We start from the raw sequence: 69069 nt of genomic DNA, 5'->3' as shown, positions 1-69069 counted from the left end.
AACGAACGAAGAACGCGCGACCCTCCTGCCGCCGGAGTTGCGGCGCTTGTGCACGGTCGCTCGTCCCCACGGCTGCTCCTCCCGGTCAGCCGCTGCGCCCGCTTCGTGCCGCCACTCTGGGTGTTCGTTGGCCCCTTCCCGCAGCGCTTTGGCAGCAGTCACCCTTGCGGGGTTGGCGAGCCTGGCTGAGCCTTAAAACTGGTGCCGATTCCAAGCCAAAGTCACAATTGGCTAAATCGAATGCCAACTTGGAGCCAACAAGTTCAACTGGAGTCAGTCAACTAACAAATGCACGAAACCGGCTAATATTTAGCTTCGTGATTCGCAACTCCGTTCAGATCTCATGAAATGAAGGAACAGAGAAGTTCATTCAATTTGCCCCCAGAAATAACTCCTCCATTTAGTTTAGTTTTTTTCAATGTTGTTAAGAATTGGAATCGAGAATCGGAATCATCCAAATTCAAACAATGTTCACCCTAAATGAACAATTCGAATATCCTGACATTGTGTTAGTAATGGCATCTTTTTTCCTCCCCACTTGCTCACGGCTCGATCCAGCCCACTGATGACATCATCGCTTCTTGGCGCTGGAGCGGCGTCAAGCACAAAAGCACCCTTCACGTGCCAACACTCACATGATGTCACACGCAGATGACCGATTATTGTTTGGAGCGGCATCGCTCAGTGGTCGTCATCCCACTTAGAGGTTGTGCGTTCGATCCCCCGGCCCCTGCGTCCTTGAGCAACATGATGAGCCCCCCCCTTTGAGGGCCGTGGAAACGTGTCCTACCTGGGTTGCTTTTCGATTAGTTGCCGTGGAAACCCGAGCTCTCCTCGCCTCTCATCCTCGGTGTCAGTAGCATCCCGTCCAGATACGTGATTGTGACCGTCATCAAGGCCGACGGCCGGCCGCCTAAACTCGAGATAATCAATCCATCGTCAAATGCAACAAAACGAACGTCGTCGTCGTCGTCGTCGTCACGGTGATGACAGAATGCAACAAAATCCAGCTGGAATATTTGCGAGTTGAACCAAGACGAGCCAAGCGTCATCCATTTTACGACACGCCAATCAAATGTTTGTTTTTCATGAGCTGAGTTTGATTTTCAGTTTTTCTTACTGACCTTGAACGTGAACTGTGACTGGCACCGAGCAGCGTTTCCTCAATGGAACATTGTTTGCGAGAAAGGCCGCCTATTGTGGACGGTGCGTCTCCGCTCGGAGACTTGTGGGCGGGCTTTAAACCCACAAACTCACTTGTGCTTGGTTGCTATCTCACTCAATAATCATCTAGTACGTCCGTCATTTGTCACTTGACTCATTTAGAACGAGCTGGATGAAATGTGCGTGAAAAAAAAAATACTCAAAAACTTATTCCTCATGTTTGGATCGTTTACAGTTTGAAAGTGCATGACAGCATTTTTTTAAATGAAGTGCATCAAAGTGTTTTTGTCACAAAAGTGGAACGAGTTCCAAAAAGTGTGGCCTTCTACAGAATTCAGTCTAAAAGATGACTTGCTGCTATGCTAAGCTAAAGCTAACAGCAGCAAGCTAATGCTGACGTGCTAATATTTAGCAGATAATCGTGTCAGGGCCAAAGTTGAACTCCATTTCTGTGTCAAATATGGCAAAGGCACAAATTGCTCTTTGATGAACGTTGAGGCTTTTGCTCAACGAGCGCTTTTGCGTTTTGTCGTCGTTTGTTGTTGCAGTGAGCTGCGTCGTAGCGATGCACGTGACCTTTAAAAGCGCTTCCCTGCTCACAAATTTCCTTCTGTGCAATTTTTGTGCTCTTTGTAAACGAGCTCACGTCGCAATTCAGGTCAAAGAAGTTTGGAAACGAAACATCGCAACTGTTTTCAGATCATGGAACGAACGGCAGCAAGTTTCTTCCGTGTGGTCGCTTGGGTGTTTTTGTTCAACTGAGCGGACATTAAACTGCGTCGTCGTGGCCGGACAATCGGCATTCTCGTGCATTTTTCCATATCAAATCATTTGGAAGCCTTTTATTTTGAGTGTAATGGTTTCGAGTGAGTTGGAAATGATTTGCTACGTTTAAGTATATTTACACTTTAAATCGCTAGTATAGGAAATTCTATTTAAAAGAAAAAGAAAAGAATTTTCACGAAGCAGCTCTCGATCCCGAATCCGAATGGCGGAGCTTGACTTTATGTCAAACATGCGGCGCTCTCGGCACAGCTCTCAATATGCGCAAAAATGAACCACGACAAGTCCGATGGCCACAAAAGTCCGATCTAGGCCCATCTGTGCTTCATCTCCCAGAACCTTTGGCTGAGCCAGTCCTTGGTTTTGCCGACAGCCGAACGCTCCGCCCCCATCACCAAACACAGTCGCGCCGCTTTGAGCCGGTTCCGCTCCAGGTACAGCTGCGTGTCTTTCTCCAGCTGGTCCAGCGCCACCGGGCGGCTCTCGTCCAGGGACACCTCAGCGCTCAGCATGGGGTTGAAGCGGAAGTAGACGTCGGCGGGCAGCAGGTCATCCAGAAGGCTGTGGACGCCCTCGGTGTCGGTGGCGCTGCTGATCAGGTTGCTTATTTTGGCTCTCAAGCCGGTGGAGGTGGCGGGGCCCCGCTTGGCGTTGTCGTAGCGACCCGTGCCGAGGGACAGCACGCACTGGAATGCGCGCTCGGGCCACAAGAGTCTGCTTTCATGCACGGCTAAGGCGCACGGGTTGTTCATGATAATGCCTCCATCCTGCAATCAAAGGAAACTTGTTGAAAAAAAAAAAAAAAAAAAGAGCACTCCAACAGCACAAAGCACGCGAGTCACAAGAACAAAACATCAATTGGAGAAGATGAAATCAAAAAGAAGAAAAGTGTCCCTTGTTATATTTTCTTCATTTCATGGAAAGTAACCAACGGAAGCCCGTTCCTGCCAGGGAAAACCAAAACGTAACGACGCCAATAAAAATATCTTTGCTGCCGAGGAAAAAAAAAAAAGAGAGTGGCTGGATGTGAAGGAAAAGTTGCCAAAATATCCCGATGTTTTTGTTGCGTAGCGAGAAAAAGATTTGCCGAGAAAACGCACACCATCGTTGGAACCAACTTCAAGTTCACAGCTGTGAAATTTGCTTCGTCTGCGATCTCGTCATCAAGTCAAGTCTTAAAAGTGCAACTTGGCTTGCGAAGTAATGCGCCATTTTTTTTTTCGTTTGGGTGCAAAATTGTCCAATTGGACTTTTCATTTCAATCAAGAAGGACAAAATGCTCGTCCATTCGTGCTCCTTTCACATTTGTTTTTTTCGTCGCTTTTTTTGCTCCCCACCTGGTGGATGTCGCTTTGCAACGGGAATTCTCGGAAGTAGCCCGGCGCGGCCGATGACGCCCGCGCGGCCTGCCACACGGCGTAGCCGGAGCCCCCGGCGTAGCGGCTCAGAGATCCGGCCCGATGGTTGTAATTGCAGAAGACGAAGGCTTTGGGACCGCTGCCCCAGTTGACCACCGCGCTGACCGCCGAAACCTGAGCACAGCCAACGACAAGCGACAGCGGGAAGCATGCTTCTGGTTTTCACGTCTTCCTACCTTGGGACTGGACTCATCTCGGGCGGTTTGGATGAGCGCTCGATCGCCGAGCTTCTCTCTGAATACGACAAAAGCGCCACGTTTCATTTCGACGTCCGCGCGCTTTCGCCGAGTCCGCCGTGCGCGTACCTCAGTAGGCTCTCCCAAGTCTCCGTGTTGTAGTACGAGTGAGTCCAGCCCATTTTGACCGTGCCCACCAGGCGGTTTTGCCGGAAGACTTCGGAGCCAAAACGCCGATACATGTCAGCGCACTCGTCCGGTGAAAAACGGGCCAGGCCCAGCATGAAGGCTAACACGGCACCTGGCGCCAAGTCACGCTTCAAATTGATCACAAAAAACAAAAAAAAGCATCTCGGGTTCAAACGCTCACCTGTGCTGACGCCACAAATGTAGTCGAACAGCTGATGGATCTTTTTTCCCGTCTGCGCTTCCAGCAGCTTCAGCACCTGAAGAGGCACCACGCCTCTGCGAAGCCACACAACAAAAGCGTGACATGAGACAGGCCGGCCCGCTCAAAGGCAAGATTTCATCTGGCGACAACCTCCTGCGCTCGTTGACCGATGCTTGCAAAACACGTTGGCAACGTTGTCTTCTTTTGAAAATAAAGTCAACAACTCGCCCAAGACCTGGAAAATGTTTGTTTTTTGTGTGTGTGTGCAGGTTGATTGTTTGGAGTTTTCCAAAACATTCATTTCCAAACAAAAGCAAAAAAATGCAGAACGATGTTTGAGCTGACTTGGAGTCTTTGCGCACACCCGCGGGCACTCGCGTGATTGGTTCCCGACCGCGAGATCGACCAATGACGCATTGTTGCATCTCGCCGGTCTCGTCCACGTTAATAAACCAACGGCACTTTTGAACAAGGTTCTGTTCGTTCTTCAAAAGAATTCAGTTCTTTTTGATGAATGAAGTTGGTTTTTGAGGCTCGATTTTTTATTTTTTTTTGTCGCCGCAACGTCAACTTGCTTTGTGACGCTTACCGTGTTCCTCCGCCATCAATGGCGAGCACCCTGATACCACGACCTCGGACCGGATCCACGTAGCCGATGAGAGCCAGCGCTTCTCTTACGGCCGTCTGGAGAGCGCCGTCGTCTCGATAGACGCGCCGCTGCCTCAGCAATGTCGCCGATGTTTTCTCCTGCAACAAATGTTTTCAATACCTCGACGTCATCTTTCGAGAAATTGCTCGCATGTTCATGAAGCTTTTGACCGTTTTTCTTCACATTTGAGCAAAACAACAAATGAAATGAAGACACTTTCTGACCAACGTGCTCTGGCCACTTTTTCTACCGGACAGATTTTGCAGGTTCATGCTGGAGTTTGTCCAAAGCTGCGCTGATGCATTCAAGTCACGTTTAGCTGGTGGGAAATCGCATCCTTTTACAGACGTTGCAACTTAAATCACTGACGGCGTCGTGGTGCGCTCGCCTGACTTGTCTGTGTGCCCTGCGACTGGCTGGCGACCAGATCAGGTTGTAGTGCGCCATTCGCCCGTTTGTCAGCCTGGGATAGGCTCTCGCGCCGGCGATGTGGACGACGATGACGACGATGACGACGATTCGTCTGGCAAGTGTGTCACAACTGCCCCATGAGCTCGCTTGGCGTAGCGCTAACAGTGGAAACCATTTTTTTCAGTCTGCGTCATGACACGACTTTTTCACATGTGGGCTAATTGAAGTTGACGCGTACAAGGTGAATCGGATGCCTCCTCACGTTTTCCCCATTTCAGCAATCGCAAGTGCTGGTGAAGGCGAACGTTTACACGCGTGTGAAAATGACACATTTGCTCAAATGCTATTGAACGACGATTAGGAATCCGTTCTGTGAATACGCCAAACTTTCTTTCTATGAATGGTCGTCAATTCTAGCTGCGACGAGCTTGGACAAAATGAGCGCTTGACACGAACCTGCCACATCAAAGCTTTGCGCGAGGGGTGACGTCGCAGGTGTTCATTCAGCATCTCCACGCAGGCGGTCGCAAGTTCTGCAGAGGAAGCCCGACTCAGGTTGTCCATCAAGACTTGAAGCGCTTCGTCGGCTTGCTTGCTGCTGCAAATGAGCTGATGACGAGCAACACAAAATTTCCAGTCCATTCAAAAGGGCACACTTGATTTTCAACTTGTCTGACGCCGCACGCACGCACGCACGCCATTTTGTTGCTCACCTTTCCACCGACGGTTGCTTCCGGTGATGGCGCTGCCGGTTTTGCCTTTCCGTCCTGTGACTTGGGGCCCCGGTTCAGGTAAGCCTCCAGCAGGTCAGGAATGGCTTTTGCGGGCTGACGAAAGCAGTCCATGAAGGCGACCGCCCCCCGTCGGTCTGCAGCGAGCAAGTCGCTCTCCTCCTTGAGATTTCTGCTCGTGTCATGCACGCTGCTTTCGGCCTCCCAACGGAGAGCCGTGTGACTTGACGCCTGCCCAAAGTTGCTCGTGTCGTGGTTGCTGTGGAAACGTTGGCTTTCTGGGCTGATCGGGTCCTGGCCGTGTTGGGTGCGGCCACTCCAAGATTCGGGTCGAGCGCCGCGGCACTTGTTGTGTTTTGCCTCCTCCCGACTCTTCCTCTTTTTAAAATCGCTTGATTTTAAAGGATCCATTTCAATGTCTTTGGAATTCATGACATGACGAATTGGTGTTTTTCTCCTCCTCAGTCTCCTGTTGGATCCTGTTGTGACTTCCGCTTTCTCTGCAACTTGCAATTTGGCAAAACCAAGTAAGAAGACCGAGTTAATGTGACGGGCGACGTAATTGTAACTTTCGCCGAATCGTGTTGCCAAAGTGCTTATGTGGAAAAGTTGCAGGGCGGCGTTTTCCTCGATCGCGAGACTGGAGCCCTTCTCTTTATCTTCTTCCTTCGCCTCAGGTAAAGGTGTTTGCGCCGACGCCTGCTGGCTTTGACCGCAACGCTGTGTTCGGCTGACGTATGCTGGAGCAATTCCAGCCCGTGACGCGATGTGCTTTTTTTGGTTGAAATAAACGAAGGGAAATAAAAATGCCCTCATTTGCAAACGGGCCTCGGTGATCCCAGCGGGAGTTGGGGCTCCAACCCTGTTCGAGGGCGAGGACCATCTCACAAGCTGGACAACTTTGACTTTGTTGGAAACATTGCGCAGGAAGGGATTAGACGTGCTGTGGAGGTTGACATTTATAAATGTGGCGATTTGATGAGCAGGCATTGCTAAATATTGATGGCGGTGGAGCGGCTGACGGCACACGTAGCTTCTCGGGAGAAAGATCAAGTCTTTCATTTTGCACCTTCAATTAGTGTCATCGGGCATCAGGTTTTGAGATCAGCTGAAAGTCCAAGGTTGACTTTGGCACGCTCCAGAACGTACTCGAGATGTTTCTGAGGAAAGCAAAACTTGATTTGGAGCAACCAAAACCAGAATTAAATTTAATGGTAAGGGTCATGCTCGACAATCCAAATTTTAGTCGTGCTTTTGCAAAAAAAAAAAAAAGAAAAAAAATAAAAAGCTACAAAATCAATACAGCGTGTAGTGGCGCCATCTAGTGGCGGACATGGTGTGTTGCCGTTTCATCAGCCCTTCAAACGTTCTCAATGTGTCCTAAATGATTGGAGGGCAGACTTTGCTCATGTACGTCACTGTAGACGGAGAATATGTAGAATGGAATGTGTGTGTATGACCTGCTGAATGGATGTTTAATTATTTGTTTCAGCACCAACACATGCCAGTCAAGCCCTCACTCGATATTTGAGAGGAATGTAACATGAAGCCTCAAAGTTATTCTTTTGTTTCTTTTCACATGTTCTTCTTAGCTGCCAAAGGTCAAAGCGCAGTTTCATTATGCGGTCGTTAGTTGTTTTGGACAAGGTCAAAGTTGCTAATATCTGCGCCGACCTTCGACAACATCTGATTTTTATTTACCTGAAACAGCAAAGCTTCTTTTGGGTCCGCTTCAGCTTTTTGCTTTTCAAAATTCTCTTGTAAGCCAGCCCGCAACAATATTCCACCGCTGGTGTTTGTTTGGATTCTTAACTCCTTTCTGCACAAGCCTGAACTTTATTGGATGAACTGACCCCCTCCCCGGATTGGGCGGGGCGGGGGGGGGGGGGGGGGGTCACGACAAGTGTAGGTCACGTGCATGGCGCCATAGCTGCTTTTAGGCTGCAAAGGACAACTTGTGGGCTATTGTTAGATCCGTCTAGCGTCCAAACAAAACACACACACACACCTTGTACTTTTTGGGAACACTTCTATTTCTATCTTGTCCCAAACAAATAGCACACAGCCATTGTTATTTCCGAAGTTGCTATTTTGATTGCGCAAGCATTGACTGCTCAATGCACCTCCTCTACACAAACATGCGCTGATGTTGTTGTTTAGCCTTTTAGCCATTATTTATTTTTTTAGCCAGTTTTTTAATGACCACAATTTCCAACGTACAAAAATGTACATTAGAACCCGTAACGCCATCCAGTGGGCGTTTTTGGAATCTTTCTCTTATTTTTAGACTACAATATTATTCTACAATTTAATGACATGACATAAAAACCTTTGACAGCATAAATTATTTCCAATGTAACTTTATTTTGAAATTGTTTTATGCAATCAAGGCAGAAACCTAAATGGCAATTACAGACATTTTACATCCATTGTTGCTATATCGTACGAGTGCGCCATTGTCCAAATATCCTTAATTAATGGGAAAAAAGCAATTGTTTATTACAACCAATCATGTAGAGCGGTGCCTTGGGATACGAGTTTAAGTCATTCCATGATCACGCTCTTAGGCGAAGACACATCCATCTGGGCTCATAATAATTAGGGATGCTCGAAAATAATTGGCAATTCTTTGCCAAAAATTCAAATGAGATCACCAAGGCAGAAATGAGTAAGGAAATTAGATTGAAAAAAAAAACCAAACTGTACTTTGCAAGTGTGATATCTTCTGAGCGATGTGCACACTTTTCACGGCCACCGCAGAAGCCGTTCTTGGGGCCGGGAAATTTTAGGCTCGTTTCTGGCAGCAGGCCTGCCTGACCAAGGCGCACCGTTTGCGGTCGCGTCGGCGCCACACATCGCTAACCCCAACATGATCTTCACCCCCCCCCCCCCCCCCCCCCCCACCGCCGTCTTTTTCTTCAAAGTCCAATCTTTGTCTGAATTCCAAGACGGTGCCCTCGCAATGTCATGGCAACCTGCGCCTTGGCGCCAAACAAGATTGGCAAACATCCAAGCCGCTCATCGTCGTTTGTTCATGAGGCCGTTTGTCCAAACGACGTCTCTTGTGGACTTTGAGACGCGAGATTGGAACATCGGCATGCTGTGCTGAAGCCAAGCGGTTCTTGAAACGTGTGCTTAGATTTTGACCCAGCCCACTTCCCTTCAGCCCGATTGTTTTCTTCCTTCACGTCCACGATGAACCAAAACGTTCTTCCTCCCGCTCTGCGGTTACACTCTTCACGGTGTTTTCTTTTGACAGCGCCCTGCGGCGCACGCGTCCCCGCGGCCGGTCCACTTTAAGCGGTTCCGAGCAAAGATGGCGTAGGACTTGTCCATCAACGGTCTTACTGGCGGCCACATCATGAAGCGGCCCAACCAACGCAGGCCCACGGCGCCGTACATGACCGCAAACTGCCCGATGAACCTGCCGAGAAAAAAGAAAAACGAAACATCAAGATCAGAGCTGCTGTGCATGCGACGTCAACGTTTGAGACCTGCTGGTTCTCGTCAATCACATGCATTTCCTCCATGGCCGCCTCGAAGCTGACATCTTCGTATTTGGCGCCGTCGTAATCAGGAAGTGTCGATAAAGGCCACCTTCTTGGGCCGCTTCTTCTGCAGAAACTGAAGGAATCGGATCTCCGTCACACATATGGGACAAAGGCCATCGTACGGCACCTGCAGCAAAGACAAAACAAATTCACGCGTGGGTGAATAAAGCTTCACGTCACATTCACGACAAGGAAACAACAAACAGGGAATTGCTCATGTGCAAAATGTGAGCTTCTAGTTTCGATTCTCTTGTACAACAATTTGCCATCTGAAATAGGCCGCGCACATTTGCAAAGTGATGCTTTCAAGACTGACTGTTCGTCATGAATGATTTGCCATGACTTCTGACTTGTGCCCAAGTGACAGGTGCTGCGTGTGCGTGTGCGTGTGCGTGTGCGTGCTGACTCTTTGCCCAAGTATGACAACTCCAGCAGCAGGTGGTCGTCCTCGTGCAGTATTCGTGACATCACTGATATTTAAAAGTCCAGCTGCCCACTTTGGTCAGCCGCTTCGCTTCAGTCGGTGACGACAATCTGCTGCTCAAAGTTGAACGGACGAAGCGGATCCTGATCGGGCGTTTGCAAGGTGATGAGCGATTTTTGTCATTCATCGCTGCAATTGATCAACGCTTGCAAAAACTCAACTTTGATTTGCTAACTTGTGACAGACCGTTTCCGACTACAGCGAAGAACAAAAATGATCACGTTGTTCACCGCTTACTTGACTTCTTTGTGGCACACGTGCTTGGGCTAATTTTACAAGCGATTTGACCTTCAGTAACCTCTCGGCTTGACCTAATGTGAGCGAAAAACATGTTAACATGTGCATGCACCCCTCCCCGCCTTTTGCAAACGTAACAGCAAAAAAGAACAAAAAACATCCGTGACAGTTTAAGACGAGCTCACCCTGACGGCAGGCTGACAAGTGGCGGGTCGGTGCTGCTGTCTGCAGACGAGGGCGCTCGCCGCAACACGCGTGGGCAGTCCGGCTAAAGCCGACACCAGATGACGTCGTCTCGCGATGAGAAACATTTGGTGCTCTCAACGCAAATGCCGCGAAGCCCGCGAGCGACACAAGTTGACGTCGTCAAATGAAAACGTACGCGAAACGCGAGTCCTTCTTGTATTTCGTAACAACTGCCGCTCAGGAAGGCGTGGCCAAAATGCGAGCTTCCGCCTCCGTAATGATTGCGCGTCACTCACGGACGCCCGTCATTGGATGCCGCAGTGACAGTGTCCACCCACTGCCTCTATACGTCAAAGTGGCCGCCATTTTGCTGCAGTCATGACCGTCGTGTCAGCGACGGTATTTTATACGCGACAGTAAGAACGCAACGTTTGCATTTACGTGGCTGTCAAGAATGATTGCATTCAGCATTTTATTGTTATTGATCATAGAGCAAGCATGCAGAGGACAGAGAAAACGTCAGCACATTGAATGTGGACATTGCAGCACACTGTCAACTTTTGAGCCGCTAAATGATGACTATTAATATTAAGAAAACAGTTGATCTCAATACAAAATTTAATTCATGTGCTATGACAAACAGTGGCTGCTAAAGTTGCATTGTTTTGTTTAAAAAAAATAATAAATTGAGTTATGGAAAAATTAACGTGATAATCATTTGCATTATTCAAAAGGATCATTTAAAATCAAGTATAAATATGAATAATAACACTAAACAAACATAATCGTGAATTGGAGAGTGGAACAAGTGAATTTATTTTCCTCCTCTTCATGTAGTCTTCTTCTGGTTGTGCTTTTCTTTTAAAGTTCCATGCTGAACTAACTAGTGAAAGCGATTCAAGCAGATTGCTAAAATTGTTGTTATTGTGTTCACGTTAATTACTAATTACAAATGAGTGATGCTTTGCGAGCGATTAAAAGGCAACTGAAAGCATTTTGTTGAAGTTGAAAAATGTGCGCATCGTTTGTAGCTGCAGACGGATTGAAAAGGAAAACAGAATCTTATTTGGTTTGTTGTTAATGAAGCGCTTTATTTGCACAAGCAAAATATGTTTGCCATTTGTTCTTCGTTTCATTTCCATTTCTTGATTATTCAGTCGGTCTGCCGAGCACTTTGCTGACATTTTGTTTCACGCAAAGTCGCTTGAGTTGTTGCGTTGAAAACATCCAAAGTTGGCCACATTTTAAAGAGAGCAATCTGCTTTTATGACTTTGACAAAATTGACGACCTCGATGTCGTGGAAGCGTGCACGTTTGGCTCTCAGGCCCGAAGTTGGCGTTCGCCGTTCAAAAGTCGGCTGCGGCTTTCCTGCGTGTTCTTTGCGTGTCTTCCGTGTGCCGGCGTGGCTTTTTCATGGCATTGCAAAGTCAGGCACGTTCGGGCTCACCGAAGACTAACTTGTGAATGGTTGTTTGTCCGTTTTGTGTCTTGCGAGTGACTGGCGACCAATCCCCGCCAAGTCAGCTTCCTGCAAGCACAACGAGGGAAAATTGATGAAGGCGTGATTGGCTCGAATGCGGTCAAGCGTTCGTCAGCACGCGTCACAACAACCGAGTAATGATCATCTCGATTTCATCGGTCAAAAATGATCAACTCTGAATATTTCTACAGTTATTATTGAACTTTGTCAACAAAATGATGATTTCTTAATCAATAGTTGAGTGAAAAGGAACCGTGTCTTGCCGTTGGCGCCGCCGCAGCGATTTATTTTTTGCGAGTGCCGATGGTACGCGTGTCAAAGTTTCTTCTGGCCTCTGCGTGACTTCGGTTCCTCAACTTTCTTTTTGGTTTTCACGCTTTTTTTATTCAAGCCCGATTGCCCTCGCGACCCTTCAAAGACAAACGGGCGTCGTCGTCCAGTTGGAACGTGCGCCACCACGCGTTTCAAATTCTTACTTGAACATTGTTGCCGCCTGCTCAGGAAAAATAAGAAGAAAAGTTTTCGGCTCGAACTGCTTCATCATTAAGAGCATTTCCTGGAGTTGATCGAGAATGCTTCTTAGTGGACACGCATCAAATTTCAGCTCCTTTCTTTAGTGCACAAAAACGTTGACATTTTTCAACCTTTTTTCATTGTTGTGTATTTGACATCACTCGTGTCACAAGCAAGAAATTTGGAATGTATGCAAGCATGTTTTGACAGCTGAGACGCGGCGGGCGGGGGGGCCAACCTGAAGGAAGTCGGACAATGCTCAAGTCCTGCCTTTGAAAAAAGCTTGCTTTCATCTTCCGAGAAAACGGAAACAAACGGCGTCCTTTCGCTTCACGTCCGCGGCTGCGACCGAGCATGTGGGCCGTGTGAAAGGAAAAACCAAAACAAAAGAACCGCGAAAGGCTCACGAGGCCTTTCGTGCTTGTGATGTTTGCGATCTCTGTTGAAAAACATTTCAAAATGTTTACCTTTCATCCGATTGCCAACCGAGTTCGCTCGCATCGCGTTCCCTTTCATGCTAGCCCAGTGGCGCACTCGAAAACATTCCTTCTTTGTTGAGGGCAGCCCAGGAAATAACAATGCCTCGGAATCGTCATCTTCAGGCGACACGTCTGTCAGTCGATGGGTCAGCTTGGCAAAGGAAAAAAAAGGAAAAGTCCAAACGGACGCGCATTTGCACGGGTTGCAACTGCCAAGAATGGAGCGTTGAGCATTTTTTTTTTCTTTTTTTGAGTGGCACATCCAAATGAACAAGTCTCATTTTTTTCGTGCTCTATAATGCTGTCAAGAAAACAGAACCAATTCTCAACATTTGTGGCTTTCCGCTTTGGTTGTGCTCAAGAGAAACTTGTTGGAAGTTTTGCCAATAATTTGATTTCGCAAAGTGCGCATATTACTTTACATTTCGCCAACTAAACCCACTGTGCCGCACACACACACACACACACACACACACAGTCCACAAGTGACATTTTGACTTTTGAGTTTTTGCATTTCCAAAGCTCAGACCAACTTGATTGAAGAAGCAGCTTTGTGTTGCGTTTTCTTTTTTTTTTGCTCCACCCTCCCCACCTTCCTCGCCGCTTACTTTGTATTTGTTGCGCAAGCGCACGTGATGAGATCAGAAGGCTTTCAGCTTGTTTGAGGAAACCTCTCGCAGCGGTGCCGGCGCGACTCCCGCGTGAGGATTTTGCCGTCCGTCCGTCGCTGCGTTTTGCTCGGCGCGCGTGTCCAACGACGTCTCCGCCGCGTTGATCGCTTTTGCCTCTGCCTTCCTTCCAGCCGTCCCGTCCGACATGGAGACGAAAGGCGCCGGCCATCCGGACGACATTCCGCCAGACGGAGGTTGGGGCTGGGCCGTGGTCTTGGCCTCTTTCATCTCCATCGGCTTCGCTTACGCCTTCCCCAAGTCGCTCACCATCTACTACAAAGAGATTCAGGAATATTTCTCCGTTTCCTACAGCCAGATCGCTTGGGTGTCGTCGCTCATGCTGGCGTCCATGTATGCGGCAGGTCAGTCCGGCCCGTTTGCGGCGGAGCGAGTGAGGCCCGCGCGCCGACCTTTGTGCTCTCTGCTGCGCAGGGCCCGTGAGTAGCGTTCTGGTCAATCGCTACGGCAGCAGACCCGTGGTCATGGTCGGCGGCGTCATGGTTTCCTCGGCCATGGTGACGGCCTCGTTTGGAACGTCCGTTGTCCATCTGTACCTCTTTGTTGGCGTCATTGGAGGTAACTTGCTGCTGTAACACTTCAAATTTCCCCATTGTGGGACTAATAAAGGACATCTTTATCTTTATCTTTAACTCGTTTCACTTGAAGAACAAAGTGAGTCGGGACGTTTGGAGGAGGAGTGTGAGACAACGCCAGACATTGTTTGTCATTAAGAATGGGATTCGTTCGGAACCGTCTCCAACGAGCCAAATGTTTGGACACATTCTCATTGGCGGAATGGGAACGCGCATCTAAAAAGATTTGAATTGATGCTGAATAAAATTCAAAAGTTGAAAAGTGATGGCGGAACAAACGCTTCCCATTGCGTCACAGCGACATGATTAATTGTAAAAAGTCCTTCTCGTCCATTTTGGTTGGCAAACTGTGAGGAATTGCGAGCCAAGAAATTGAGGCTGCGCAAAGTTTGCTTGTGACAAAAAAAATCTCAGTCGAGCTCCGAGTGCCAATCGCATTTGAATTGGTACGTGCATCCTAAAAGATTTCGATTCCTCCAAACTGCAACGTAACGTTCGCGTGCTGGAAAAAGTGTTTTTTCTTTGCATCGTGTGGTCTCGCTCGATCGTGTGCCGCATTTTTCATGTCCGGTCCGGTCTGACCTCCGCAGGTTTGGGCCTCGCCTTCAATCTGCAGCCGGCCTTGACCATCATCGGCACGTACTTTGACGCCAAGAGGCCGCTGGCCAACGGGCTGGCCATGACGGGAAGTCCGGTCATTCTCTTCACTTTGGCGCCGCTCAATCAGTTTCTCTTCGATTCTTTCGGCTGGAGAGGAAGCTTCCTGATCCTGGGAGCTCTGGTTTTGAACTGCTGCGTAGCCGCTTCCCTCATGAGACCCGTCAACCAAAAAGTCCAAGCGGAAGTCCAAAGTGCGCCCCGCCAGAGCGTCGGCGCGGAACGGAAGCGAGAGCGCGCACGTGGTCCCGACGAGGGCTGCCGGCGCGCTTTTATCGACGTGTCGCTCTTCAAACATCGAGGCTTCCTCATTTACCTCGTCGGCAACGTCGTCATGTTTTTGGGCTTTTTCGCGCCCGTGGTTTTCCTCGCCCCGTACGCCAAACATTTGGGCGTGGATGAGTATTCGGCGGCGTTGTTGCTCTCCATCTTTGCTCTGGTGGACATGTTCGTTCGCCCGGCGACCGGCTTGATCGGCAATTCCAAATGGATCCGGCCCAGGATCCAGTATTTATTCAGTTTTGCCGTTTCCTACAACGGCGTGTGCCACCTTTTGTGTCCCGTGGCGTCGGGCTACGCGGGCCTGGTGGTGTACGCCGTTTTTTTTGGGATGGCGTTCGGGATGGTGTGCGCTCTGCTCTTCGAAGTGTTGATGGACTTGGTGGGGGCTCGGCGCTTCTCCGGCGCCGTGGGACTCGTCACCGTCATCGAGTGCGGCCCGGTGCTGCTCGGTCCGCCGCTTTCAGGTTTGCAGCTCAACGACTTCGTCCCACTGACATGTCCGCCTTGGTCACGACTTGGTTTTGCCTTCCAGGAGCGCTGGTGGATATTTGGGGGGACTACAAGTACATGTACTACGCGTGCGGCGTCTTCATGCTGGTGCCGGGCATCTTTTTCTTCGTCATGCATTACTACAACTACAAGAGAGTCGACGAGGAGCAAAAGCGGAGGCGGCTGTCTGCGGAGATGAAAACGTGTGACGAGGTGGAGGCTGCGGAGCTGAAAATGGAGCCAGACGGAGCACACCAATGAATTTTACGTGGACGCTGAGGAGTGTTGTTTCAATTCAGATTTGATAAAAAAAAAATCCTACCTCAGATTTGATGTTGCTTTTGCGTAGAGGATTTTTTTTCTGTACGTGTGGCCTTTCTTTTTGTGTGTGCAGACTTTTTTTTTCCTCATCAACTTAATGCCGCTAGATGGCAGCAGACACCAGCATGTCAAGAAAGCATTTGGAAAATGTCAAGTAAACATGAAATAAAATCTTCTGCTGGCCAAATATTTTGTTGTTATTGCTAACTTCTTCTTTTTTTTGCAAACATCTTTGCAAAGTTGCAACATGGAATGCACACGATGAACTCCAAGAGGCCAGAGACGTCGTCAACTTTGTTGTTTGACTTATTTCCTCCACGTGCACGTTCACAAAGTCGACGAGGTCAAGTTGAGGAAAGTTTCATGTTTACACCAATGCAAATAGTTTCCAAAGCAAGCGTTGCCTCAAGAAATTGTGACTTTGTCCAGACAATTCCATTCATTGACTTTTTCTAACAAAAGATGAAAAAAAAAATCCAACATGCACAACCTCGTATATGATATTCATATTTAGAACATTTTGCCATTTCGGATGCAAAGCTAATATTGTGATGACATCACGTGGCCCCCAAAAAATGTGAAGAGGAAAAGCCGCCACCATTTTCTTCAAAATGTTAGTTTTTCCGTCACCGTGCAAATTTTGTTTCGATGAAACTTGTGACTTTGTGACCTGCAGCCGCACTCATTTGACTCGTTTTGAGTTTAGTTTTTTTAAATGGACTTTTTTTTAGTTATAATTAAAAAAAAAAAAAAAAAGTGTTTTGCTTGTGTGCAAAAAAGTCCATTGTTTGTCCGGTGTTTTCAAATTTCAACTCGGATATTTCAAACCATTTTGACAATACATGTTTACGCAACGCAAGCTACCGCTTGGAAAGTTTGACGCTTGCTGAGCGACGTCATCGGCTGGCTCTTTTTTTATTGGCTGCTGCTTGATGACATTAAGAGGACGACGACTTCCAGACGACTGTTCGACCTTCACTTTTGCCGCGCGGTAATATTTCAAGAAACGCGTTTGGAATCAACCCCAAAGTCTCGAGTATTAAATTAATTGCCAAAGATGAAAGCGAAGCACATTTCTCTGTTTTGTCAACGTAAAATGTTGTTTCAGCGCCAGATCTTTTCGTTTGCGTTTGCTTGTTTTCTGGACTCGGACCCACCGGATCGTCGCAAAGCGGCGCGGCCGCTTCCGTCAGACGAGGCCGCCGGCAGCAAAACCAAAAGTGGGCCGACCGCTATTAGCTTCGGTTTACGGCCCGCTGACGTTTCGCTTTGACTCTCGCCGGCCGCCCGGAGCGTCTCGGCACAAAATCCATCGGAGACGCATTGAAGGACGGCGCAATCTCATTATTGCCAATGTATGCTTAAATGTTTCATCCTTATCATGTCGCTGCGAGGTGCATATTCAATTTGAAGCGAAATGGCCGATGTGCGCGAATCGATAGACTGTTTTCCAACATCGTCTGCACACCAGATGGAACGTGCGAGTCGCCGGCTTTTTAGACTTTTGGTGTATTCATTGCGATGGAGGCAACGGGTGCCATTTTGTTGACAACTTTGAGGATCATGCGCGCACAAATGATGACGTTGCGGCGTTGGCAAAGCGCTTTTGCCACAAATCAAGACAAAGTTGCCAGCGGCGGTAGCCGTAAGCGTGCCGTCACCCGCTCTCGCAACAGCTTGAGCGTAATCGCGACCGTGAACTGTGACCGATGTCGCTCAATCTGGTTTGAATTGGGGCCGCCTGATTTCATCCGGGCTTCTTATTCCTATGACGACTGCGACCGTGCTTCAAAGAATTGAGCCGTCCAAGCTCCGGCTCACTTTGTCCCTCTTGTGTAAAACAAGGCCCGTGCTGTCTGATTAATGAAGAAAAGCTGCTCGCGAGCCAACACTCGTCTGTTTTTGCCACGTTGACATCGACGTCATGGAAGCATTTTGGTGGCCAACTGCGTCCTCGCGAACGTCAACATTCAAAATGGAAAGATGACTTTCTTGCTGCCGCGCATGTTGCCAATGGCCTGCTGACGTCCTTAATCTGCCGTCGCTATTTCTACTGTAGACGTTCAACATTTCATTGATTTTTGGAGCTTTGGGATGATTTGAATTTGTTGTTGTGTTTGTGATAACTTTGTTTATGACTCCACACAAGCAATCCGTTTTGTTCTCAGCCCAAATCCGCTCGCAAAGTCGCAATCGAGCAATGGCCGTCGGGTCACGTCAGGTCATCATCGTGAAAGCATTCAGCCGTTCGTCCTCGTCGTATCGCGCACGAGTGACGGGAGGACGCCGCGCGAGATAGCCGCGACGTCTGCATTGATGCGGACGTCGTATCGGTCCGTCGGGGCCGAGAGGGAGCTGAGCCGAAAGGCGACGCTCTCCGTTTACCGGCCGATCTCGGTGACGGAGACGAGATGTGAATCGTGACCGAAAGAAAAAGATCCGGAACGCAAAACAAAAACGACAATCTTGGAAGACGTCCGCAAGCTTGGTTGACACGGCAACATTTGAACACGGGGGGCAAACTTCCAAAACCGGACGACGACGTCAAGAGTTTTGAAGGCGCGGGCACTCGACAAAGCCAACACATCTCGATTTCATTGAGCAATCTTCCCGGGTCAGAAGCGAGACCTCGCCAACCGCTCGGGATTTTACACGAGGAAGCGAGCTCCCAGACGGACGAAAGCGCCGCCGAAAAAAGAGCCCGAGATTTTGGATTGAATTTGTTGCAAAAGTCCGTCTGAGCTGATGTCGAATCAGCCGTGAAAAAAAATCCAATCAAATCCTCCCTTTCTAATGAAATGTGGCAACTTTCTCTCACGATGCGGAATTTGAACGTCCATAAAAGCGAAGGCCTTCCACTTGCCCGTCATGAGAAATGCTCGAGAAAGCGTCGGCAGCCAAAGGACGCGATTATGTTGCCCGTGATTAACAATCTGCGAAACGCGCCAGAACAAAACGGCTTTTTTGTTTGACGACGATTCTCCAAATATGCAAATGATCATCTCCACGCACATTTTGACGACTTTTCCGTGCTGACAATGCGCAAGCATTCTGACCGCTGTCGTTGCCGTCCGCCACTCCAAATCCGTTTTGGGCTTTTGTTGTAGAGGAGCGCCGTGCCGCCGCCGTGCCGCCGCCGTGCCGCCGTCGTGCTCCATTGTTTGTTTTTATCTGGCCAATGCCGACGACGGCGTTCTCCGTTCTTGTGCGTCTTTTACACGAGGAACGCACGGATTGGAATGTCGCCTTTGAATGCCACGCTGAATCACACCGCGGCATAAATGGCATTCGGTGCCCGCAAGGCTGCCCGCTAACACGTTTACACGCTGAGCACACAGGAACTCGCGCGTGTGTGTGTGCGCGGCTTCTGAAAGCAAGTGGCTTGTCTTCTCGGTCTATCAGTCGCGCTCGAGTGACCAATACGACCTCCTTTGGTTGAATTCTCTCCATTTGGGAATGTTCAGTGGCACGTCTCTCTCTCTCTCTCTGTGTCGCTTGCTCTCGCTCGTCCCGTGCATCTGCAGATGGCCACCAAAAGCTCTCCGTGCCCTGCGGAACGGACACCCGAGAGTGTGCGCACGCACGGCAGCAACTGGGCATGCGAGGGCGAAGACGAGAGGAGCAGAAATAATTAGAAGAGCAAGTGAGGCGTATCAGCTTGTCGTCACCTCAAAATGGCGCAACTCGACAGTGCGCGTGCACGTGCACGTGCGCGCGCACGTGCACTACCTGAAGCGTTTGCAATGCTCGCTCACTTTGCTCGACTTGCAGCACGTTTCATTTTCATGATGCCCGACACTCGCGTTGCTCACAAACAAAAATCACGTGTCAAAGTATTGAATAAAGATAAAGATCTTGATCTTTATTCGCAAATACGAAGAAGACGAAATGAACTTAATACAACCGCTTGTGTCGAATGTGGTCTGTTTTTTTTTTAAATCCAAATCAATTTCTCCGTTCAAACTCCGCCCCCTTTGGGACCTCTTCAGCATTATGTCCCCTCAAGATCCATTTGAGTCGTTACGGCTGTCACGCTTGCTGGCAGGTGCGAGTAGAGATTCATTTCAGATCATTTTTTAGATTGCGTCACTCTTGAACTTTTAAACTTTGGGGAAGTACGAAAAAGTTCTTGACCAACGTTTTTTTTGTCAGAGTATTAAATGAGCGATTCAAGACGATTTTGGGCTGGCGTTGAATTGCTGTTGAGAACAGAAAACGAAGACAATAATTAGGAACTTTTTTGTCGACTTTGCCGATGACGTCTGAAATAAAGAATGCAAGTGACGACAGGCGTCATCCCTTCGTTTTGCGGCACGTGACCTCATCTTGAAGCGACGACAACATCGAGGAGCCGACGGCTTTTTTTTCTCCCAACTTTTGTTGTCGTTGCTCGAGCTCACGCCGTCGGAGCGGCGAGCAGGTTGCAAATGACAAAATCGTTACGAGGTTCACGATGCGTGTTTTTACAATCAAGATGAGATGACAAGAAGTCGTTCCGGTTGCGCTCGAGGATGCAAGTTAGACGGGCGGCCGTGCCGTTTGCTTCATTGATTCCGAACTGGGCAAACATTCAAAGGCTCCACCTGCCCTGCGGCTTCATTCCGCATCTCACGGCAACAAAGAAAAGCCTCAGATGAAGCACCGTCACGGCGGCGTGAAGTGCGTGATTGCGAGCCGAGGCTGCGTTACGCAATTAAGGTGCGGAAATTGGATGATTGCTTTTGCTGGCGGGCAAACTGAAGGGTGCTCCGGCGACGGGCGAGCGCTTGTGTGGGAGGCCTCGTTGCTGATCAACTTTGTGCGGAGTGCGAAGACCCGTTTGGTCGCCCGTGGGAAAACGGATCGGCCATTTTGTTGCGTTGCACCTGCGATGGCGACAGAAGCTCTTCAGTCAGATGAGGGGGCGGCGGCAAAGGAGGGCAGCCTCTCCCTCCCTCTCCCTCTCCCTCTCTCGAGAGAGCTTCATTCCTATTAGCCTTTTGCAACATCATGATGTCATTATCGGCCTGCAGGTGGCGCGCTTAGCGACCGGCTGCCAAACCAAAACCAACATTCATCATCGGGCACATTTTCAGCCCACCGCCACGATCGCCATTGGATTCTCTCTCTCTCTCGTTCTCTCTTTATATATATACTAATCGTCTGTAACCGGGTCAAGTAGCGTAGTTGTGTGTAGAATTCAAATATTTGCACTTTGAGCAAAAATTTCATGTTGCTGTTGCGCGAGCCCCCCCAACCGAGAGTTCAAAATTTCCGATTTCACTTTTCCACGTCCCGGACAAGCGACTCCCGTCGAGTGCGGCTGACCAATCACAGTCGTCGTGTGTCTCCGCCTGCATGACGACACGAGCTCGGCATTTTAGAGCGCCTCGTTGTGAGCGTGTTCACATCACAGGAGAAGGTGGAAGTGCAGTGGGGTGGGCGGAGTCTGCCACGATGCGCCTCGGCGTGACCTGGTGGGATTCATTTCAACCACCGAGACTTTATTTATTTTTATGTTTCCTGGCTCAAGCGTGGCAGAAGAAAGCGTCTCGACCATTTGAAGTTGTGGCATCCGATGGGCCGTGGGCGGAGCTTCAATGCATTCAATGCATCGTTTGATCGACTTGGCGATGTTTTCAATCTCTGAAATTTGGCAGGCTTCCTTTGTCGTGTGTTGCGTGTTTACCGCCTTTGCATTTTGCTTTCAAAGGAAAAATTCTGCAGCGAGCGAGATCTGTTGGGAATCAAACATTCTGCGCGCGTAACCCAACGGAGACACGTGCAGTTTGTGTTGCGTGCCGATGACTTACGAGGTTGGCAGGAGATGAAAGGTCCGTCGACTTGTCAATAATGTCGCATCTGCTGAGAGGAATGATCGGCACTCAGCTGCTCCGTTCCCTTCAGAAGGAAGCCATCAATTTGCAGAGCAATAATAATGACTCTTCTCAGGGAAATAAAGCCCCCGCCGCTCTCAGAACCCCCCCCCCCCCCGTCATAAACCTGACTCGCTGTTGCGTCGGCCGCAAGAAAAATGTTTCCTCAGTGTGCACGAGGAGGAGGCGCACACAAAAGCAGCCGCCTTGATTTGCGAGCATCCGTCTTTGCAAGGTGAACGTCCAATTTTGCTTTTCTCACATGGTGGTGTGGAGGCCGCCAATCGTTTGTTAATTTTGCCCGTCAGATGTGCTCGTTAAGCTCAGAATGTTTCCTTTGTGTGTCGGGTAAGGCGGTAAGCACACGAGTTGCGTTTTGCAAGCTTCTTCTGTCTTGTCATTTGCTGCTTGTTGAAGATCCAAAACCTTTTGCTTGAATTATTACCAAAGCTGGGCACTTGACCCTTTTTTGCCGATCCGTCCCCCGCCTTCTGGCCTTTGTCATAAAAATTGTCATTGCCCCCCCATCCATGCATGATGCCGCCACGGGAGAGATGCTAACGAAGCTAGCTGGCTAATTTGCAATTCAAATTTGCTTACCTTGTTATTGGCTTTTATGGTCTTCTTCGTCTCCTTCTTCTTTCTTCGCGTCTCGTTTTATGTTGATCGAGTCACAAATTTCTTCAAAATATTCTCTGTCGCAACGACTCCGCAACATAACGAATCGCTCTCACATGAGCCAATCACCATCATGTGCACTTCAGGGACTTCATGGAAAACGGAAACTCGAAGAATGTGACCCCATGCGCCGTTGGTCGAGAAGGTTGGTCGCACTCACGAGGGCCGATTTGTGGGTCGGACGAAAATCCACCTCCAGCTTTTGTTGATGGAACCCTTTTTGAAAAGTTGTCACTCCTTGCCCCCAAAAATGGATCTCTGGCTAAGCCGTTCTGCCATCGGGACGGACTGCCCAGCTCTGCTTATTACCTTCCTTTCTTTCTTTCAGATGTCAAGCTTTGTTCCCTGTTTTTTTCTTTGAAATCTTCTCTCCTTTTGGCTTTGTTTCCTTATCAGCTTCCAGTCAGGTCTTCAATTTTCTAATCCCTCCATGTTTTTGTTTCCTGACCAAATCCGCACCCACTGAGAATGTTTGAACTCCTGACGCTCACCTTTTGGTCTGGAAGCAAAGTCACGCCTTTGCATTTTCAGTCTTGGCCAAAGCTCATTTTTTTTTCATATCATGTCGTCAAACGTGAGCTTTTTCTCTCCAGGTTTCAGTAGCTTTGGGGCAGTTGCAGCTGACCTCTGCCGCCTCCTCCCACTCGGCCAGCAGTGGCCCGGAACAAAAGGCGGAGGACGGAACCGCGACGTTGGTGCCCATAATCAAGTCTTGCGAGCAAACGGCAGGCGAGTGTGTGTTTGCGTTTGTGGCGCCGAGTGCTTTCCAGCAATGAGAAAGCTTTCAAGCCAATCTTTACTGACTGCAAACATCGGACATGTGAAATGAGCCACCTTTGAGCGCCTCGCTTGCTTCTTTTCGTGCGAGCGTGAGACCTCGTTGACGTGTCGCTTTGGCAGGCAGAGAAGTTGCAGCCGTTTTCGGGCCTTCCTTTCCTCCGCGCGAAGCACAAGACGACATTTTGCCGGCTTCGACCGCGATATTCGGCTTTGCGTAGCTGACGCGTAATCGCCGTTTGTGATGTCAACATTTGAAGGGCAAATCGGGTTTCATCCGGAGAGATGAATGCAGGCGCCAGCGCGATGGTGCCGCGGATGTTCGGGAGGGAGCCGGCGCCGTTTGGCGGCATGACACAATGAAGGCAACCGAAATGATTGCTCGTGTCACATCTGGCCACATTTTCCAAATTCTTCAAAGGCGCCGTTATCTCGCTGCGAGATGACGGCGCCTTATCTGGTCTGCAAGAAATGCACATCAACGCTGGATGGCGAATATTCACGCAGATAAGCGCAGGTGACATTCTGAAAGGCCACCCATGAACGCCTCCGACCGCATTCACGTCTCACCAAAGCGGTCGAAGAGCGGCGGATCTTCGAGCCAGAAGGTAAAAGCGTGCGCGTGGTTGGAGGAGCTCCTGTCGACACGGAGCCCGACACTTCTTTGTTCATTTCTATATTTGATGACATTTGACTGAGAATCAAAGAGCAAATGTCAACGATGAAGCGCGCTCGTAACGGGAAACATTTGCATGCGCTGCTTCTGACATGGCCCGAAATTTGGCGTGCAGAAGCTTTGTTGGGCTTTTTGCCTTCCTCACGCCGCAAGTGCGCGACGGTTTGCGGCCTGCAAGTTAACGAGTTGTTCCGCCGCCTTGCCGCTCGTCCACGACGAGGCTCCGACGGAACCGATTAATATCCCGAGAGAGGCTATTAAATGTTAAGCGCCGTTTGCCTTCCTTGAAGATTGGGGGCGGGGTCTCCGCCTCCAGATTTGTTGGTATCGATTTGATCCACTTGGACGCCAATAAAAGCGATTCAAAGGGCAGATTTGCACACCGGCTTCAATCAAGATAATCTCATTTCTTACTCGGCTGAACTCGAGAGTCGGCTCGTGCGGATAACGTCGACAGCGACCGTTTCCGACCGACCTTTGGGGAAGGCTTTAGAAAAACAAAAAAGGCCCAATGAAAATGCAAATGAGCCCCGACGACGGCGGCGCTGCGACTTGTCAGTGACAAACTTAACGGATGGCGATCACGCCCGAAACGTTTCGGCGGGCGGCACCAAAAGCGCTTTTGTGCGGCCACTTGAGCTTTTGCGGTTGCCGCAAAAGCAGCTGCGCACGTCGCGATCTTCATCGTGTCACGTCGCGCGAGTCCAACACAAATCTGCCCCGGAGCGTGTTGTCGTCGTCGTCGTCGTCTCAATATCATCTTCAAATGTCATGACTTTATTTCAGCGGGTCCCAAAAAAAAAAAAAAAAGGCCTTAAGTGCTCGTCATAATGAGCCAACAGTGGCGACACGAAATCGACTCGAGCCATCTTCATCGTTCTTCCCGAGACATTTTCAGCCGGCCGCAGCCATTTCGTGACATTTTCACGATGCAACTAACGCCTTCTTTTGTAGGCCGCCTGTCATTTAAGACCAACGTCCGTTACAGTTGCCATCGGCGTTTGCCAATTGGGACACGTCTGGCAACGCGAGAGACTCCAAAGAAGTTTGTAGATGGTTTCTTTTTTCTTTCTTTTTTTTTTCAGAAGCATTGAAGCTGACGTCCGTTGAAGCAGCAGTGCATGAAACTTTTGTGCCAAATCCCAAAAATCTTTTTCTTCTTTGCGCTTCAAAAGTGATGGGCAGGCGAGAATTTGCCTTTTTGACGGACGCCGCCTCGCCATCGGGCGCAAAAAGACAAAAGTGGAATTGCGCTTTTTTGGGGTGTCGCCATTTTTGCTGGCGCGCCCACGTCCAAAAAATGGATTTGCCCTGAGCGAGGATTCAAACGAAGCTTGAGGTCAAAGGTCGCATTACTGCATGTTTGACTTGCTTTTTCTTTTGTCATGCGGGGAGAGCGCATACGTTGCAATGCTCGACGCACTCAACGAATTGGAGCCATGCGTCCGTTTTGGCAGCACTCGTTTGCATTTTCAGAAAAGACGCGGAAATTCCTTTTTGAGCGTTTCGTGCTTCCCATGAGAGCAAATGTCAAGCTTGACGACTCGATGTGTTGTGACTTTTGTTGAAGTCCGTTCCGACATGAAAACTTTTCAGCGTCGTATGCAACTGTTGAAAACAAAAGTGGACATTTGAGGTTCCGCTTGTTGTTTTTTTCAGTGTTCCGAAAAAAAGTGTTTTGGTATGAAGATGAAAAGTGTCCGCATTTTCTTTTTCCTGCTCGCCAGGAGGCACGACAACAAGTTGCGTATTCCGCCACACAGTTGACTACATCATAAACGACAATCCAACTTCATTTATATTTCACAGAGCAAGACTTTTAAGGTTACGGACGGAAGAAAATATGTTGACAAAGTTAAGGAAACGTTTTAAACTGTGATTGAAACGCATCCATTCATGAATCAAACGAGCCGATTTCAAAAGGCAACCTTTTTGATTCCCTGTTGAATCGAAACGAGAATGTCCCGCGATGGCACGGCAACCGGCCCGGAATGCAAACGGCCGGCCTCTCGTCCAAACTCAGCTCAGCCGCCGGCCTAATGAGCGCGAGTAGCACAGAAAACAGGCAGGTGAGGAAAAAAACAAACCGCGACCAGAAAGAAATCCAATCAAACCAGTAAGAGCAACTCTCGTTACCGCCAACGAAAGTAAGAACTGCCCCTCCTCAAAAAAAGGTGCGGACCACGTCATCAACATGTCGTCCATGGTTGTAATTCTCAAATGAGGGCCCGCACTTCCCCATCGAAGCAAGCCGTCAGAATCCGTTCAGTCTTGGTAGGCAACATCTTTCCCGTGCAAGTTGGCCAACGTTCTGCACCAAAATAAAAAGGCCGACTGCCACCGAGCGTTGCGGAAGTAGTCGTTGCATTTTCAAAGTGCCGCCACCGACGCTTTACCGTTGAACAAAAGTTCTTGCGGGCTGCGCGGCTCCAGATGTGAGCGCCACATTTTTGGAGCCGCTCAGAAGAATTGCAAATGTCTCCTGCACCGCAGCGTCGCCTCCGAAGCCGTTTTCTTTTATCGCAGTTGTCATAATTTGACATGACAGAGTTGCCACCAACGTCAACGCAACTCCGTCCCGAAATGAGATTGGGTGGCTCGTTTAAGATTCTAACAAAGCGCCGTCGTATGACACGACACAAGTGGCGACGACTAGCTAGCGGCTAGCTGTTAGCATTAGCAACAAACGCTGTCGGATATGACATTTTAGTTATTTTTTTTTGCCTGGATTCTGGTCAACATCTAAACGATGCGAAAAATGCTCGTTTCAAATGAAGACCCAATTCTGTACAATAATGACCTGATTCGGGATTTTCTTTTTTTTTTCCCTCCGAGTGTCATTCACGTGATTTAAAATAATATGGACCAACTCGACTATGATCCCGCTATGAGCAGTTTGCTCTTGACACAAAACCTTTCTTCTTCTTTTGGAATATTTCCATATTTTAATGTTGCCATTTGCCGTCCGTGCAAGGAGGGGGAAAAAAAGAAGAAAAAGGCAACCTCAGGTGATTCCCTCGGTATGTAAATTTCTGTTCATGATGCCGCACACATTTGGTCTCCCTCGATCGTTTGCATGCTGCTGCAAACACTTAATTCGCTTGCGACGGCTCGAAGGCATTTCAGTCTTCAGTCCGACTCAGTCGGAGTCCGAAGCTCTGACGAGAAGGATGCTGACGGCGAGACGAGAGATTCCGCTGCACTTGAGCAAGGACACCATCGCGCTCGTCGACACGTGCAAATGCGCACAAGACAAACAAGCGAGTGCGAGTCAGTCGTGAGGGAGCAGCAGCAGCTGTTTTCTTTTTTTGTGTGTGTGTGCAATTCCCACGTGGACTTGACAGAAGTGGACGTTCTCTTTCCTCTCCCTGCTCAGATCTGAGTCACCGTGGCCGCTTGGAGCGAGTGGACTCCACGTAAGATGAGGAGCATCGCGGCTGGATTTATGGCGTCTTGTTGAGAAATTTCTCTCTCGGTGGACGGTTGGCTCAGGTGAGATGCTCGTTTTCTCCAAACTCTCACCTCATCGAGAGGGCGGCCTCGTGCGCTGCCATGACAGGACAAATGACAACGTGTCACTTTTTTTACGCCAAGCGTGGAGATGAATAATCATCCAAACAGATATTTGGAGGCAGAGCACCAACATTTTGCTCGATCCTTGTTGGAGACGCAAACACGTTTCTCAAATTCAGCTTCTGCTCACATCTCGTTTCTCGACAAAAGTTTGCGCATCAAAAAGTTAACAGTATGCGACTCCTGCAGATCTTTTCAATTGAATGAGCAAGCCGTGGTCGTAAAATTTAAATTTCATTCATCATGCCGGGTTAAAAATGGGAGTGTTGAAATATCACTCGAATGAAGCTCTTGTCCCTTGAAAAAAGACAAATGCACTTCCACCATTGTTACATTTGCTGATTTGCTTGGGATTTGTGCCGTGTCACTGTCACATTCGTGCCTTCTGCCAGTGACGTCGTGTCTTTCTTCAAGTCGGAGTTTGGTTTGGAGGCAGGGACGCCGCTCAGGAGTAGATGGGAATCATTTTGTCAGGGGAAATCTCGGCTGCACGGAAAAAAAAGCTCCGGGGATCGCTCAACATTTGAAGTTGTGTCGCTCCGCAGGAACGCGAAACCAACGAGCAAGACGAGCCATGAAGAAGCAATTTAATGGTTGAAGCGGCATTATGTCGAAATGCGGCTACAAGAGATGACCACCCCCTGCCCCCCCCCCAAAAAAAAAGCATCTAAGTGGATGTTGTCTTGTTACAAACTTTTGCTGCTGAGGTTTCCCTTGCGACTGAGAACTTTTCTTCAGCTGAAAGTCGTCAAAGTGGACAGATGCTGATTGTCAAGATTCTTTTTTTTTTAAGATCGATATAGAGAATAAATGGCATTTTTTGGGATGTCCACGTAAAAAACAAACGAAAAAAAAAAAAAAAAAACAAGCTTCCGGCTGTGATTTTCAAATGTCATTACTTGAGCGGGCTTGTATTCCCTCGCGGGACCGCAACTCTCATTTTGATGTCGTTATCGCTTTTCCAACACAGCCCCAAATGTTTTTTTTGATTGCTTTTGTAAGGCAAATTGTTTTCGGGAAGGAATAAAAGAAGATTCGGCAATTAGTTGAGGACGGAGGCTATGCTCAAACAATGTCATTTTTGTCTCTTTGCATCCTTCGACGAGAGCGTCGACGACAACCGACTCTTTGCCTGCTGCAAAAACAAATGCCAGTTCCGCCGGAATTTGCCTGCCTGGCCGGTGCCACCAAAAAGGCGGCCTTGACTTTGCGCGCATTTTTTGTCTGTTCAAGGCCAGCAATTTAATGTCGGCCATTTAAGTCCCAAAATGTCAGCGCCGGACCCGAGTCGGAGCAAATATCTTTACCATCTCGACGATGTTTGTTCAATGATGGCGCCGAGCTCTGCGACCAAACGAAATGCCGGTCACAGACAAGCACGTGGCGGACTCGTGTTGCGAAGCGCCGACGTGACGGATTGTCGACGTGTTCCTCGGCAGGTGTGTCCCGTCATGTTCTGGCCGTTCTGCCTTTGCCTGTGGATCAGCGTGACGGCCGTCCAGCTGTGTCAGGCCACCTTCTACGACGCCATCCAGCAGCAGCGCCGGACCGGGTCCGGGTCCGGGATCGGGTCCGGGATCGGGACCGGGCCCGCCCGCACCACCGTCCACATGATCGGTGAGCCCTTTTTCATTGTCGTTTGCGCAAAGCCTGAAAATGTCTTGTCACTTTGACCGCTTACGTTGAATGAGATTGTCAGACGCTCGCCGAGCGACTTCGATTTCCTCCGAGTTCTCCATCGGAAATGGCATTTTCCAACCTTGCCGCAAATCATTGATTCTATTTTCCTGCGCTTCAACGCATCTGAGCAGGAACGCGCTCGTTCCGAGGACGGTGCAACGCGCGCTTTCCGATGTCCGGCAGATCTCGCGATTTGTTGCCGCGCCGCATTTCGGCCCTTCGACAACCTTAGCGGCTGAGCGGGAATTCTTCTTCCGATGTTTTCTAGGGGGAGGGGGGAACATGCTGCAGGCCAGCATTGGACTTTTGGTCGCTATGGTTACGGTCTTTATGGAAACTGACACGTCGCCTCCTCCTCTAGTTTGTTTCCGTGAAAAGTGGCTTTAAAGATTTCCAAAGCTTCTTTCGCCATTTTGATATTTGTTGGACGTGCAGAAACATCTCGAATGAAGCCTTTTAATGAATGCCTGCCAATGAATTATTTCATGAATATTGAATGTTAGATGACGATGTTTTTGAAGGCCCATTTTCCACCTGCTAGTTCTTCATTAAGATCCGACTTGAATTGGATTCACTTCCTGAGTGAGGATCGCTGCGATATTTTTCCTCCTCGTGCCTGAAGCGAATGTTCACGCAACATTACCTCCACTCAATTTGCAGCGCGACGGCGACCGCACGCTTTGTCAAATTGAATTGAATCGAAAAGGAGGCAACCTCTGTCGTTGAACTTTGTCCTCACCTCCACGCTGGATGGGGACGAAGGCGGCGTCACTTCCGGGGAAGAATGCGTTTGCTGAATTTTGCTATTTTGCGTTCGAAGCGATTCCATCCGAAGATCCATTTGGATGGGTCAGCCGTGGCTTGCCGTCACTCGTGAGGAAACGAGATGCCGCGTTGATGAGCGCGGGAGGGGGGGGGGCTGCCCGTCCACATTGAGCCTGACACTCAGACGTTTGTTGGATCGCTGGCAGGATTTGGGTTGACGGGTCACCGATTGGTGGCGAGCACCGGGCCGACCGTGAAAGTCGGCCAAATGCCAAACGTATTGCTCCGGGAAATCGAGATTACGCACTCCCGTAGAAATTGGGTGACATGCTCACATTTGGATACTTTGCACGGTGGCAACCCGAAAAATACCTTTTGCATGTCAAGCGATTCCGGAATGGCGTGCAAAGTCAACATCCGCCGTTATCCCGATGGCGACTGCTGCTGTCGGCCGGCCGCCCGTTTGGGGCGAACGCCGCCTGCTGCCAAAAGACGGCTGGCATGAAGCGACTCGCATCATGAAGGGATCGTGAAGAGGCGGACGTTCCGCACAAAGAAACACACGGACGCCGAGTTCGGCTTGTCGCGTCGAAACGTTCATGAAAGACTCGCCGAAGTCAACTCCAAGTTTTGGTTCAAAAGACGCCCGACACGTTTGAAGATAACCCGCGCCGTGACTTTTGGGGGCTCCGTATCGTGGACTCGTGACAGACACCACTGGCGGCCATCTTGCGTTGCCACCGGTGGCGTTTTTGTCATGATCCGCGTCGGGCATGACAGGGGTTTTTGTCATTGTTTTCGTCTGCATGTGCTTTTGTTATTGTTTTTGTCACCTTCCTACCATGTGCACTTTTGTTTGTTTGTCAGGGCGTTTCCCCTCAGCACTCTGTCTCACCAGCCACGCACCTGTTCCCCGTTATCATCAACACACCTGATTCCCATCTGCTCCCCTATTGACTGGACTATTTAAACACCTCACTCCGACAACCCAGGGTCGGAACATTACTCCTGCTGCTTCATTTGGACTGTCACGACCGCTCCCTGATCTCGTTCACGCTCATGTTCTCGCTTCGCTCCCGTTCTTGCTCCCGCTCTTGTCCCTAGTTTTTGTCACTGTCTTCGTTCCTCGGTTTTTGTTCTGTTTAGTCAAGTTTAGTTCGTCATAGTCATTTTGCACCCTGCCACGTTTGTTTTTGTCCACGCCATGTTATTTGTCCTCATTGATTAATTTAATAAATTCCCTTTAGTTTACCCTTTTCCCTGCTTCCTCGCTCTTTGGGTCCACCCACCTCCTCGCCCACCGGCGAGCAAACCTGACAGTTTTTGCGTTATTGGCAAATGGCAGCGCATGTTGCCCGCGCTTATACCAAGAAGTCTGGCGCCACATGCGCATTTTGCCGGGAAGCAAACGATTAGAAATGTTCTCTTGTCAGGTTTATTTCTGAGTGCGACTCACAAAATGATGTTGTCGCAAACATCAAAAGAAGGAAATTTGCTGCAACTGCCGCAATATTGACATCCTCCTCCTCCTCCTCCTCATCATCTCTCCTGTGATTGGTCGATGCAGCTCGTCCAGTCAAGGTGGCTCTTTGAGAGGCTCCCATGCCTCTTTCCTGGCGTCAAACGCGTACCGATTGTTCGTCCAGCCGTCATATTTGCGATGTGCGGCATGCGTTGCCCACATCACAACTGGAGCGCCCTTTTATTTTTTTTATTTTATTTAATTTATTTTTTTGGGCATCTGTGGTTAACAGTGGCCAGTCAGTGAGCTTCATGATCCGCTGTGAAAATATAGACAGCCCAGTATATGGTCAAGTTGACCTGTTTGCTCCGAGCCGCGGCGCCGCTTTTGCTGCCTGACTGTTTCGGATTGCTTGCCGCTTTTTTTTCTTTACTTGATTTTAAAAGTAACAAATTGAGATCACGTCATGGACTCCGTGCTCAAAACGAAAGATTTCCACCTGGCAACGTTCCGATTGCTGTAACGATTTGGAGCCAAGAAACTCGCTGGGTTGGGCTCAGTCCCTCCATCAAGGTTACGAACCGATGGGGATTATTTATGGATTTTTTTTCCCGCCCTATTCCGATATTTGGCAGGATAAAATTGCGATTTTTGCCGCTGCGGGCCACAAACGCCAGAAATTGTGCCTTGTCATCAAATGGTGGCGCTATTGACTTGGCTTTTTTGTACCCCAAATGAGCAATTCAAAATGATTTTGGGACGGCGTTTGTGTTGGTGTTGGAAGCAAACATGCAATGACGCTAAAATCAAAATTTAAAATGTCAAAAAGATCATTCAAGCTCGGCGTCACGCCGCCACGCGGGCCAAATTCAAACCAAAAAGTTGCATTGACGTTCATGTCTTATTTGGAAAGTTGTCATTTGGAAGTTAGTCGTAGCCGCGTTCAAAAGAAACTTTTCTGGTTCAACAGGTGAAGCGGCGAGCTAAGGTGCATTCTCCAAAGCGAAGTTGAAGCGTTTGTTGTGTTTGCATCCAGCGCCGGTGCCACCCAAAAGCGGACCTGACGGGAAATGCAGAAACCTTTCACACTCGCTTTCACACACCGGCCGAGTGGCGAGTGACGAGAGAAGCCGCCGTGTTGTTGCTTCAGCTTCCAAATAGCTTCGTTCGTGACACATTTGCCTTATTTGGACATTGTCAATATCTTTCAAATCTCTCCTCTCATCCTTTCATGAGATTTTGTTTTTTTGTTTTTTTTGGGGGGGGCGCTCCAAGAAAGGAAGCTGCTGGCTGCTCACAGTGACATGAAAAATGGATATTGGGCTGTCACAAACAAAAGTTCCATCCTCTCCACGCTGACAATTTAATAGCCTTATATAATGCATCCTGGAGGCACATTAGTTTGACGCGCATTCCCCCCCCCACCCCCAACGGCGCAGCCCTCCGCTCATCCGTACTTTCTCTTTTGTCAATGGCGCTTCCGTGTCGGGCCTCGTCAGCCGCGGGCCTCGCCGCATCTGCAGCGACGCATGTCCGCTTTGTTTCGCCGTTGTTGTGGCGCGTGCCACTCTGACGGGAGAGCGCCGACCCTTTCGGAGTGCACTGCAAACTTTTCAAAAAGGATTTCCTTGACATAAACGCCGCTGCGTCCGCATCGCTTAGCGGAGGCGCGATTGTTTGCTCGTTATCAGACGGGTTGGCTTTTTGTCGTCCCCCAAAGAAAAATGCGTCGTCGTCTTCTTAAAGTAAACGATCAGTGGCCTAATTATCGTCGTTTGCCGTTTGCATTTCAGTATTTGCCATTTATTTCTCTTTGTGTTGATGAATAATTCACGAGAGTGCTCCTCTAAGCTTGTGGATATTTGTTTCGACGGCGCTTTTTCAGCCAATGTGTCGTTTGCAAAATGAATTTCACTTGCCCGCAGCTTAATAAATTAGCCGGCCGGCTTCTTGGCCGAACGATGCTCGATTCCAGGAGGCGTCATCGCTTTGTTTTTCTTCTTGTCATCAATGTGACTTGATTGGTGACTTGGCTGCCGTGAAAGAGAAAAATGAAAACGGCCAGAAAAGGTTTTGTTGCTTAGTTTCAGGAGAATTTAGGAGTCCATCCAGATAACGTTTGTGTTTGTTGAATGTCAGCGTTGACGCTTAGCAACGTTCAAACGTTGGAATTCGGCGCTCATAACTAACACCGATTTGGAAAACACGCTTCTTCTGATGGACGTGAGTCGATTGTTGCCACTCCGTGTCGGCCGCTCCGTCACAATTTATTATTCTCAGTTTGCATTCATTATTATTTTATTATTGGTTGTTTTGTGTTTTCTAAGCTCCAATTTGTTGCATCTGCGCATTCCGACGTGGCAACAAAAACCTGGTCTTCAATGTTCTCTTTGTTTTGGCGCCCTCAAAACGTAAGCCGTGCAGGTCTGTTGACGCAGCCCATGGCTCATTAAATCCCTCATTTAGGGGGACATGATGTCATCTTTTCAGCCGATTGAAAGAGCTCCATGCTATGGCTATGCGTTAGCGCGCGTCCGCGCAACGAGTGACAAACGGGTGCGTGCTTGTTTCTCTGCAAACACGCTGATGCCAAATAGCAGTAAGTGAAGCATTTAGCACGTCGCATGACGGAGGCGGCCTGGGATGTGTCATCCCGGTGACCTCTGAGGCAGCCGCGTCCTCCACTCGCTTTGAGTAATTCGCCTCATCATCGGTCCGCTCGCTTCAGGGACATCACGTCCTCGTGATCAGACTTGTGCCATTCAAACTTTAGCCCCGCAAATCATTTCGCTTAACTGGCGTAACTCAAATATCAGCATCATGAATCGAAAAATGGATTCAATCGTGTCTTACATTAGTTGTCTTGTATATTTAGTGTGTATCAAAAAGGAAAGTAAAAGAAAAGCCAAAAATGTATACCATTGCTGCTGCTAACTGCGACCTGCAAAAAAAAAAAAAAAACCCTGCTTATTTGCATGTTGGCTCGGACTGAAACGACCGAAATAACCTTCGCCGATTTGAGCTACTTGCTAACGTAGTCACAAAAACGTCAACGTGCGTTTTAAGGCTGCAACGGTTTGGCAAAATCCACAAAAACGAATACAAGAAAAGAATCTATATCACGAAATAAAGACGGGCTAATGATTGGCAAAGTCGGTCTCGATGTGACGAGCGTTTAAACGGACGAGCTGAACTGTGGCCCGTTTCGAATCAATTTGCATCTAAAAATGGCACCGCTACTAAAAGACTCGGCCGTGATTTATGTTTTTTTTTGCGTGTGTGTGATTAGATGTATGACAAATTGGCACGCCCCCCTTTGGAACTCGGCTGATGATTTTTTTCCATCTCGGCGTCGACGTCACAGCAGGCAAGCGAGGTCATATTTCTCCAATTGTCAGTTGTGTTGTCTAAAACGGCCACCGAAATGCAAATGCACATGACAACTCTTGTCCACGTCGATCCGTGAAAGTAGAAAAGCATTCTGAGCTCAAATGAGCTCAAACTTCAAAACACCGTGCCAGTCTTTTCTTGACTTACGCAGGCGGAAACGGACAAGAGCAAGAATGCGCACACGAACCCCCGCGCTCGACTGCTTGTAGTTGTCAGACATTATGCTGCGCTGAAGTTTTGACTCTCAGGAGGTCGCCGGCGGTTGGCCTGGCAGTCAGGCATGCATGCTTCCGGCTTCGGTGGGGTTCAAAGTCACAGCGCTGCTCAAGGCGGCGATTGGCTTTTGAGATTAGCAGAACAAAATCAGCTTCTTACCTTCCAAACATGCGGCTCTGCGTCGTCGAGTATGTTCGAGCCCGCCACCCCGTGTAACCTTGTGAACTCTTCTTTGTGAGTCAATAGGGCGATATTGCCCCCCCCCCTCGCCGAGTGACGCGCACCTGAAGAAACAATTTCATGTCATTTCAATGGAGAAAGATGAGCCAGTAACAGACCACGGGAGGTGTGGCAGGGTCTACGGAGCATCACCAACTTCCGTGGCAGCAGCACGACCTCTGTAGACCCGAGTGCATCGCTGGCAGAGGAGCTTAACTGCTTCTTCGCTCGCTTTGACTCGCCCCAACCGTCACACCCCCGCACTTCAAGCTCCAACTCCCCCCCACTCATCGTAGAGGAACACGATGTGAGGCGCGCGCTCCTGGCGGTCAACCCCAGGAAAGCTACTGGACCCGACGGAATACCAGGCAAGGTCCTCAGAGCATGTGCCCACCAACTGTCACATGTTTTCTGCAGGATCTTCAACCGCTCCCTGGCTCAGGCAGTCATCCCCTCCTGCTTGAAAACTTCCACCATTATTCCTGTCCCCAAAAAGTCACCAGCCGTCCACCTGAATGACTACCGTCCTGTTGCTCTCACACCAGTCATCATGAAGTGCTTCGAGAGGCTGGTTCTCCAGCACATCAGGGACTGCCTTCCTCCCACTCTGGACCCCTACCAGTTTGCATACCGGGCTAACAGATCCACTGAGGACGCCATCGACACTGCTCTGCATGTTGTGCTGGGCCACCTGGAACGACAGCAGAGCTATGCAAGGATGCTCTTTGTGGACTACAGCTCGGCGTTCAACACGATCATCCCAGACATCCTCGTCGCCAAACTGGACATTCTCGGCCTCCCTGCCCTCATTAAGGACTTTCTGACCAACAGACCCCAGACTGTGTTGCTCGGCCCCTACACGTCCTCCACCCGCATGCTGAGCACCGGTTCCCCTCAAGGATGCGTGCTGAGCCCTCCCCTGTACGCCCTCTACACCTACGACTGCAGCCCGGCCCACGGCAACAACACCATCGTCAAGTTTGCTGACGACGCGACAGTGGTCGGTCTGATCTCGGAAGGTGACGAGACAGCCTACAGAGAGGAGGTAAAGAGGCTGACAACTTGGTGCAAGGACAACAGACTGCACCTTAACTCTGCTAAAACAAAGGAGATTGTCGTCGACTTCAGGAGGAACAAGACGGTGCCGCCCCCCCTCTGCATCGAAGGCGTGTGTGTGGAGAGGGTCCACACGTTCAAGTTCCTGGGAGTACAGATCTCCGATGACCTTTCTTGGAGTCACAACACCACAGCAGTGGAAAAGAAGGTCCACCAGCGTCTGCACTTCCTGAGAGTCCTCAGGAAATTCAACCTGGACAGGAAGCCGCTGCTGGCCTTCTACCACTCGTCCATCGAGAGCCTGCTGACGTACTGTGTCTCCACCTGGTACAGCGGCTGCACTGAGGCGGACAGAGTGAGGCTCCAGAGGACGGTCGAAACAGCGCAAAGGATTATCGGCTGCCCTCTCCCCTCACTGCCCTCTCAACATCGTCAAAGACGAACTCACACCTGTTGGACCTGATGCCCTCTGGCAGGCGCTACAGATGCATCAAATCGAGGACCAATAGACTGAGAAACAGTTTCTTTCAGAGAGCCATCTCCATACTGAACTCTCACACACACACGAGACCACCCTAACCTCACAAAACAGCATTGTGATGTGTTTCTATATGCCCTATTCAGTACTGAATTCCATTGCACTGTCTTCTTTATTTATCTAATTTATATATTTGTCTGTATTATTGTTGTATTGCACTGGAGAGGGGAGCCCTCTAATCTCGTTGCACACTTGAGTACAATGACAATAAAGGGATTTCTATTCTATTCTATTTGATTCATTCTAGTTGTGTTTTTTTCACCCCCCCAGCTCCCGCCGCCTCACCCTTCAAGTTTGCCATTTTGCTTGGAGGTACATGCCCAACATTTGCCGTGTTTGCTCCTCAGACGAACGAAGGACTTTTCTTTGACACGTCGAAACAACATCCTGGCGGATTTGTTTTTGTTTCTTGGCTGCCAGCACTTTTCTAAATGTGCCCGAAGAGCTTAGCGGAGTGGCTTCCTCCTCACTTCAGGCTGCGTTTGCATGTGCTTTGCACCACAATCTATTAGCCATGCCGTTATTTGGCTCGGTGCAAGCTAAAGCTAACGAAGCGCTTTTCTCATCAGGCACCGTTGCTAACAAGAGCTGAGAAGGAACGCGTGCCTTTTAAACAGCGATAACCGCAAAGCATGCATTTTTTACATTCATTTGTCTGTCATGGCGACTGTAAGAAGTCATTAGTATTAAACTTTCATTCGTTTGGATAGTTTTCAAGAGGACGGGAAGTTGCATCGCACCATCCTGTACATTAGCCACCGTTAGCAAATTTCCCCGTTGTGGGACTAATAAAGGACATCTTTATCTTTAGCTGCTTTAGCGCTCACTCAATAGAAGCCGCCGACTGGCTTTGTACGTGAAAGGCGACGTGAATCGGTGTCTCCTTTGTTGCGGTACGTAGCGCGGAGATGCACGCACCACGCTGCTGCCCATGTGTGTGTGTGTGTGTGTGTGTGTGTGTGCTTGCATGGCAAATGAAAGGACAACCTGACGGCAGTTGTCCATGCAGCACCCGCGTGACTTTAGGTGGAAACGCTCTTCAACATTTCTGCTGCAGGAACAAAAGCTCCTGTTAAATTAATGATCCCTTTGCGTTCCCGCCTGTTCTAAATATTCTATCACACACTTCCGACCTTCTTGTCTTGCACGCTGACGATTTTCCACGCAAGCGATCAAGCAGACGCGTCGCACCGCCTCCAAGGTGAAAAACGGGAGCGAGCGTTTGGCCTGTTCTGATGAGCAAAGTAGCAAAGTGTCGTGCGGCGGAGAACGCAGATTTGTCGCTTGGCGTGGTCGCCCGCAAGCGGGACCACCGAAAACGCGACGCTAAGGTGCTCGCCAATGCCAGAAACAAATTCTTCTTGGACAAAATGGACAACTTTCAACAGTTGTCGAAAGCCACCGCATTCGTACTCCCTCAACCTGTTGAATTTCAATCCGGTCTCCGCAGCGCACATTGTTCCGAGGTTAGCCAAGACTTCCTCATGGATCGGAATTGCAGCTCCGGCCACTGGTGGGAGCCTCTGGCGGCGTCCGGCGGTGGTTCCGGTCTTGCCTCGCCGTCGTTTCCTTGAGGCGCTCAAGATCTCGGCCTCACGCGGTCGCCACAGGCGTCACTCGTCTTTTGCATTTTTACGTTTCAACCTCGCTCGGCTTTGCCGTTGGCAGAGTGTTCAACACTCGGCATCTGAAAGCGGACTTTTTTCCGACTGCCCGGTGGAGATGAAGGCCCGGCTGACGTCCTGCAGCTCAATAGCGCCACCGTCGGGACAGACAAGCAATGATGCTTTTTGAGGCCGACTGGATTGCGCTTTTAGTCGACAGCCACCTTTGCAGGACTTTGTTGTACGTCATCGTGCACTTTTTGAAGAGAGGCTAACGACCATATCAAAATGGTGAATTTGTGAATTTTATTTCTGCACGAGATCAAATCATCAGAATCCGGATGATTTTATTTCGTGCGACCACTTGACATAACATTGAGTGAATTCAACAAATGTTTTTTTTTTCAGTGTCGAGAGTTTCTTTTATTCATTTTATTGTGCATCTTTAATGAACCTTGAGTTTGAAATCAACAATTGTGCTGCACTCAAGTGAATCGCGTTGCCTTCCTGTGACTTTTTCAGCTGTCTGAGCACATTAGAGCAACGGCGACAGGACACGGCCCAAAAGATTCGGACTGGTGAATTTCTGCCAAATCGGAGACAAATTTGAGTTAAATGCTTGTTTTGAAGAATTGGTACAGTATTGCATTCTAAAATAACAGTAGAAAAATCAAGCTGGCGACTTTGCGGGTCATTTTTGGAACGTATCCCCCGCGATAAACGAGGGATTACCGTATATCGAACGTGTTGAATGGACGTGAGATGGCGCCGAGTTTTGCGGCGAGCTTTTCGTTCTGACCGCAAATATCCTCACGCTCATGTCGAGCCACGGCTGTGTTCATGAGTCTGAAAGTCGTGTCGACCAAAAACAAAAAGCTCCCTCCTTGCTCGATCGCTTGGCCTTGCGAGGATTCGAAAAGCTCTCGGTTGAGGTCCGTTCTCGATGCTGGCACGTTGTCACAAATGTGTCAACGTTCTCTTGGCGGCGGACGACTTGTGATGTTTCTGCCTCATTTCGACGTCTTCCTCATCGGAAATTCTTCTCAAGCCTCCGCTTCAACCTCGCTTGTCAGACACGCTCAAACTCTTTAATTGTTTTGCGTCGTCTATTTATTTATTTATTTTTTGCGGCTTCAAAGCAAATTTGTCTCACAGTTTATCGAGCAATGTGTCACTCCTCTTGCACTTTGGAATAACAAAAGCACGACGGGGATTTTACGTTTTCACCGAAGACGGGGAGAAAATAATTTGACAACACGCAGTCTCGTATTTTGCTCCTCCATCTGCATTCATTTGAGTCTGACAGAGACGAAGCCCGAGCCCGGGCAGCCCGCTGGCTTGCGGAGAACGCGGCGCCTATTATGGGTCACCTTGGATGCATTTCTCATTAGAAGGTGACAGGCATGTTGCTCGGAAACATGCGGCGTTGTCCTCCGCGGATCGCAACCCGCTGTCTCCTTTAAAATGACTTTCAAAGTGAAAAAATATCAAGAAATGAACCGCAGGGTCACACAGGCCTTGACTTGCTTTGGTGTCCTTCAGACGGCAGAATCATCGGAAGGCGACGTGTCATCAAGGCCCAGTCAAGCTTCACAAAGACAAAGAGCCACTCGTGCTCACGATGACATCGAAGGACAATTTAGTGTGTTCACTTAACCTGCCACGGATGTTTTGGGAATGTGGGATGAAACTGGAATACACGCAGAAAACCGGGAAAAGTCCCCACAGAGCCCGGATTCGAAACCTGTACCTCCTGTATTAAAAAAAAAAAGAAAAATGCATGCTGTTGCTGTGCAAGAGAAGCTACCGGCTTCCCCAAACGACCCCAAACGCAGCTTTAGTTACCGATGAGCTTTATTGCACTTTATCACTTAGCTCACAACGTAACTTGCTTATTTTGGCTCTCAATTGCTTCTTCACACAGACACGCATATTGCTGTCGTGTTTTTGCCTCTGATGCCGCAAAATGGTGGTCTAAGGCGCCGCATTCAGGACCCAGTCTCCCCAGGAGGCCTGGGTTCGAATCCCGAATTTCCCCATTGTGGGACTAATAAAGGGAATTATAAAAATGTGAAGCCAAATGTGGTGAGCAAACACTTCATATCTAAAGGGGCGGGCATTTCGTCTGTCCGGAAGCCCATTTTTGAGAAGTGCTTTAAAAAAGAAAAAAAAGGGCGTATTAAGTGAGGCCAGCTGTGGGTTTTTGTCGCTCGCTTTAAAAATGAGTGCATAGAATTCAAATTTTGCACTTGGAACTGGATGAAACATTTTCTTCTTTTCCATTTATGTTGAAGTACTTTTGACCTCTGCCAACTGTCCCTGAGTCATCATGTCAAGCAATGTCTTTGTTTGGTGCAACACAAATGTTTTGGCACCGCGTGTGCAAAAAAGGGCGTTTCAGTCCAACACTTCATGTCGTGAACGAAACGCACAAAGCAAATCCGCCATTGCCGATTAAAAGGCATCTTACACCAACTGTCAACACACTGTTCCGTCTTGATGCGCTGCCAGAACCAAACCGCCACTTTGCGATGAACTAAAATACAACAAACGTGAATCAGAATGTCACGACGAGCCTAAACTATTCGTCTTTTTTGCCCCATTATTGTTCAGTTAGGCCATCGATGGAACGCGACGAGACCCAAAGCAAGTTACAAATCGCTAAAATGTCGCCATCACACGAGCTAGAGAATTATTTGATGTGAAAGTGTGCAAATGATATTTTTCTGAAGTTGGGAAAAATCTGCTCACTGCCGTGAAATAAAGCAGATACATGAGCAGTGAGAATGTTCAAAGAATTACATCAGCGCTTAAGCATCAAAGTTGACATTTGACCTCCGTAACAGTAGATGAGAAACATCTTGCCATAAAAGCCTTATCATTGTAAAATATATATATATCTATATATCTAGTCTAGAGTACTGAGTAGCAACCTCAGTGAACGAGGATACGTAGCGAGGATGTGTGAGGGATGGATTCCAAATGAAAGGAGAAACCACTACGGGCTCAGTGTTTGTACATCAGCAATAGGAAGTGGAGATGGAAGATGGAAATTCTGCGGGAATTACCTCCTGCTTGCATATCTACCCGGCACTGATGAGTAAAGCAACAGAGAACGTGACTGAGACCAAGTGGCCCGTCTCGGTCAACTTGTGACGCTTTGCTATGAGACAAGAAAAAGGAGCATGGCCACCTCCAAGGAAGACGACGGTTGAGGCGAAAGGAAGGAGCGAGTTGACCCTCCTAACACAGCAAAGCAAAAGTCCAAAACATAAGAACAAACCGTCCAAGAAATACAGCAAGCGCTCCACAGATGAGGCACTTGAGATTGCCAAGCAAAGACGACGACGGCGCGCCTGAAGAGTTACACGGGAGAGAAGGATAAACGTCATGTTCGCCAACAACCCAACTAAGGTCCACTCGCAGTTGCAAAGTAGCAAGACCACAAAGAAACCACCCAGGGCTGACTCAGAGGAATACTGGAAGAGTATCTGGAGGAAGGAAGTGTCTCGCAATACCAACGCGCAATGGACGGGACAACAATGTCACATCAGTGGCAGATGTCCAAGATGAACAGCTGGATAGCAGCTGGACCCAACAGCTAACCCGCCTGGATTGTCCTCATCATGAAGGAAGCAACTCCCATCATATTACTGACCTTTTTGCCAGCCTCGGTAGCACATGGAAGCTCCCGCCAGGCGTCAAAATACGTAGGAGGCACACGAGCAGAGAAAGGCATCAATAGTTGCCAGAGTTGCCGAATTCCAACGACTGGTTGACCCAAGACAGTAAAATCAGAAGCGTCAACTGTGCCCGGATGGACGACGAGGAAGCCTCTGACCCGATGCCGCGCACTTTGATATCCGAATGCTTGGAACCGCATCACAGAGAACCTTCATCAGGAACTCAATGGACCGAAAATTCTGGAGGCCAACTCAAAGCCGGTTGCACAGGTGAATAATGTGAATCGCGACAACATCGGAATGTCATTTGGACTCCATAAGTGTGGGCAGATGACGTCCAGGCGAGGGAAGAAGGTAAAAAATGAATAAATATATGTGTGTGTTTTTAGTCCAAGCTTTTTCAATCACAGTTTTCATGAGATCAAGTTACAGTTGTGTAACTTGACAAATTCAGATCCCAAATTAGAACGTTTAAATTCTTGTCTCTCAGTCAGTAATCACACAATCACTTTCTTGACCGGTGGAATAAATGTTCATTTGCATCTCAACATGGAACAGCACCGTGCGTGTGTGCTACCAGATCCATTTAGTCTCTTTCCCCCATTCCCCCCCGCACCCCCACTCACACACACACACACTCACGATCGTGTCAGAAAAGAAGTCAAATGGCAAATCGGGCCGCAAGAACAGGCAAGCGCGTGCAACACGTGACTTTGGGAAGGTGAAAATGAGCCGACGCTGCGGTGGCCTCGTTACCTGCCAGTTTCTCGCCTCAGCTTGCGCCACAAACACGGCCGAGAACTGATGCGCCAACTCTGACCCGACGCGGGAAAATTCCAGTGAGACATCGTCAATCAAAATGTTCTTGGACACGCACGCGCACGTGCACACGTGCTGACATTGCAAAGTCAATTCGAATCTTGAACAGCTCCAACCCTCCTCCTTCCCGTGAGACATTTATGACAACATTCCGGGAGCTACGAATGGCCGAGCAACATCAGATGGAGTTGGCGTGCGCACCTGCTGGAGAGGGCGTTCATGTTGGCAAGTGATGAGTTCCAAAAATAGCGTTATCTTTGCTCTGTTTGCTACCGACAAGCAATGCGAGTTAATTCCGTTGCGCCGCCTGTTTTTTAATAGATCAAAGACAAAATGTGGGGCTGTCTTGTGCGATGACGGCAATGCATTCAGAAGAACAAACCCCTGTGGGCTGTTTTCAAACGATGCTGCATCACGATTAACGTTGCGCACGCGCGCCCTTCTGTTGAATGCATCAGACAGCCGCAAACCGCCTCGGAGAATTCAACCCGCCGGCATCTCGTCCTGTCCGCAATGGAAACGCGCCGATTCACACTTTCGTGGTTTTTGCAAAAGCAAAATGTGTGCGGCCGTCAGCCGCCACCTTTGGAATGTCGTCGCAATTGTTGACGTTTTAACGGAACTCAAGTCGCTGTCTCACTTTTTGGCAGAAATCTGACCTTTCATTGGTTAATTCCAGTTTAGCTTCGCGGCCTTCGTCTTGTCCGTTGATCAGGAAGAGAACTAAAAGTGGTCCAATTAGCCACGTGGCGCGCCCCCTCACGGTTTGAGTGCGTGAGCGACGAGCGCATGAAAGTGGAGCGATCTACTTCCCTGCCGCAGGTCAAGCAAGACCGCGTTGACGAATCCCCACGTGAGATCACATGATGGCACAATTATGTCAACGCACAACCATTTGCTCTTTGAGTTCGAGCCATTTCTTGTCTGTGCGCGTGCGTGTGTCAGCGCTTGCGGCTCGGGCGCATATTCGTGCCCCGCTACAAAACAAATATCAGCGGGAAACCAAAGACGACTTTGTTTTTGCCAACTCGGCACCTTAACGCATCGCAATGGCCACTTTTGATGCAAATCCCATTTGACAATCGCTCACCCTTTTTTCATCAAACCTTCTGTTCAAGTTTGCCTGCCAACGTGTCAGGCGGAACGGGGTCGGGGGCCGACAATTTTTATGAACAAGGCCGGCGGGTTGCGGCCGCAACGGGAACAAGATGGCGGCAGGAGGGCTGACCGTCAACGACTGGAAAATATTTCGATCTCGACGCCAAATGCTGAGCCGAGCCGCCCGCGCTCACGTTTTGCTTGATGACTGCGCAGATTATTTTTCGGCCTCGCCGCTGGCTTGCAGATCTTTTGATGAGATCGCGATCGCAGATGATGAAATCGCTCAATTGTCTTGTCTTGAACTCACTTCAACGTGTGACGGACGCCACTTTCAGTGATGCTCCAATCATGACTGTTTCGAATGAGTCTTGTGGAATTTTCCCCACGCTGTTTTTTGAGCATTCCTCAACGATCCAATTCCTTGGTTGCCCCGTAGCGACTTGACTCGTTTCCAAATTCAGAAATGAGAGTTTACTTTCTGAAGTGCAATCAAGTTCAGCAGTTTCAACGTGATCTTGTGCGAACGTGGGTCACAAACGATTCGCCAATCGTGGTATTCTGTTCTGCTGCACGACCTTTGAACTGGAAATGGCGGGAACGCAGCGTCGCGGGTCCCAAAGCCGGCTCGAATGTCACACGGTCTCGTCTCAAACGCACACGAAGCCGCCGCGAGAGTCGGCGTGCTGCGAGTGTGCGACGTGACGAATCGGAGGCCGGCCTCCGTCAGACGCTTTCAAGTGACCCCGAATGCGATCAGCACGGCAGCCGACGGATGAACGGAGCAACGAAAACACCCCACTCGGACCGTTGAAGGTGTTGGCGGCTGCCAGGAAAATGAAACTGTCCCAAAACATGCAAACTGGGGCACATTGAGCGAATCGCAGCAGCTCGTCATCAAGCGCGACTTTTGCGGCGAATTGGAGTCGCAGGCCACTCCGCCTTGAGCTCGTTTCACGCTGGCGGCTGTCGTGGTCACGTGCTCCGTTGCCGGAGTGGCGAGTGCGAGTGGGAACGCGGTCGGCGGGCGAGGCGGGTCGACTGCGCCCGCTCCGGGCTTCGCGGCCTTTGGGGCGACGCTCGATAATTGCCGAGCGCTCCGCCGTTTATATTCATGACGACCCTGAAGACGACCTCGTCTCCGACTAATAGAAGGATTTTTTTCTCTTCTTCATTAATCCGACATCAATAAGCCGCAGATGCTCCGAGTGGACGGCAGGCACATACTTACTATTCGGCGTGAAATCGAGCAGTTCATCGAAATGACAAACGTGTCGGCAATATGTGGATGCTTGTTGGGTGCGCAAGCATTTCACTCGAATGATGCAAAGTCCAACAAATTTGATTAAATGGACGAATCAAAAGCAAAGCCCAAGCAAAGTGGAATGTTGTTTTCGTTCAGCGCCGAGATCTAATGTTACTTTTTTTTTTTTTTTCTCTAATCAGAGGGCGGCACGTGCCAAGTGATTGCGGCTCACCGATGCTGTAATAAGAATCGAATTGAGGAGCGTTCGCAAACTGTCAAGTGTTTTTGCCTGCCGGGGAAGGTCGCAGGAACGACCAGGAACAAACCTTCTTGCGTCGACGGTGAGTATTCCTGTCTAATTTTGTGCTGGCCCACGTCATCAAATCTGAATTTGTATTTTTTTTTTTATCAAGACCAAATCAGCTCACTTGTGTCGAGCAAAAAACGCAAAAGGTTTGCGGATGCCGCTTTCAAAAATTTGGCCCGAGGCGGTCGGACCCGGACGGCCGCGACCGTGTGCGACTTGAGCACGAGTAGAAAAGCGTTGAATGAGCACGTCCCAGATGTGCGATGGCGCTGGTGCTTTGCCGAGCGTCCGGCGTAGACGCTCGCGCCTTCCGATTTCATCGTGCAAATTGGCTGCAACCTGCGCAAGTGCGTCAATCTCGGCTTTGACAGACTCTCCCCTTGGCACATGTTCGCCCATTTTCCGTCTCTTTGCTCTCCATTTTCTCCCACGTGGGCCACATTCTACTCACATCTGGCACTCATTCCATGAAAAGCGTCACTCATTTAGTCAAGCGGCATTTAATCAGGAAAGAATAGAAAAAAAAGAAAAGGAAAAAAAAGGTGAGTACGGTGCAAGCATAACGACTTACTTGCTCATTTTGCTTTTCTGGAGCTGGAACAGGATTTGCGGTTTGCGAGACATCTTCATTGCTGTGCGACTTTGCTCGTCTTTGCCGCCCGCAGCGTCCATCGTAATTGGCAAGTGGTGGTGTGAGATGGAGCCTTGCCTGGAGGGAGAAGAATGCAAGACGCTCCCTGACAACTCAGGCTGGATGTGCTATGCGGGCAACAAGATCAAAACCACCCGGGTAAGAAAACCTCGCTTGAGCGCGGGAAACAAGACTTTGGGGCGGACGGAAAAATGTTTCGCATCTTAACTCAAAGCAATCTGTTTTTTTTTTCTTTCTCCCCAGAACACTCAGCCATTCACGACGCCAGCTACGTACTGAAGCTTTGCCAGAAGCTTGCAACTCAACGTCTTTGGCGCACCGCTTGAATTGCAGGTCATTTCTGACACCAAACCCCCCCCCCAAAAAAATCGCCGAAACCTTTTTCAAACTTTTTCATTGAGTACAATGAAATGGGAGAGCCGTCTCATTTTAACAGGCAAGCAATGTTGAGGTTTTCTTGACATGCCAGTCCCACGATCGTGTCTTTCAAATACCAGCGGCGTTTGATCCATATTCTTAACTTCGTTGATGAACCAAACAAGTGAAACTTAACCGAGTGACTTCCAGCGTGTATTGCTGACATCATTTTTTGGAACTGTCGCAAATAGAAAAGCAAGATCCCTTTTTCCTGTATCAAATTTGTTCGAACATCCAAATTGAAGCCGTTGTAGCCAAACGCAAAACGATGAAGCCCAACTGCGGCACCGTCTTGCGAGCTCCAATTAAAAGGCGAGCTGCAGCATTTTGGACCGGTTGGAGGCGCTTGAGGAATTAAGAATAGATCATTTTAAAACCGATTCGCATCAGAGTTAATCCGGTTGCCCTAATCGGCAGAGGTGGGCGTCGCCAGTCCAGTGAGTCCGTCAATGAGCTGCCGTCAGAATTTCAGGCCGGCCCAATTCATCGGCGACAGCCAAATGGATTGATTGGTACTTTGTGACAAGCCGGTGCCGCACATGCCGCCAAATACGGAAACAATTAAAAAAGAAAACTGTGTTGCATATCTTTTCGGTCCCAAAAACTCTTTGGATCTCTCGCACCGATCACCACAATGTGTGTGTGTGTGCTGTTTTGAATTGGACTTTTTTTTAAAATTTGGCTCGTGTCTGCATGTGACGTGCAAATTATGTTGTGGATGCCGATTGGCTGCCATCCACGTGGGTCGCCCTGCATTGCTGACGGAGGCGCATTACGAGAGGCAGCTCTCCGCTTGAAAAGCTTTGGTGCACCCTGTTCGAAAGTTAACAGTACTTTGCATCGCGCTAACTCCAACGATGCGGGATCCCAGTCGCCAAACGCTTCGGGTCGAAGGTCAACAAGCAAAGCAATGCGCGCAGACCTCGATCATGTTTCAAATTGGCATTAGGCAGTGCAAGTCTTAGTTTGGCAAAGTTCAGTGAAGAAAAGTGGCCAGTAGGGGGCAGAAGAGCAAGTCGTGGCTTCCCACTGACGTTCCAATCATTCCGAAATGAAACTTTTCTTCCTGTTTTCAGCACTGCCAAAGCAGCGAGCGGCAACCACCCGTCGAACTTTCTGGGGTCTTCTCAGACTAAGTGTAAAAAGTTGTAGAATACGTCATCGCGCACAACCCGCTCAAGAGGACGCCGATGCCAAGGCTGCTGCGGCATCATCGTCATCCTCGCCGCTCCAAATGTCATGTGAGCGATTTTACAAGACGTCACATGAGGACGCGGCGTGGCGTCCACCTCAGACGCGAAGCTCGAGGCCACAAAAGAGACGCTCGGGTCTTGACAGCCTTCAGGGTTTTGCTTTTTCGGACAGAAACCATTTGTGTTTTCAGAGACCGAAATGTCGCCCGCCCGAGAGAGCGAGCGAGTGCGACGATTGAGCAAGTTCAACCTGTGTGACTTGACGATATTGAGCAAGTTCAACCTGTGTGTCTTGACGATATTGAGCAAGTTCAACCTGTGTGACTTGACGATATTGAGCAAGTTCAACCTGTGTGACTTGACGATGTACTTTTCAACCTTTTGTATGCTCCAACTCGCTCACGTGATCTTCATGAACTTGACTTGCCAAATGTGTCATCCCACCGTTTTCTTTCCAAGACTTGAAATGCCTTATTTGTGTTCGAACGATGATGTTGTACATATGAAGCCATATCTTAATATGTGATGACGTGTCATTAAAGTCTTTGCTCCCGTCGACTGGATGCCGAGATGCGCTTAACCTCGCGGACGTCGTCTAAATCCTGCACGTTGCTGCCGCTGAAGCTTTCCAGAAATTGTCTGACATTTACCGCACAGACGTGCACGTTTTTTTTTTTTTTCCCCCTTCCGCTTTCTTGCCAGAAAACGCTGCTGATGAGCGGCTTGATGCGGCTAATGCTGAGCTCGGCTTAGGGTGAAGACGTAAGAGGGGGGTGGTCGAGCCAGGCTCATGGACAAGTGGAGGAAGATCTTTGCACATTTTGCTGTTTTCATTCGTTTCTAACATGAAGAAATTCATCCAAGTTCTCAGTTTGCTCATGCAACCAATTTCAAATTGTTTTTTTTCATGATTTGGAAAACTTTGCTTTTTTTCCGTGATTGGCCTCATTCGTGGCATCTGTTGCCAGTCGAAGCAATTGACATTGTTTGCTTTCAGGCAGTTGTTGTTCAACCTCTGTTCGATCGCACCCAGAGGTTCACTGAGTCACTCTGGAGGGTTCAACAGAGTTCAAGACACGCACACGCACCGCGCGTGCTATGATTCATGAAGAAAAATCTTTTTCTTTTCCCAGTTTGGTGGAAACACACAGAATGAAACTTTGGAGGTTCACCTCCTCTAACAACTTGTTTGGTTTCCAATCTGCTGCCCGTGCTGCCGGGGGGCCACGAGTGCACGGCAAAGGATTATTTGAAACGTCGTCAGTCATGCTTTCGGTCTTTAGTTTGATGGGCTCGCTTAAAAATGTCATTTGAGCTGCGAGATGGGACCAGAGAGGGCTCCTTTTTTCCACACATCTTTTCATTCATGTTCAGTCGATCGACACCGGGACGGAGAAAAACGCACGGCTCGCAAGTCATCGGACAGCAAACGTTCTCAGTTTTTTACTTAACCTGACATAAATTCAGCTTTGCTAAATGTAGTTATAAGGCACCTTTAAAAGTGAAATGTTTGACAAGACAAGATTTACTCTACAATAATAGTAAAAAAAAAAAAAAAAGGTGACGTGAAGAAAATAGGACAATGGGAATTTTAAATTTGCTCACTGAGAAGACGAGAATTATTGAAATTGTGTCATTGTCATCTGCAGCTCCAAAATCAACGTCAAAAAACAATTTACATTTGCCTCCAAAATATCAGTTGCAGATCATTTTTCAAACCACTGCGATGATGACCAAATTCTTACTGACGTGTTTGTAAAGGAATCGCTCGTTGAGTGTCCATACCGATCACAAAAGTCTTGCGCAAGAGGTCGTGATGCAGTGCCTGCTTGATGCTTCGACTAGCAAATGAAGAAAAGCAAGTGTCAAGTTGTAAAATAATATCATATATTCAAAATGATACAACAGACAAATCGTGCCTCGTTCTCCCAATTTGAGGAGCGCTTTCCATGGATATCAAGGTGCAACTTCAAGACGATGACGTGCGCGTCAAATAGCAACACAAAAAGCTGCCCGTGCACACACACACTCGTAATTATCTGCTTGAGTCCAGATCAATGTCTGAGCGCTCATTTTGCATTTGTACTCTTTCAAATAATGCTCACGTGTGGGCGACACACAACGAACAAAAAGCAAACAGTGAAGACGAGAACATTCAAAGTCGATCTTTCCTCAGCAAAAGAGAAATGTGGCGGGGCTGCGACATTTCAAAGTGGAGGTAAGGCAGCGGGCCAAAATGGATGGGAATGCAAGTTGACATCAGGTGCCGCCTGCTCCTTCCTTTCTGCTTTCATCTGAATGATTCATGCGCAGAACATGCCGTTAGGACGCCACAAAGGAATAAAAGCGAGATGGCACAAAGCAAGCCGAGACACATTTGCGATGACGCCATCGAGTCAAGTCAGACCGAGGCGGGCACACTCGGCTCACATTTGGACAAAGGGGGACGCGTGAATGGAATAAGGGCGCTAAAAATAGAACTGTAATAGAATCCAAAATTATAATGAAGACGGAATGCGGCAAAAATGCTCCGCTTCCAGGTGACAACCCGGCAACTGGTTTGGCTCTGTTTTTTTTGTGACCGGCTCGCCTGATTGTTTGAGAGGAACCATGCAGGTGACAAGTGAAGTGTGCTGGAACACGAGAGGACAATGCAGCACAACATTGAATTATTCTCTTCAAGTTGACCGCATGCCGGCAAAGGCCGCACACTCGTTGAATAGAAGCGCGACAAAATGGGGGCTTGCTTTCTTGTTTTTTTTTTCTTCTTCTTCTTCCCATAAGTGGGTGGAGGGCTCCATCGTCGTGTGACAACGGCTGCCTTGAATTAAAGATGAACTCTCTCTCTTTTGTCAAACTATTGTGAACAACACAAGTCAAGCGGCGTCGAAGAAAAGCTTTGGCATCACGAGCCTTCACCTCAAGGCGGAAAATTGCTTCCAAGCCTATTTGGGATTTGGTTTATTGGACCCATCAAGAGATCGTCAAACGCTTCCTTGAGATGCGAGTTGAATTTGTTGTCTTTCAAGTCTTTGAAACAAATGAAAATGCCATTTAAGCCTCCCACCAAAAATCAACCTTCTTGATTTTAATAAGGAAACAAGCACGCAAAACTGTCCATCCAACTTTATTTCTAGAGAAGTGATGTCATTTCAAAATAGCCGAGTCGCCAGTCAGCCTTGATTGTCGGAAGGCACTAAGGATGTAAATAACATATCAAAGGCGCGTTTTGTATCAATTCTATTTCTTCAATCTTTATTTGAGTGTTTCATTATTTGCGAGTATGCGATTCAGTTTGCTGTTGTGTACTCATTTTAGTTTTGATGTGACATCGTGATCGTGAATGACGTGTTGACAAACGACTTCGCAAAACCTCGTCATTTTATAAAAGTAAATAATTGTAAGCTTGTTCTGCTCTTTACGATAATGAACGTGCAGTTGTCCCTCACTGCCTTGTGAGCGCCACAAAATTTGAATAAGTGGATGTGAATAGGAAATTAGCCAGCTAATAAGTTTTAAATGATGCTCATGAATTATGAAAAAACCTCTGCCATCCTTTTGTCATACACGGAGGCTTTTTTTTAAGCGGGAGGAGGAGGGAGGGCGTCGGGTTAAATGGAAGGACGGAAGCGCTTTAAAGGGACGAAGAGGCCGATTATTTGTATGAATAAGGACGGAAGGGTGCCCAAGTCGCAGTAGCGGACGGAGGACGGACCGGCAAAATATGGTAAAGTGCCTATCTATGCAAATTGGAAAAACAAAGGATTGTAACTGCTGCGGGGCTGCACAGTGACCAAGTGGATCGCCTCAGAGTTAGCGTTGTGACTCACATGTCAGCTCTGCCTTTTCTTGTTTTGAAAGGCCTTCCTCTGAAAACTTCATCTTCCTCGCAATGTTTTTGTTCATATGTGCTCTTTACTTTATATCGATTCGTCAGTCTGCTTCGTTGTTCCAAAAGTATTCACACGACTGCACCAATGTTGTTATTGTAACCCAGGTTAACAGCTTTCTAAAATAAACTATTAATAAAAACTGTCATTTAAAATATACTTTCATCGTGAATTCAAACTAGATCAACATGGTTTAAAATGTGTTAAAAGGTTCAAAACTGGCAAATGAATGTTTTTTTGTAATTGTTTAAAATGATTCAACTCAATGTCTCGACTTTTACTTTGAAGAGCACATAGCGACGTAAGCCACGTGACCAGAAATGCGCACTTAGTTTTTTTTTTCTTCCTCGTACTTGCTGATTGAGATAAAGATGATGATGCCGTAAATCCGCGTGACGCCTCTGCTAAAAAAAAAAAAGTGAAAAATCGAGGGGAAGTGAGCTGTTGTACTATTTTTGTACTTTGAAGGATTTCTTTTTCCTTTTTGTCCTTAAATTGGCGATGTACTAATTAGTGAACTGGACTTGTGGAGACGCAAGATGGCGAAGTTGTTCTCACTTGCCGGACTTTCTGTCGTCTCATCAAACCTGGTAAGACATTTCCGATATTTAGTTTTTCTTTTTTTCTTTGCTCAACCGCTGTGAATTTCATGATTGCAACAAGACACGTTTGGATATTTGGATTCATTCGGTCTTTTGCTCAAATGTTGTGAATTTTGTACATTGTGTCACATTTATTTTTGTTTTTCAACCATACATGAGAATGTTGTCATGGTATTATTGAAATATTTGTTTATAAGCAACAAACAGTTAAATGTTTGAAACTTTGCAAAAACAAGATGCTCGTCTTCACTGAACTTGATTCAAAACAAAAGTGAGGTAACGCAAATAGATTTGAACATCAAATTAGAATTTAATCAAGCCACAACCGAGCTTGAGAGTGGTATTCTAAATTAAATAATAGTTCAAAAGAAAAAGGGATTGATAATGAAAATTCACTTGACACAAGAGTGAAAATATTTTTGCTTAAAGGTTATATTGCAACTAAATGTTAGTTAGATTGCAATTTTGCAAAATTGTGTGACAAATGTTTGTAAAACCATTTTCATTCCACTAAATTAGGGCGGCAGTCCAAACTTATTCTTTGGTCCAGGGTAATTTATTTGGTTGATACTATTGCCACATTTTATTAACCAAACTTAGTACTGGACCGTAGCTCCAGTTTATTGTAATCACTCCAGAAGTGTTGTATTATTTTGAGTCGAAATGATTACACACCATAAAGTATTACGTCACAGTCTGCATTTAGTCAGCCGTGACTCGTATAGACTTGATTACTCCCTTGAGTATTGCGTCCAATACTCACCTGAATGGAGTCATCACATGCTTGTCGCCAGTCATGACATCCAAGACGCTGACCTCAGAAAGAAAGTTTGAGAGGATCCAAGAGATGGACAAAGCTACGCAGCCATCGCAGGTTTATCATCGTGTCAAAAAGTACGGTTGCATCACTGGTCCACAAGTGGAACTCACCGGCTGCGTAAGATGAAAAAAAGTCGCATTCAACCACAGCACCAATTTGCCGGTCTAATTAAGATGGAACCCAAAGGGAGCAGATCCAATGAAAATAGCAGAGGCCCCAGAATTGAACCTTGTGGAACTCCATATGCCAATGGAGCAGTGCAGGACTCAGAGCAAGCAAGTAAGGCTAACACAAAAAGGATCGAAACCACTCAAGGGCACTACCACTAATGCCCACCTGGTGCTGCAAAAGAGCCAACAGAATCCTGTGTCAAACACTGCAGTGAAATACAATACAACTTTATTTAGATAGCACATTTTACAACAGCTGAAGCTGTAACAAAGCACTTTCCATATGGTGTATCCCACAAAACTAGACACACATAATCTCCAGTGTCATTTGCCGGGAGGATGTCTTGAAACCGGACTGGAAGACCTCCTTGATGTCATGTTCATTTCAAACAGATTTTAACTGCATGTGCACCACTTTTTCCAGAATATTTTAAATAAAACGCTGTTTGGAAATACTAGCATAGCTCAGAGACAAATTCCATGTGTGTTTTACATACTTGGTTAATAAATATGATTCAGATTCTGATTATTGTGCAGATTATAAAATGTTTTGCACAGCACGATGCAATGCAAACAGTGGCTTAAAAGGTTTTACATTGGTAGCGAGCTTTTTAAATAACTTCATTTTATTTGCATGTGACTGAAGTTGAATGGAAAGTTGATTCATTAAGATTCTATTCATATTTACATCTTACATAATGTAAACTTGTCGCTTTTAAATCTATCCTGTCTTTCTTAGACACGGCCACGATGGCCGAGTGGTCTAAGGCGCCGCGTTCAGGACCCAGTCTCCCCAGGATGCCTGGGTTCGAATCTCGAATTTCCCCATTGTGGGACTAATAAAGGCATTATTATTAAAAAGGCCAAAGCTCTGTTTCCTTGTTGCGCCCGCATCCTTTGGAAAGACAGCCGGCCGGCTGAGCTAAGTGAGCGCACGATGACATAATGTGGCCGTCATCTGTCATCTGACATGAAATGAGCAGCAACCAACTAGGGCCGACTGCAGAGTCTTGCTGTAGGTTGTTTTCTTCTCTCACCATCCGCATGTTTGACTCGAAGCGACACTGACACTCAGTCACAATTACACACACTCGACACTTAAATATAGTTTAAGAAATTCAGCAGCCCTAATCTGATTATTCAAGGCATGAAGGCAAGACATGGCCTGCAGTTGGAGGCCACTTTGCTTTGGTTTTTGGACTTTTTATGTTGAAACGCTGTCAAATCTGGATTATGTTTTTTTTTCTCAGTCGCTTTTGGTGCAGAATTGACCTTTGCAAAACAGTGAGTGCAGTTCTTGAAACAATTTACGTAAAAAACGAAATAAAACATCATGCTTGTGCGCTTTATTAATATTCTTTCAAAAGAAATATGAGGTCAATGAAATGCAAAATGAGCGCAATCCTGTGCTTGCCTTCTACTTGGAAGATCAAATATTTTTTAAATTTTGTGGCAGACACATGGTCGGTGTGGCTCGGCTCCAGCGAAATGTTATCTTGGTTGACATTTATTTGCTAAAAACAATCAAGTTTATCAGTTTGAACATAATTCAGCCAGTTTGGAAAGCTGACTGTGTTGTATGCCGCCAAACCCGGAATAAGGAAACCTCTTCCGTTGGCCTCTCTCATATTGTTTTTCCTTTTTCTTTTTTTTTTTTTCATGGTACGAGCGTAAAGTACGGAAAAAGGTTGTGGACGGGCAAAATGGGCTGAAGAGTCCTTTTGTGCACCTGATCCACGTTTTGTCCTCTGTTGCGCATGTGAGCATCACATGCACGGCACGTGCACGTACACGCTACATGCATGTCGCTCCCTGGCAAAGTTTATGCACCTTGATGCAGATTAGCTCCAAAACGTTGCCATTATCCGTGAATTATTTTGCACTTCTTTATTTGTTGCCAATGCCAAGCAATTCAACAACAATTCAAATCCCTCCGCAAAATACAACATGGCGTATCTCCAAACTGAAACCTTATCGAGCTGACGAGAGATGAGCCTGCGACGTTTTCAATTTGCTTTTGAAGAAGCTGCCGACTTCCAGAACGTGTGCGTCTCGTTCAAGTGAGCGCATTGGTGTCAAACGCACATGTGCGCATCACACAGGGAGGACAAGATTGTCTAATTCATGTTTATTTCCAACATGTAATTGTTTGGCTCGCTTTTAATTAAGTGCCAAACACAATCTTGGCTGGTGTGCTTAATGACAAATTCTTTGAGCCATGACCAAACGACATTGTTTTTATTGCGCCGACTTGCTACCGGACTTGCCTGCAGTAAAAGGCCGCTCGCTAATGGACTTCATCGACACTCTTTAGCGCAGACGCACTCAGATCGACTTGGTGACTTCCGTTGACACTCTTTTTTTTATTATTATTTATTAGAAGTACTCAAGGGAAAACTCATTGAGAGGAAAGCGCGCCAGGCTTTCATTATGTACTTCATGAGCCCCGAGTCGCTTTTGTTTGTTTTTGTTTTGTTTTTCTATTAACAGCAACCACAGCAGCGAGTCACACATCACTTGGGAAGTCGTATCAAGAAATTGGCGTGACTCACCAATCACAACATTAAAACATCCCATTTCTTGACTTTTATCACACTGACTTGAAACGACCACGACCCGAGTTTGACACTTTGCAAGGTGTAAGGTGCGCCCAGTACAGAAGTCTCGGTTCAAATGTACAACGCAAAAGTCAGCACAAAAATCAAAAAGATTCAAGTAAAGACACTTGAAAAGTGGACTCAAGTAATAAGTTTTGTTGCCGCCCACCACTGGAAGCGTACAAAGAAAGAATCGTGCAAATCGGGTTTATTAAGAAAGGCAGCAGATTGTGTCAAAAAGTGAGAATGATGTCATGGAACTCAAAGAGTGAATAAAAGTTGCGCATAGTTAGTCTCCTGATTCCGCCTACGTTCATGCCGAGCAATCGGACGTCGCGGCGTGAAAGCAAAATGACACCGTTGGCGACCTTATGCAATGGCATTAAGACTTCAAAGTTGAAGGACTGAAATTGGCCCATTCAAATGTGAAGGCATGAATTTCATACATGCTCATGAAGCAAATGATGGGGGGGCGTGTCTTGATGTACGAGCAATCCGATTGCTCACTGGCTTTTGTTGCTAAGCAATGCAGCAGTCGTGGTGGGCAACGTGCTCGAGCCAGCAAGAAGGATCTTGAATGACTCCGATTTCAAATAGATGTCAAATTTGCAGGCGCAAAAAGGCTTTTGTCTTTCTTTTGCAACTTCGGACTGCTTTTTTGGAACTTTTGGTCTTTGAGAAAATCAGAAAGATTCCCCCCGAACGTGATGAATCGCTCTTTGAAACTTGAGAGTCAAATGAGCCACCGATTGCTGAATCTGAATTTGAAGGTGTGACCTCAACTTGTGATTGCACTTCAACAACTAAATGTTTGTCATGTCGGTGCCGATGGGCGTGCAAATCGCCGTCTGTCTGGCGACTGAAGGGCCAAAATTTCGGGTTGGATGAGTCCATGTTGAGTGAGTTACCAAAGTAATATATTACATTTGGGCAGTAATATGACGAGATGCTGTAAATTCTTTTGTAATATTTCAGTGACTGAATCCAATTTCCGGGACCTGAAGACGTATTTAATGAACTATTTTGAACGGAAGTGCAGCGTACCTCCTCACTTACTGGCTAAGCAATGAAGTGAAGCAATCAAAGTTTCTCGACTCCTGCAGATGTCAGGCAGCAAAGTTGAGCGTTTGAACTCTGTGGGAAGCGTTTTATTTCGTATTTAGCCGATGATCAGCCTCCTTCGGTGTGTTTGCGACCCCAATCACGGTTTCATCAAATGAACTAAAATGGAGATGCTTAAGGGAGGACTGGCTGACTCCAAAATAAAAGCACAATCCACAAATCTAGCCGTGATGTAAGAAAGGCTGTTGAGAAAGGGGAATTGGTAATTACATAGAAATGAGTCGTCATTGTTGATGTTCATCACGTGCACCAAACCTGATGGATCGACTTTGAGCAATTAAGGAGAGTGATTTGAAATGATCCAGCGTTGAACGATACCATCATCAAAATGTGTCATCTTGCAAAAATGGAGTCAAAGCTATGCAGTCACTTGTTGGGGTTTTGTCACTTCTTATTGCGATATTGCAAATGTGAAATACGATCACAGTGGCCACCAACATAATATTAGTTATCAAGAAGATAAAGTGGTCACAAAACGAAACATTTTTGTTCATTGCTCCGAGGCAGAAAACAGTGGCGTCACCGCCGCAAGAATTTTGCGTTTGGTGAGAGAAACAAAAGCGGGATATAAATTCACTCAACAGTGAAGAAGCTCCTCGTCACTTTTCTCACCATGATTAGAATTTCAAACAGTCCTTGTTTTGCATCGCAGGAATGTCGCACGCTTGTCTGGTGGTGCGTCCGACCTGCAGTCCAAACGCAGTCTGTGTATGTGCGTGCGTGCAATGCTTTGCTAAGTGCATCTTCCCGATCCAAAGGGATCGCACGCATTGTGAGTCCATAGCATCGTTCAGCGTGATAAACAGAATTTTTTTTTTTCTTGTGGCTGAGCAGAGATTTGCAGGCCACCGACTTGAGCCTCCTGAAAATCCAAAAAGTCTCATTTGTTCAAGTGGAATTGCAGGCCGATGCCACCCTTGAATAAATGCTCAGCATGTGCACCACCGAGGGAATTGAAAAACATTTCGCTATATCGTCACTAAAAAATTGTCCACACCGTAGGACGAAATCGGACTCAAGACAAGAAAGATTCAAGTGATAAAGTTCCTGGAAGGTGGCTCCATCAGTTCTCGGGTTCTGAGTTACTTGAGTAGCAGCGACCTTGCTACCGTCCCACCTAAAAACACAAATAGAACAAGAAAGCTTTGGGAATTGCAGTGGAACGTCAAGATCATTCAGTGCCGCGGATATTTCTATTCGGCAGCTGGAATTTCGTAGACGGAGGCACGTCAGCATAACAACTGTCGCATATGTTGCGTAAAGAGCTTTGTTGCAGCTGCAGCACTTGTAGAAGCGCTATATCATAAAAAGAGGGAAGGTATTCTAGATTCATTTTCGTGCTAAGGCTACCGCAAATAAACTTTTTAGAATCAATTATTCCATTGATTACTTGAGTAATTGAACATAGAAAATCAAATCGAATCCAGTAAAAAAGCTCAACTTCAAGTCGGTAGAATTGGGACGTTTGCGCCTTTGTGAGACAAAACGTAACGTTTTCCTGGCCAGTCCTCGCGGCATCCCTCATTTGCATCAAAATGAGGACGGTGTGGAGCGCACGTCTGACGGCGCCGCGCTGGATATTGCCGAATACAAAATTGACACTGGCTTGACTTTGTGCAAGTTCGCCCCTTTCGTTTGATGTCATCGGCCGTGTGTGTGACGCGCAATTGGAGACCGCCTTGCACCTCCCAATCGCGCGTCCGTGTTTGCTCCCCCCGCCCCCAATAGTTAACGGAGTGCGATTAAAAGATTTTTAAGATGATAGTAAATTGATTTCGTCAATGTTTCTTATTCTTATAAGCTCGCTCGCATGGCATCCAAAATCCTTCGCCGATCGTAACAGTAACTGAGGAGGTGAACCTATTCATAGAATTAGTTGGATTACCGTCTTTTTTTTTTTCTTTTTCCATCCGACTATTGGACGGAATAGATAGCGGCTAGACAAGTTGATCAAGGCTAGTACGCTGCGTGCGCTTGCTTGGCCCGCATCACAAACAAGCGACAGCGGCTCAACAAAAAGGCAATTTAGGAAGCGCATTTCCAAATGTGGCGCCGTTTCCGTTGCTGGTCACATTCAATTCCACGCGTTTTAGTGCACAGCTTTAGTTTGCAACTTTTTGCTCGCGTCGGTCCTCTCGGCCGCATCATTCACCAGATTAGAAAAGTGTTTTTTGTGCCGATGCGGCCGCTGAGAGCTGCGGCCACGCTTTCCTCTCTGATCCTTCCCTTCCAAAAGGAGAGCTTATGCTGTAATAAGTCGTGCAGATGACTTGAGCGAGCTTGCAAGTAATGCAATTAGAAAAACGGATTTCCTGGCCATTGCGCCGTGCGCCAGAATGCGCCTAGCTGACGGATTTGCCGTGAGGGAGGAAGGAGCCGTTTGCTCGCCTTGGTGGTCTTCACTTTGTTCCCGGAGATGCACGACCAGCCGGTCAGGTCAGGAAGTACTCGGCACTCCTCGCCTTCCACGCACGGCTTCATCTGACACCACCGCTTCTGACGCACGATGGAGGCTGCAGGAAATATGACACATTTTTCTTTTTTTTTTTTAAATGAAAGCACTGACCATGAACGCAATGTAGGCAAGTTAGTGCTGTGGTGGCAAAAAAAAATATAATGTCTTGCATGAGTGTGTTTACTTCACACTCACGCAAGACATTATCGTTATCAGGCTACTTTAGGATTTGTCAGCCTGCCACGTCGATATGATCTCTCCGGTCGGCTCTCGCTGGCCTTTCTCTTCTGTAGCTGTGGAGTTGCCATGGGAACAATATAGTGGACGAAGGTCGCTTGTGCCAAAAAGAAACAAAAAAACAAATCTTCTGCCCCTTGAGGGAAAAAGTGTGACTGTACTATTCTGTTGATGCGGCGGCGGCAACGGAAGTGGTGATTGAGAAGCAACCCTTCTTTGTGCGTCCGCGTTGCAGCCGACATCTCGACTCATTTCAAAGTCCTCGTCTGTTTGTCGTGGTGCTGCCCACGAGTTCTTGCTCAATTTTGGTTTTCATTTGCATTTTGTGGGGACACTGGTGCCTTGAAATACGATTTAACTCCTCAAATTATCTTTCCCCACTGAAATGATTGGAAATGCAATTAATCCATTCCAGCCTCCTCAAAAAAGGCCAAGATTTTTGGGGTAATGTGCAAAATAGTACTCTATAATATTGATAAAAATCATAGATTGCAGTCATGACATATTTATGTCAAACAGTTTGTGCATCTTAATTAAATCATTGAGGGTCCTTCTGGTGGGTGTAACTCAGCCACCAGAGGGCAGTACTTTTATATGATCAGACAGACACAAATGACAAAGAAAAGAGTCACAACTGCTCTAAGTGACTCAGAAAAATGCTGTCATAGCCGTTTTGAAGAGGATAAAGAATATATGCCTGTGAATATTGTTTTGCTGTCTGTCTACATGTGATGATGCACAATTAGTGTTCACGTCTACATAACTTCTCGTTTGAATGTCAAAACAAAAAACATTTTGTTTTATTCTTCATCGAGTTACTTGAGAGCAAGATTTCTGTCCTGGAAATACAGTACATGCGTAATTGCAAAGCGAAAACGGCGGCACAATGACCTTGGACGCATGAAGGCAGCGCCCTCGTTGTCCCCGCCACGTGTCCTTGGAAGCAGGAACACTTGACCGTCTGAGAGCGTTCTTCAATCTTGTTCTTGTTGCAGCAACGATGAGCCGCAACCACTTCGCAAGTCCCCGTCCTCTCCTTCGGTGAGCCTTACAAGAGGACAATTTGAAGCACGTCATCGCGTTGCGTCGCGTCGCGTCGCGTCGCGTGTGAGCAGGTCAAGCACTCTTAGTCATTTACAGCCGAGCAAATGGTCAACTTCCTGCAAGTCAATCAGCTTTTTTGTTCCGTTCTACAAGCCCCAATTTTACAATTAGTCAACAAATGGAGATTTTTAGCATTTAGTTGTTCTTACTTTTTATGCCGTCTTTGTTTGGTGGCGTGCCGTGTGTTGTTTTGGTGTAATCAAAATGACGTGACTGACTTGGTAAAATCCAATTGGGGACTCCCTGATTTTAGGCGCTCACGCAAATAAGACCACATGCACTTTTTTGGGCTACAGCGCCATCACGTGGATGAAAGGCATCAGCGGCCAATCACAGTGCAGACAATGATAAGATGAGCATAACTTTGAAATGGATGTCAATTTGAATTGCAATCATGCACTAATGTGACGAGGAAAACAATCTTGAGCGCATCATCTCGCGGGAGAAGAACAAAATTGATGCCGATGTTGACTTGAAATTGTTGTGCAGCCGAGCAGCGCGCTAAAACGAAAACCCTTGCGTGCATAGTTTTCCACTAAAGTCCGAGGAGTCTGCATGGCCGGCGCTGCAGCGACACGAAAGCAGCCGAAAGTGAAATGGGGCATGAAATCTGAAACAAAAACAAAATCATTCACGGTCAGGATGAAGAGGGCGTTATGACGCATCTCACGTACCCGTCTCGCCTCGAGAGCTTCGGTTGCCAGCGGAGCCTCGCCGGCTGCACAAGCTCACCACACAAATCAGAAGAAGCGTCCAGCGGAGTGGCCTCGCCCAAACCACAGCGGTCGGGGTCATCTTGCCTGCACGCACCAAAAAAACTTGCGGCAACAAATGAGGTGATCACGGGTGCTCGTGCATGCACGTTGCTGCCCATGAGGAGGTGCAGGAAGCGCCAAGAAACGTCTGATTCCACTTCATTGGGAGTCATGAACTGTTCAGGCTGCTCCGAAAACAATGAGTCACGTTTCAACCGGGATGCTAGTGAGCGTGGTTCGGTTGTAGGAGGGGAAATTGGAGCTGACTCTTTAAGCCGATCCCTCATTGACTCTTTTAGGCGCTTCGATCGCTGACAGCGGCGCCGATGCAATGAGCTTTCGACAACTCCATGTCGTCTCCATAGCGCTCACTTTGAATACAGTTTAGCTTGAGACGCAGAAAATTAGGAAATGTTCTTGAAGTTTGTTCCTACATTTACGGCAATGAAATGTGGCCTTTTACTTACTTTTCCACCGTTCCTTAGTTCCAATTCAAGTTTCCTCTCAAGCTTCCTTTAGTAGCATCCGTTAAAATGAAAACCTTGTCTATCCTGTTAGAGCAAAATCAAATCAAATTAAAAAAATGTGCTTGCATCAACAACTGCAGCAATTTTAAAGCAGAAATAAATAATTGTGAATGATGGAAATTTGACACGTTGGTAAGCTCGTCTTGTCGGGGATGAAGCTGGTCCAGCAAAGTCCGGCAACCTCTGCAGACGCAAAATGAGAACTTAATCAAGACCCGATCGAGCCATCTGGCTCCTGCACAATGTGCGCCCACTTTCATTAGCGCCTAAGAAGCTTAAAGTCATTGCAGGCTTGCTATGATGGCGTCACGCGGTGGAATTAATGGAAGGGGTCAAGGAACTGGACCGAGCCCAAAAATAATCAACTTTTCACTCACCCAAAGGAAACTTTGGATGAGACAACTGCGATATGACAACACATTTCCTTTACTACATTCAGATTTTTAGCATGCGCAGTCAAATTACTTGAAGTGATCTTTTTCAATTTGTTTCCATGAAGTTTATTATCCAGTGATTGTGGACATATTGTTTGGTAAAGAAATTGGTAGACAAGTGAATACGTTTTCTCGCCCCAAATCACATCAAACCTGCAATTTGATGACGTCACTTTGAAAAATTGCTTTTGACAGATGCTCTTAATGGCAACCAGTTCTCCGTTTCCCTTTGAAGGATGCTTACGTCACGCGTCGCAATAATGTCTCTTCATACTTTGTATTTTCTTTGAACACACCCAATCAGTGAAAGGAGCAACTTTTTGCATGAGAACTCGATCACAAGCACAACATTTACAACCTGCATTGAATGAATGCATTTATTCCTAATTGTCTTCTTCATTCATTTAGTGGGTTTTCTCTTGGCTGCATTGCTTCCACAACATTTACGTGGACGTTACATGTCCTCGGCCAATCAAATTTGAGTCTTTTTTTTTTTTTTACATCACCGTGCTCATCAGTCGCACTCTTCGTCGTCTATTTGTCTTTTATTTGCCACCAGATGTCGCTGTTGAAAAGGAAGAAGAGTTGAAAGCAAGCCCCGAAGCTTTGTAAACATTCTGCTTTTTTTGGTCTCTCGTTGCATCCGATGTGGGAAAATGACAAAATACTGGAGTGTGAATATTTGCCTGCAGTTTAAAAAAAAAAAAGTCCCGATATAGGGAAGATGCGAGAATTGGATGACTTGATGTTTGTTAACTGAGTTAAAATATTTAATTGAGTTTAAAAAATATATATAAAATATAAAACTAGGCTGCCCTTGAGAGGAGCTGATGTAAAGCCTGACATTGGATATTCTGATAAAGAAACGGCCACCTGTGGTCACCCCTCACTGAGGTGTCGTGTCAGTGTGGTCATCCCAGTGAAGTATTTGTGACGGAGTGCGTGGCCTCTCAGCAAGCCAGAATGAAAATAAAAGTCAATGTGGAAGTGATCAATGTCAGTGTTCATTCTACAAACACCACAAAAACTACCGTACTCAAAAGTTTTGGACGCACTGAGGAAATGAACTCGTTGACGCAAGCATTTCTTAGGGCACAATTTATCATCCTCACGAAATGTAAATCATCGAGCAATTCGAAACGCTTACTATGACATTTCGGGTTGTGCAACTTTTTTTCAGTCGGGACTAATGTGGCAAAAGTTGAATGTCCATCGACTATTTGCTGATGAGCTGATCATTTGAATCAGGTGCGTTGGAGGAGGGAGACATCGCAAACAGGCTGGAGAGCAGCTCTCGATCGAAGACCGCACTTGGCATCGCTGAATTAAGGTGATGGAAAGCTGAATAAAAAGATACATTCAGTCAGCGTGTTCATGTGTTCTGTTCTCGCCCAAAATATGCAAAGCCAAAGTGTCGATCGAAACGTCTTTGTGGAGTGATACAAATGACAAGTGGACTCATGTGAGCAAGCCCTCGTACGTGAATGTTGCTTGAACACGACCACACATCAAGATTTGGACCCAAACTGATTTTAATCACATCAAAATTCACACACGGGAAATCTGATACGGTGACATCATTTGCAAAGCGCCAGTGTGACGTGGTCACAATCTTTGAATTTGGGGGCTGACGACGGCTTGCGATTCAAAGATGAACTGATGATTACATTTTGCTTGTCAAAGGTCATCTTGTGTGAGTCGTGAACTGCAACCTGCCTACTTAGCTACGAAGGGCATTTGAGCGCACATCAAAATGGGCGGCGCTTCTTACTTTGTGAATGGAGCCGACACGTGCTGTCCAGTATTTACCATTTTTAACGAATTAATCACATAAAAATGTTAATAATAATGATCACAATTCGTGATTAATCACATTTTTCAACTATTATTTTTCGTGAAGCTTGTAACAGCTTGTGTGTGGGTGTTTCATATATATATATATATATATATATATATATATATATATATATATATATATATATATATAACACATACTCCACTCCACACAGGAAGGCCGGAGCCGGAATCGAACCGCGCACATCTGAACCATGAGGCAGACATGCTAACCAGTTGTCCCTCGCGCCGTAATGGATAGATTCAACAAATACTTTCTTTTTTTTCCTTCGCAAACAGCGCAGGCACAACTAGTCGGAGCGCAACAGCGTTAATTGTTGTTGATCGAGTCGTGTGACATCAACGTTTGAATGAAGTCCAACTTCCCTTTTGAGCAGCAATATGGTCCTCTTACATCAGCCCATCACGACTTCCTCTTTAAAACTTCCTCCTTAAAAAAAACAACAAAGCTTCCCCCATTGTTTGCTTTGAAATACTACTGAATTAGGATGACATCATCAGCATGTGAGGTCACTCCAATCTGCAGCAATGAAACATGCTTGGAAGGAATTTGGCGGGAAGTTGTGGGCCTCAGAATAACAGAAATATTTTTGGAAAACACATCCTCCTTGTGTCAGCATATGAATATGTCTGCCTTTGAAAAAGGGGAGCTATGTATTTTCCTTCACACTGATCATGAACGACATATTACGTGCATTCTTTTCAGGACAATCAACGTTGACCTTTCGGAGTCGCCGTCTTCTGGTGAGGGAGACGTTTGTGTGTCGTGGTAGCGACAGCAAGTTGGCCCAAGCCCTGGTACCCCTCACAGGGTCGCCCAACGCACACGGGTCCAAAGTGGGGACCAGGCAAAGCCCGCTTATAAATCCAAGTAAGGTCTTGGCCAGGTGTCTTCAATCTTGTTCCTCCAGTTTGGCTTCAGCCACTCGTGCGTCTACTCCAGAGCTCCTTTAATTGCCGTTTGAGTTGTTTCCTGCTACTCCTCCGTTAATCAAAAAGGATATCAATAGTCTGGACAAAAATGTTGCTACTCTTGACTTAATATTTCGTTGCACAATTTCCGAGGTCATTACTTCAATGATGATTCATTTTCTCTATCTTGTCCGCAGGTGTTTTGGTTGGCTTTACGTGAACAAACTGCTCCAGTTGTCCCAGGTTGAAGGATGCTTTCTCCAGACGAAATAGTTCTGCTCCTCGCACTGATGCTCCGTCGGATTTAGATCAGGGTTCATAGACGGCCACTTCAGTCTAGTCCAATGTTTTGCTCAAAGCCTTTCTTAGTTTTTTTTTAGCCATGTGATTTTACTCATTTCCAATCGCCATCTTTCTAACATTGGGCAGTACGTTTCTCTCAGGAATCCCGTGAGATTTTATCGCACACTGGTTCAAGACCTTAACCGAGCTTGCTCCATCTTGCGCAGTAGGGTCAGTGTTCTATTCTTGCTACGCTTCATTTTTGTGTCTGTGAAAATAGAGCTGATGTTCCTTGTCACAAAGTTGCAGTTTTCTCTTAGAGTGTTCCGATCCTCCAGGACACGTTGGCGAGACCGTACGTCTCCAGATGGCCTGGCAACACCCACGTAAGAGCTGGACAAAGAAGCTCGGGAGAAGGAAGTCCGGGGGCTTCCGTTTAGGCTGCTGCCCCCGCGACCCGACCCCCGGTAAGCAAAAGAAAACGGATGGATGGACATTTAGTGTTCATTTATGAAGTACAAACAAGGAATTGTGGAGAAGAAAAAACCCGTTGTAGGACATAGTGCATACACATTGTGAAGCTGTCTTTTTATTGCGCATCTTTAACACTGGGTCATTATGCAGCGTACAAAACCAATAAATAGCCATAAATACAATAAATATGTGATGGTGAAATCTAGTTTCAACATTTTCTTGACTTTCCATTGGAAATACAATCGGGATGAGGATGATGAGGCTAAGTCCCAAATAGCTTGTAGCTATCTTGATCAAGACACATTTTGTTCATCTCTACATGCACTTGTGGGCCAAGCCTTGCGAGTGATGAGCCGGGTGGCCGACTGCAAAGACTCGAGCTGTGAGAATGGAGAAGGAGACGAGTCGGTCTAGGGTGTAGTGGCACAGCGGCTCCTCATCCCATGTGTCCTTAGAATGTCGTTTCACCTCCTTGTTGATGTCCTGCACAGAGACCGCAACATCCCTGATGTGGTCGCATTTGGAAAGTTGCTGAAGCCGTTTTTATGAGGCCACTCACCTCTTTCAGCTGGATGCATTTGCTCATGCTTTTGTGCAGACCCTCCAACGCTGACTTCACTGGAGAGACAAACTGTGAACAGCTTTTGAACCCTGCGACTTTGTGCAGCGCCGATTTATAACTGCCCAGCACCTTGAAGACCTTTTCAACGCATGGCTATAGAAGATGCGACAAATAAAAAAATGTATAAATAAAATAATCACAATTCCTTTCAATACCACTGCAATCATCTTTAGTATCCCCACACTGATGTCATGGTGCCATCTGTGGGTGCGTGCGTGCGTGTGTGCGTGTGCATGATATTGCTTACAGTGGGGTTGTGGCTCAAGGTCTCAGGATCACACTGATCTTTGGCCTGCATCCAGTCAAGTGAGGAGTTTTTGAAATTTGAGACATCCTTCGATCCATTCCGTGCCTGTAAAACATTCGTCATGTATTGACACTGCATAATTCATAAAGAACCCTGACGACAATTTTTATGAATATGGCTGGAGGGCTGAGGCCGGAACGGTACCTAAGGTCGCTCTGATAGTTGTATTCCATTCGGCATATAAAGTTCTTCTTTTTTTTTTTTTTTTTTTACAACAGTAGTACTTTATAGATTTCAATAAGACATTTCTTAAAATGTTGGTGCTCTCATAATTCATGAAATGTTCTGCTCTTCTTCACTGAAGTGATTCAAAAAATGCATTTGTATTTGCGACCCACGTACCTGCAGGGAGGCATTTTTGGCGAGCTGGACGAGCATCACAGCGTTGTGGTTCACCTCGACGCATGAGGCGTCGTTCTTCAGGCCAGCGGGAGCGCAACAGCAGGAGCGAGCGGCCAAAAGCCAGACAAGAACCGCTAAAGTGTCGCAAAGCAACATGCTCGATTTGGTTGATTTGTTGGTGGCTGCTCCTTGGCGTGAATTGTGGATTGAGACATGTGCATTGCTGCCTTTATTTATATCAACAAAGATGAGTCAGCGCAGGGAATTCCCTACGCAATATGGGCATCCCTCAGGTGACTAATTTGAAAGGGCTGTCATTTAGGCCATGTATTAAATGCAAATTAGGCCAAATATACAAAACAGAAGAATCGAAAGACAACGCGTTTATCCACATTGCCAAGCTGTCATCATTTTATTTGTTTTAAGAAAAAGTGGATAGAATTTCAACCATTTATTTTTTATTTATCAATTATTCTTAAATATTCTGAAAAACAGAAATATGTTCTGCCTTCCTTTTCAGGAAAGTCCGAGAATATTGTACAAAAGTATCAGTAAATGTAAAAACCTATATTTTCACTCGTTTGGAAAACATCCTGTCTGGTTCCGGTTCCAAAGACCCCCCATCTGACGGAGCTCAACAACTTCAGACCAGTGGCGCTGACGTCTCATCTGGTCCTCGTCCATCTGCGCCCCCTGGTGAGCTCTTTGATGGGCCCACTCCAGTTCGCATACCAGCCTGGCATCAGTGTGGATGATGCCATCATCTACCTGCTCCACACATCACTCTCCCACCTGGAGAAGGCGGGGAGCACGGTGAGGCTCATGTTCTTTGATTTCTCCTGTGCTTTCAACACCATCCAGCCCGCCCTATTGGGAGACAAGCTGGAGCAGGCGGGAGTGGCCCACCACCTCATCACATGGATTCACGACTACCTCACAAATCGGCCACAGTACGTGAGGACACAGGACTGTGTGTCTGACGTGCTCCTCTGCAGCACGGGAGCGCCGCAGGGAACTGTTCTGGCTCCCTTCGTGTTCACCCTCTACACCTCGGACTACAAATACAATTCCTCCACCTGTCACCTGCAGAAGTTCTCTGATGACTCTGCGATTGTCGGCCTCACCACTGACGGAGATTACGGGGTTACGCAGGGTTTTGTGGACTGGTGTCAGCAGAACCGCCTCCAAATCAACGCTGGGAAATCCAAAGAGCTGGTGGTGGATTTCCGCAAGCGTCGACACTCTCCACCTGCACCGGTGAATATCCAGGGAACAGACGTTGAGAGGGTCTCAACTTACAAGTACCTGGGTGTTCATCTGAACAATAAACTGGACTGGAGCGACAACACACAGACGCTCTCTATAGGAAGGGTCAGAGCAGACTCTTCCTACTCAGGAGGCTGAGGTCCTTTGGTGTTCAAGAGACACTCCTCAGGAACCTCGGTGGTTTCACCGGTCATTTTCTATGGAGTGGTCTCCTGGGCAGGAGGCATCTCGGGCCGGGACAAAAAGAAACTGGACAAACTGGTGAGGAGGGCCAGCTCTGTCCTGGGCTGCTCCCTGGACTCTGTGGACTCAGTGGGGTGCAGGAGGATGACGGCAAAACTGTCATCAATGCTGGACAACCCAGCCCATCCCCTCAATAACACTCTTACATCACTCCACAGCTCCCTCAGTGATAGACTGTTACACCCTCGCTGTGTGAAAGAGAGATTGTGCCGCTCCTTCCTGCCAGCTGCTGTCAGACTTTTTAACACAAACATTGGGTCAGGCCTACAAACGGGCGGGCATTAGTGCAATTGTGCAGTCCTAGGATGCAATATACACTACGACTGTCCTTTCAGCCAATGGTGTACTTAAATATTGACCAATTATGTATTTTGTTTACCATTGCAGCATTCTTATCATTGCAGTATTCTTAACATTGCAGTACTTTTATCCTTGCAGTATGTTTATCATTGGAGTATTTTTTATCATTGCAGCATTTTTATT

General features: G+C 47.4%; 5 protein-coding genes and 1 long non-coding RNA gene across 22 annotated transcripts in view; 3 read left to right on the top strand and 3 right to left on the bottom strand.

Annotated features, from left to right (window-relative positions):
- Positions 1–1165, bottom strand: part of LOC148339285 (neurofascin-like) — an 18871-nt gene extending 17706 nt beyond the window's left edge. For 6 of the 9 annotated variants that reach the window (XM_088290893.1, XM_088290899.1, XM_088290895.1 and 3 more), the window contains exon 1: positions 791–1102. The gene's annotated coding sequence lies outside the window, so the exon portion shown is untranslated. Of the gene's footprint in view, positions 1–790; positions 1103–1124 lie in introns of those variants that run through there. The other 3 variants (XM_088290894.1, XM_088290897.1, XM_088290896.1) reach the window with 3 other exon arrangements.
- LOC148339283 (monocarboxylate transporter 2-like) overlaps positions 1–15856 on the top strand; it is a 43328-nt gene extending 27472 nt beyond the window's left edge. The window contains exons 1-5 of one of the 5 annotated variants that reach the window (XM_088291220.1): positions 9700–9860; positions 13457–13687; positions 13758–13901; positions 14509–15321; positions 15390–15856. In XM_088291220.1, coding sequence (XP_088147346.1) covers positions 13471–13687; positions 13758–13901; positions 14509–15321; positions 15390–15607 — 1392 coding nt within the window. In that variant the 5' untranslated portion in view covers positions 9700–9860; positions 13457–13470 and the 3' untranslated portion in view covers positions 15608–15856. Of the gene's footprint in view, positions 1–9699; positions 9861–10533; positions 10598–13315; positions 13374–13456; positions 13688–13757; positions 13902–14508; positions 15322–15389 lie in introns of those variants that run through there. The other 4 variants (XM_088291224.1, XM_088291222.1, XM_088291221.1 and 1 more) reach the window with 4 other exon arrangements.
- On the bottom strand, positions 1992–7571 carry LOC148339284 (calcium-independent phospholipase A2-gamma-like). 3 transcript variants are annotated; one of them, XM_088290923.1, is made up of 9 exons: positions 7425–7571; positions 5706–6883; positions 5449–5601; positions 4522–4679; positions 3912–4006; positions 3671–3842; positions 3542–3599; positions 3285–3479; positions 1992–2714 (listed from the first exon to the last, which is right to left on the bottom strand). In XM_088290923.1, the coding sequence occupies exons 2-9, from the start codon at positions 6783–6785 to the stop codon at positions 2256–2258; spliced, it is 2370 nt and encodes a 789-aa protein (XP_088147049.1). In that variant the 5' UTR covers positions 6786–6883; positions 7425–7571; the 3' UTR covers positions 1992–2255. The 3 variants fall into 3 exon arrangements, with proteins under 3 accessions (XP_088147049.1, XP_088147050.1, XP_088147048.1); XM_088290924.1 differs by having other exon boundaries at positions 3671–3830; XM_088290922.1 differs by having other exon boundaries at positions 3671–4006.
- A 10895-nt stretch (positions 15857–26751) lies between the features above and the next one.
- LOC148339282 (chemokine-like protein TAFA-1) lies at positions 26752–49058 on the top strand. Of its 2 annotated transcripts, XM_088290641.1 has the most exons (6): positions 26761–27145; positions 28666–28843; positions 45203–45343; positions 45975–46099; positions 46205–46294; positions 47455–49058. In XM_088290641.1, exons 2-5 carry the CDS (start codon positions 28678–28680, stop codon positions 46238–46240), a joined length of 468 nt encoding a protein of 155 aa, XP_088146767.1. In that variant the 5' UTR covers positions 26761–27145; positions 28666–28677; the 3' UTR covers positions 46241–46294; positions 47455–49058. The 2 variants fall into 2 exon arrangements, with proteins under 2 accessions (XP_088146768.1, XP_088146767.1); XM_088290642.1 differs by lacking the exons at positions 46205–46294; positions 47455–49058 and having other exon boundaries at positions 26752–27145; positions 45904–46093.
- Positions 49059–51814: 2756 nt separating this feature from the next.
- Positions 51815–65502, top strand: LOC148339280 (uncharacterized). 2 transcript variants are annotated; one of them, XR_015842556.1, is made up of 4 exons: positions 51815–52051; positions 63533–63614; positions 64845–65009; positions 65248–65502. It is a non-coding gene; the product is annotated as an uncharacterized LOC148339280 (long non-coding RNA). The 2 variants fall into 2 exon arrangements; XR_015842557.1 differs by lacking the exon at positions 63533–63614.
- Positions 54385–62062, bottom strand: LOC148339281 (chemokine-like protein TAFA-4). Its single transcript, XM_088291361.1, has 5 exons — positions 61791–62062; positions 61243–61368; positions 60356–60511; positions 59161–59285; positions 54385–57889 (listed from the first exon to the last, which is right to left on the bottom strand). The coding sequence occupies exons 2-5, from the start codon at positions 61361–61363 to the stop codon at positions 57878–57880; spliced, it is 414 nt and encodes a 137-aa protein (XP_088147487.1). The 5' UTR covers positions 61364–61368; positions 61791–62062; the 3' UTR covers positions 54385–57877.
- Positions 65503–69069: the final 3567 nt, after the last annotated feature.

The sequence above is a fragment of the Idiotropiscis lumnitzeri genome, chromosome 3 (assembly GCF_059441095.1).
Source record: "Idiotropiscis lumnitzeri isolate Australia: NSW breed Sydney's pygmy pipehorse chromosome 3, RoL_Ilum_1.0, whole genome shotgun sequence".
Lineage (NCBI taxonomy): Eukaryota > Metazoa > Chordata > Actinopteri > Syngnathiformes > Syngnathidae > Idiotropiscis > Idiotropiscis lumnitzeri.
Note: the sequence above shows the minus strand (reverse complement) of the source record. Positions and strands in the feature narration are given on the sequence as shown.

Bases quoted from the DNA above. Each gene is read 5' to 3' on its own strand.
- LOC148339282 (XM_088290641.1), top strand. From the start codon at position 28,678: ATGTTCTGGCCGTTCTGCCTTTGCCTGTGGATCAGCGTGACGGCCGTC. The intron at 28,844-45,202 runs GTGAGCCCTTTT...TTCTCTAATCAG, and splicing joins CACCACCGTCCACATGATCG to AGGGCGGCACGTGCCAAGTG. The intron at 45,344-45,974 runs GTGAGTATTCCT...TGCCGCCCGCAG, and splicing joins CAAACCTTCTTGCGTCGACG to CGTCCATCGTAATTGGCAAG.
- LOC148339284 (XM_088290922.1), bottom strand. From the start codon at position 6,785: ATGAAAGACTTGATCTTTCTCCCGAGAAGCTACGTGTGCCGTCAGCCG. The intron at 4,007-4,521 runs GTAAGCGTCACA...GTGGCTTCGCAG, and splicing joins ATTGATGGCGGAGGAACACG to AGGCGTGGTGCCTCTTCAGG. The intron at 3,480-3,541 runs GTAGGAAGACGT...GGCTGTGCTCAG, and splicing joins GAGATGAGTCCAGTCCCAAG to GTTTCGGCGGTCAGCGCGGT.
- LOC148339281 (XM_088291361.1), bottom strand. From the start codon at position 61,363: ATGACCCCGACCGCTGTGGTTTGGGCGAGGCCACTCCGCTGGACGCTT. The intron at 60,512-61,242 runs GTACGTGAGATG...TCCTCTTGTAAG, and splicing joins AAGCTCTCGAGGCGAGACGG to GCTCACCGAAGGAGAGGACG. The intron at 59,286-60,355 runs GTCATTGTGCCG...TATTTCCTGCAG, and splicing joins GCTGCCTTCATGCGTCCAAG to CCTCCATCGTGCGTCAGAAG.